At 37.2% G+C, this 72,089-nt stretch overlaps 1 protein-coding gene across 1 annotated transcript; it reads right to left on the reverse strand.

Annotated features, from left to right (window-relative positions):
• Positions 1-26,922: 26,922 nt before the first annotated feature.
• RAD21 (RAD21 cohesin complex component) lies at positions 26,923-49,792 on the reverse strand. The gene is made up of 14 exons (XM_043601628.1): positions 49,679-49,792; positions 48,375-48,549; positions 43,433-43,562; positions 41,922-42,021; positions 39,431-39,537; positions 38,555-38,761; positions 37,953-38,078; positions 37,494-37,616; positions 35,362-35,585; positions 33,841-34,000; positions 33,256-33,404; positions 31,001-31,150; positions 29,624-29,707; positions 26,923-28,648 (listed from the first exon to the last, which is right to left on the reverse strand). The coding sequence occupies exons 2-14, from the start codon at positions 48,516-48,518 to the stop codon at positions 28,457-28,459; spliced, it is 1,896 nt and encodes a 631-aa protein (XP_043457563.1). The 5' UTR covers positions 48,519-48,549; positions 49,679-49,792; the 3' UTR covers positions 26,923-28,456.
• Positions 49,793-72,089: the final 22,297 nt, after the last annotated feature.

Consider the following 72,089-nt stretch of genomic DNA (forward strand, 5'->3'; position numbering starts at 1 on the left):
TTTTTTTTTTCAACGTTTATTTATTTTTGGGACAGAGAGAGACAGAGTATGAACGGGGGAGGGGCAGAGAGAGAAGAGACACAGAATCGGAAACAGGCTCCAGGCTCCGAGCCATCAGCCCAGAGCCTGACGCGGGGCTCGAACTCACGGACCGCAAGATCGTGACCTGGCTGAAGTCGGACGCTTAACCGACTGCGCCACCCAGGCGCCCCAACCATATTCTTTAAAGAAGAAGCAGTCAACCTGTGGTCTTTGAAGCAGTGACTCAGAAAAGGGCCCTGGGAGACTAACTTGAGTGGTCCCAAATTGCTTCCCTTACAATCTTCACATTTAGCTCAGCAGAATCCACAAACCCGAGGCTAGTGGGCTAGATCTGTCTGCAGATGTGTGGCCGGTGGGATATTGAAAACAATTTTGAATCCTATGTTGCATTTAAAAATCACTAGTGTCCACATAAGAATAGGGATTCCTGACCTTTCTTGGTAAACCCTAGAATGTGCCATGTCAGATCTTCTTTTCTGAACTAGAAGTTGGTAGTTCAGACACTGTCCTCCCATCTCCCCTCCAGTCCACCACTGTCTCTTCTCATCCTCTATTGCTGTACACCTGGCCATTTCATTCATTTCCACTACCAGCCTAGCTGGCCGAAAAATGTGCATGCATAACAAGCACAGTTAGAAGAAAACCAGGTGGAATACAGAGCTGGTACAGATGCTCCTGGGAGCATGTTCTTGAAATAAGAACCACGTTTTCTCACCATTTTAAAAGTTGCTATGTTGAACTTGCTGGTTGACTATAATGTCAGAGTGTTTAGAGGAAACAACATGAAACCAAGACTATAGGGCAAGAAAAGTAGTCAAAAGTGGCTCCTTATTTTCAAAATGGCCCATTCATACACTACTGTCCTTGGGCCCCAACTCCACTTTCGGGGCTCATGTATACAGGGCTTGCTTCCCACTCTTATGGAATGTAGCTTCTTGTCTATGTTCGTCCCTTGGCTTCCAAATTTTATGAGAGATTTTTTTTAATGATATTTATAAGAGAGATTTAAGAGTCTTATAGAAATTGCTTGTAGTGGTAATGTAAAATGATAAAAGGAGAAATGTACAGAAGGATATAATTACATACTTATAATTTCTGGGTACCATCTGTTGGCCCGGCTTGATGCCTCTTGCATCCATAGAGTATTTAACCCTCACAAACTCATGAGGTGTAGGTATTGCTATCCAACTTTATAGATAAGGAAACTGAGGTTCAGAGACAGGAAGAGGTTTGCCACACTCGTGACATAACTGGGCTTTAAACCCAGGTGTGCCTGATTGTGAAGTCAGTGATCTTTCTACCAGTAGGTCTAATCTGATATCCTCTCATGAATAACCAGTAGGTTATACGACTGTAGAAGTTTAATAGGTGGAGGGTTTCTAAATGGTATCTTTTTGAGTTAGGACTCATCTACTTTTGAGTTAGGACTCTCACAAACAACTATTGAGGACCCTTTCTGACTTCTAAGAATTTGTGATTATTTCCAATTATTTAGCACTATATAATTTAATTATTTGGAAAAAGATCCTTAAAAGGTATCTTAAAACCAGGATTCCTTTCCAAGATGGTAGAAATGTAATGTAATTAATTACAATAAACGTTCATTCATTTCATTTATCCTTCCACTCCCAGCTTTGAGATATAATTGATGAATAATAATGTGTAAGTTTCAGTTGCACATATGTTGATTTGATACACTTATGAATTGCAAAATGATTGCCACAATAGGATAAGCTCATACCTCCATCTCATCACATAATTACCATTTCTTTTTTATAGTACATTTAAGATCTGTACTCTTAGAAACTTTCAAGTGTATAATTCAGTATTATTAACTACAATAATCATGCTTTAAATCAGATCCTCAGAACTTATTCATCTTATAACTGGAAGTTTTTATTCTTTGACCAGCATCTTCCTATTCCCACCATCCCTCAGCCACTGGTAACCACTATTTTATTCTCTATGAGTTTAATTTTTTATATTCTACATATAAGTGATATCATATATTATTTGTCTTTATCTGATTTATCTTACTTAGCATTATTCATCGAAGGTCCATCCATATTTGTCACAAAAGGCAGGCTTTCCTTCTTCCTCGTGATTAAATAATATTCCAGTGTATGTGTGGGCTGGAGGGGGAGAGGGAAAGGAAGGGGGAAGAGAGAAAGGAAGAAACGATATTTTCCTTATTCATTCATTGGTGGACACATAGGTTGTTTCCATATTTTTCCTATTGTCATACTACTATTCCATATTGTAGTATTTGTGAATACTACAATAAACATGAGTGCACAGCTATCTCTTCACATTTTCATTTTCTTTGGATATATGCTCAGCAGTGGGATTGCTAGATCACATGGTAGTTCTATTTTTAATTTCTTGAGGAACCTCCATACTGTTTTCCATAATGGCTGTACCAACTTAGACTCCCATCAACAGTGCACTCGAGTTCCCTTTCCTCTATATCCTCACCACACATGTTACCTGTTATCTTTTTGATAACAGCCATTATAGCAGGTATGAGGTAAAAATCTCATTGTGATTTTGATCTGCATTTCCCTGGTAAGTAGAGATGTTGAGTACCTATTTATGTACCCATTGGCCTTTGGATGTCTTCTTTGAGAAAATGTCTATTCAGTTTCTCTATTCATTTTGTAACTGGATTATTTGTTTTGCTGTTGAGTTGTATGACTTGTTTATATATTTTGGATATTAACCACTTATCAGATATATAATTTGCAAGTATTTTCTACCATTCTTTATGTTGTCTTTTCATTTTGTTGATGGTTTTCTTTGTTGCACAAAAGCTTTTTAGTTTGATGTAGTTGTTTTCCCATTATTAACCTTTGCTTTTGGTGTCAAATTCAAAAAGTCATAGCCAAGATGGATGTCAAGGAGTTTATTCCCTATGTTTTCTTCTAGAAGTTTTATGGTTTCAGGACTTAAATTCAAGTCTTTTGAATTGATTCAATTTCAGTTTATTTTTGTGTATGGTGTGAGATAGGGCTCTATTTTAATTCTTTTGCATGTGGCTTCCAAGTTATCTAATAACCATTTATTGAAGACCATTCTTTTCCCATTATATGGTCTTGGCTCCTTGGTTGTAAATTAATTGACCATATGCATGTAGATTTATTTCTGAGCTCTATTCTGTTTCATTGGCCAATGTGTTTGTTTATATGCTAGTACTATACTGTTCTAATTACTATAGCTTTGTAATATAGTTTGAAATGAGGAAGCATGATGCCTCCAGCACATTTTGATTGGTGAATTCAATCCATTTACATTTAGAGTTATAGGTATGTAGGGACCTACTAATGCCATCTTGTTAATAGTTTATTAGTTATGTTGTATTTTCATTGTTTAGTATTCCCTTTGTTTATGTCTACCTTTGTGAATAGGTGATTTTCCATGGTGATATGCTCTGTTTCCCCTTTATTTTTTGTCCTTTTACTCTAGACTTTGAGCTCATGGTTACCATGAGCTCACATAAGACCCATCTTACATAGGCAAAACAGTCCATTTTAAGCAGATAGCAATCTAATTTCAATCATCTACAAAAGTTTCACTATTTTACTTCCCCTTTGCATTTTTGATGTTACTATTTACTCTTTTTTTGATGTTACTGTTTACTCTTTTTATACTCTTTTATATGCCTTCCCTTGGACTCTTATACTATAGTTAGGTGGTTAATACACTATCCTATTATGGAATTGGAGTTTTTGGAGTTTGGTTGTATATTTACTTTTACCAGGATGCTATATGCTTTCATATGTTTTCATGTTACTGATTAGTCTTTTTATTTCAGCTTGAAGAACTTATTTCAGCATCTCTTAGAAGGCAGGTCTTGTGGTGATGAACTGCCTCAGATTTTTTTTTTTTTGGTCTAGGTAAATCTTTCTTCTTCATATCTGAAGGATAACATTGGTGGATAAAATATTCTTGGCTGGAAAATGTTATTTTCAACACTTTGAAATTGTCATTTACTCTTTCCTCACCTAGGGTTTTTGCTGATTAATCTGCTGATAGCCTAATGGAAGTTCCTTTGTAGGTTATTATCTTTTTTTCCTTGACTATTCATTTTAGGAGTCTTTATCTTTGATTTTTGACAGATTTATTATACTATGTCTTAAAGTCTTTTTGCATTGAGATAAAAGCATGCTATTAGCTCTGTGAGCTTGGTTGTCCAGTTCTCTCCTCAGGTTCAGAAAGTCCTCAGCTACTACTATTATTATTTTTATTGAGGTATAATTAGCCTCTAACTTTATATTAGTTTTAGGTGCATAATGATTCAACTATATATATTACAAAATGATCACCACAAAAAAGACTAGTTAACATCTGTTACTATACATAGTTAAAATTTTTTTCTTGTGATGAGAACTTTTTAGATCTAATATCTCTTAGCAACTTTCAAATATTTAATATAGTTTTCTTAACTCAAGTCATCATGTTTTACATTACTTTCTATGATATATTTATTATATAACTGGAAGCTTGTACATTTTGATCCCCTTCATCTATTTTGCCTACCCCTCAACCCCCCACCTCCAGCAACCACCAATTTGTTCTCTGATTCCACTTACAAATGAGCTCATGCAATATTTGTCTTTCTGGGGTCTGACCTTTTCATTTAGCATACTACCCTCAAGGTCCATTCATGTTGCCATAAGTGGCAATATTTCATTTTTTTACAGCTGCATAATATTCCATTATATACACACACCACATTTTCTTTATCCATATATCATCCATGGATGGGCACATAGGTTGTTTCCTTATCTTAGCTATTGTAAATAAGGGTGCAATGAACATATATCTTTTCAAGTTAGTATTTTTATTTTCTTTGGATATATACCCAGAAGTGGATTTGCTGGATCACATGGTAGTTCTATTTTTAATTTTTTGAGGAATCTACATGCTGTTTTTGATAGTGGCTGCACCAATTTATATTTTCACCAACAGTGCACAGTGTTCCCTTTTTCCACATCTTCACCAACACCTGTTATTTCTTATGTATTTTTTTTAATTTTTATTTTGTAATAGCCAACCTAACAGGTGTGAAGTAATATTTCATGGTGGTTTTGATTTTACTTCCTTGATTAGAGATGTTGAGCACGTTTTCATATACTTGTTAGCTATTTGTAGTTCTCCTTTGGAAAAGTTTATTCAGTCCCTCTGTCCATTTATGAATCAGACTGGTTTAATGCTATTGACTTTTGTGAGTTATTTTATATTAACCCCTTGTCAAACATATGATTTACAAATATTTTCTCCCTTTTGATAGGTTGCCTTTTCATTTTGTTGATGGTTTCCTTTTCTGTTTAAAAGCTTTTTAGTTTTTATTTTTGCTTTAGTTGCCTTTGCTTTTGGTGTCAGATCCCAAAAATCAGTACCTTGGCACCTGGGTGCCTCAGTCAGTTAAGCGACTGACTTTGGCTCAGGTCGTGATCTCACGGTTTGTGGGTTTGCCCCCCCCCACCCCCGTCGGGCTCATTGCTGACAGCTCGGAGCCTGGAACCTGCTTGGTTTTGTGTCTCCCTCTCTCTCTGTCCCTCCCCTGCTCATGCGCTGTCTCTCTCTGTCTCTCAAAAATAAACATTAAAAAAAATCAGTATAAATACTGATGTCAGGAATTCACCACCTATGTTTTCTTCTAGGAGTTTTATGGTTTCATGCCATATATTCATCTTTAATCTACTTTGTGTTAATTTTTGTGTGGTATAAAATAGTGGTCTAGTTTTATTCTTCTGCATGTAGATTTCTAGTTTTCCCAACACTATCTGTTAAAGTGACTGGCCTTTCTACACAGTATTTTTTGCTCCTTTGTCATAGATTAATTGATCATAAAAACATGGGTTTATTTCTAGGCTCTCTGTTCCATTGATCTACACATCTGTTTTTAGATTGTTTTGTTTACTATAGCTTTGTAGTATAGCTTGAAATCAGGTAGCGTGATACTTCCAGTTTTGTTCTTTGCCCAGGTTGCTTTGGCTTTTTAGGGTCTTTGTGGTTCCATAAAAATTTCAAGATTATTCCTTCTATTTTCATGAAAAATACTATTAGGATTTTGATAATGAATGTGCCAATTGCTTTGGGTAACATGGGCATTTTAACAATATTGACTCTTTTAATCCATGAGCATGGAATATATTTCCATTTATTTTTGTCTTCAATTTCTTTAATCTATGTAGTATAGTTTTCATTGCACAGGTCTTTTAATTCCTTGGTTAAATTCATTCCTCAGGTATTCTTTTTGATGTGGTTATAAATAAAATTGCTTTGTTATTTCTCTGGTAATTTGCTATTAGTGTATAGAAATGTCACATATTTTGTACATTGATTTTTTATCCATAATACTTATTTACTTATTAGTTCAAGTAGTGTTTTGGTGCAGTTTTTAGGGTATTCTATATATAATAGCATATCATCTGCAAATAGTGACAGTCTTATTTCTGCCTTTCCAATTGGCTACCTTTTATTTCTTGCCTAATTGCACTGGATAAGTCTTCTGATACTAGATTGAACAAAAGTGGCAAGAATGGGCTTTATTGTTCCTGATCTTAGAGGAAAAGCTTTTACTTTTTTACCATTGAGTAGGATGTTAGCTGTGGGTTTGTCATATATGATCTATATTATGTTGAGGTACATTTGCTCTGTACTTACTTTGTTGAGTTTTTTGTCATGAACAGATTTTGAATTTTGTCAAATACTTTTTCTACATCTATTTAGATAATCATATGATTTTTATCTTTTATTTTTTTAATAAAGGGTATCACACTAATCGATTTGTGGATATTTAACTGTCCTTGAATCCCTGGAATAAATCCCACTTGATTATGGTGAATGATTCTTTTCATGTATTGTTGAATTTGGCTTGCTAATATTTTGTTGAGGATTTTTTCACCTCTGTTCATCAGGGATATTGGCCTGTAACTTCTTGTGGTATCCTTGTATGGTTTTCATATCATGATAATGCTGGCCTGGTAAATGAATTTCCAAGTGTTCCCTCCTCTTCTCTTTTTCGGAAGAGTTTAAGAATTAATGGTATTAATTCTTCTTAAATGTTTGGTAGAATTCACCAAGGAAGCTGTCTGTTCCTGGACTTTTGTCTGTTGGGATGCTTTTGATTACCTATTCAATGTCTTTACTAGTATTTGGCCTGTTTAGATTTTCTATTCATGGTTCAGTTTTGGTAAGTTGTATCTTTCTAGGAATTTATCCACTTCTTCCAGGTTGTCAAATTGTTGATATATAATCGTTCATAGTATTTTCTTGTGATCCTTTGTATATCTGGTATTAGTTCTAACATCTCCTCTTACATTTCTAATTATATTTATTTGAACCCTCTCTCTTTTTTTCTTGGTGAGTCTAACTGAAGGTTTGTCAATTTTGTTTATCTGTTCAATCAGATATTAATGACATCAATCTTTTCCAATCTGTTATTTCCTCCCTTCTAGTAATGTTGGGCTTTATTTGTTCTTCTCTTTGTTTTTGCTTCTATTTGTTCCTTAATAATGGTTATTTGTTTGATATTTTTTCTGTTTCTTGATACAGGTATTTGTTGCTGTGAACTCTCTTAAAATGGCTTTTGCTGCATCCTATAATTTTGGCTTGTTTTATTTTAATGTTCATTTGTCTCAAGATATTTTTTATTTCCTTTTTGATATCTTCTTTGACCCACTGGTTGTTTGGTAGCATGTCGTTTAATCTCCACCTATCTGTGAATTTTCCAGTTTTATTCTTATAATCAGTTTTAGTTCCATACCATTGTATACTTGATACAATTTCAGTCTTCTTAAAAGTATTGAGACTTGTTTTGTGACCTAGCATATGACGTATCCCAGAGAATGTTTCATGGGCACATTAGAAAAATGTGTATTACTGCTTTTTGATAGAATGTTCAGTACATACCTAAATCCAAGTTGTCTAACATGCCCTTTAAAGCAGATGTTTCCTTGTTGATTTTCTTTCTTTCTTTCTTTCTTTCTTTCTTTCTTTCTTTCTTTCTTTCTTTCTTTCTTTCTTTCAGTTCACTTATTTATTTTGAGAGAGAGAGAAGGCGAGGGGCAGAGGCAGAGAGAGAGAATCCCACACTGTCAGTGCAGAGCCTGATGCAGGGCTCAATCTCACAAACCGTGAGATCATGACCTGAGCCAAAATCAAGAGTTGGACGCTTAATGGACTGAGCCACCCAGGTGCCCCTCCTTGTTGATTTTCTGTCTGAATAATTTATTCATTGATGAAAGTAGGGCATTAAAGTCCCCTGGATTTACTTTTTTGCTATTTAGTCCACCCTTTAGGTCTATTAATATTTGCTGTATATACTTAGGGGTTTCTGTCTTGGGTACATAAATATTTACAAATATTATATCCACTTATTGGATTGACCTGTTTATCAGTATTTAATGCCCTTCTTTGTCTCTAATTATAATGTCTGTTACCTCAGCTTTCTTTTAATTTCCATTTACATGGAATAGCTTTTTCCATTCCTTCACTTTTAGTCTGTGTGTGTCCTCATGTTTGTGTTTTAAAAAACTTATTTCTAGGGGTGTCTAAGTGGCTCAGTTGGTTGGGCATCCAACTTCACCTCAGGTCATGATCTCACGGTTCATGAGTTTGAGCCCCGCCTCGGGCTCTGTGCTGACAGCTCAGAGCCTGGAGCCTACTTTAGATTCTGTGTCTCCCTCTCTCTGTGCCCCTCCCCCACTCTCTCTCTCTCTCTCTCTCTCTCTCTCTCAAAAATAAAGATTAAAAAAATTTTTTTTAACTTATTTCTAAATTCATAGCATTGTTTTCAGTTTTGATGCTTGCTATGATTTCAATCTTATTAATTTATTGAGATTTATTTTGTGGCCTAAGATGTGATCTGTTCTGGAGAATGTTCCATGTGTGCTTGAAAAAAAATGTGTATTCTGCTATTTTTGTATGTAATGTTTTATATTTATCTGTTAAATCCATCTGGTCTAATGTGTTGTTCAAAGTTGCTGTTTCCTTATTTTCTGTCTGGATGACCTATCCATTGATGGAAGTAAGTAAAGTACCATTATTATAATACTGATGTTTCCCTTTATGTCTGTTAATATATACTTTTTATATATTATCTAAATATATTTAGATATTTGGTACACAGATAATTATGATTGTTAGATCCTTTTGTTGGACTGACTCCTTTATCATTATTTAATGCCTTTCTTTGTCTCTTGTTGCAGTCTTTGTTTTGAAGTCTATTTTGTCTGATATAAAGTCTGTTTTGTCTGATTTTTCTTCTATTTGCATGAAATATCTTTCTATCCCTTCATTTTCAGTCAGTATGTGTCTTTAGGTCTGAAGTGAGCCTTTTGTAGATAGCATATAGATGGGTCTTGCTTTTCATTTTTCATTTTTAAAACTTTTAAAAAAGTTTATTTATTTTGAGAAATAGAGAGTGAGTGCAAGTGGGGTAGGGGCAGAGAGAAAGCAGAAAGAGAATCCCATGCAGGCTCCATGCTGACACTGCACAGAGCCTGATGTGGGGCACAAACTCACAAACTGTGAGATCATGACCTGAGCTGAAGTCGAGAGTCGGATGCTCAACTGACTGAGCCACCCAGTCACCCAGTTCTTATTTTTTTTAACCATTCCGTCCCCCTATGTTTTTGATGGAAGGATTTAGGCCATTTACATTGAAAATTAATTATTAGTATGTACTTTTTGCCATTTTGTTAATTGTTTTCTGATTGGTTATGCAGTTCTCTGTTCCTTTCTTCTTCTCTTGGTCTCTTGCCTTGTGATTGGTGACTTCCTTTAGTGTTATTCTTGGATTTCTTTCTCTTTATTTTTTGTGTATCTATTACAGCTTTTTGGTTTGTGGTTACCATGAGGTTCATATATAACATCCTAAGTATATAGCAGTCTATAATAAGTCAACGGCCTATTAAATCACATTCTAGGGGTGCCTGTGTGGGTCAGGTGGTTGAGCTTCTGACTCTTGATTTTGGCTCAGGTCAAGCCAAAATCCCAGGGTCGGGTGATCAAGTCCCATGCCTGGGATCCTCTCTCCCTCTCTCTTCATCCCCTTCTCCCCCTCTCACACCTTCTCTCTCTCTCTCTAAAATAAAACAAAAAAGTGACCACATTCTAAAAGCGCAGTACAGTTTTACTCTCCTTTCCATGTTTTATTATGTATATGATGTCATATTTTACATCTTTTTTGTTTTGTTGATCCCTTAACTAAAATTTTAGATGTAATTGAATTGACTACTTTTGCCTTTTAACCTTATAGAAGTGATTGATCTACTACCTTTACTATATGTTTACTTACTTATTTTTAAAGTTTTATTTATGTTTTTTACACCCAATGTAGGGCTCAAACCCATGGCTTCAAGATTAAGAGTCACATGCTCTTCCAACTGAGCCAACCGGGCATTCCTACTATATGTTTATTTTCATTTGTGAAAATTTTTCCTTTCATAATTTTATTCTGTTACAGCCTTTTCTTTTCCTCTTAAAAAGGTCATCTCTTTAACTTTTCTTGTAAGGCTAGTTGAGTGATAATGAACTCTTTTAACTTTTGTTTGTCTAGGAAATTTTTATCTTTCCTTTAATTCGGAAAGGTAACTTTGCCAGGTAGAATATTCTTGGTTGTAGGTTTGTTTTTGTTTTTTGTTTTTGTTTTCTTTCAGCTCTTTGAATATATAGTGTCATTCCCTTCTGGCCTACACAGTTCCTGCTGAAAAATCAACTGATAGCCTTCTGAAGTTTCTTTTCCATGTATATGTTTTTTCCTTTTGTTGGTCAGCTTGTGTGATTTCCATTATTCTGTCTTCCAAATCAGTGATCCATTCTTCTGTATCTAATCAGTTGTTGATACACTCTCTTATATTCTTTATTTCAGTTATTGTATTCTTCAGCTCTTATTTTTTTAAAATATATTTTCTGTCTCTGTTGAAGTTCCCACTGTATTCATCCATTTTTCTCCCAAGTGTGCTGAGCATATTTACAACATTATTTTGAACTCTTTGTCACATAAATTGCTTATTTCCATTTCATTTAGTTCTTTTTGTGAGGTTTTATCCTGTTCTTTCATTTTGAACATATTTGTCTGTCTCCTCATTTGCCTGACTCTCTGTGTTTGTTTTACTGTATTAGGTAGATCAGCCATGTCTCCCGGTCTTGAAGTTGTGGCCTTATGTAGAAGGTTCTTTTGGGACTCAGAAGCACAATCCCTCCTAATCACCAGAGCCAGATACTCCAGGGGTGTTTCCTGTGGGGGCTACATGTGCCCTATTGTGGCTGGGCCATGATTGCTGCGTGACTGACTGCAAGTCCTGGCTTTATTATGGAGATGCTAGTGATTATGTGGCTTGCCCTGCTGTCCACCTCCCAACAGGTGAGACCCGCTTTGGGAGAATGTGGGGGTGCCTGACCTAACCGAGGCTGCTCACTAGGTGTGGCAGCCATGGTGCTCCTTTGTGGGGGCACCAGAACCAGCCAGTTCTGCTCACTGGCTGTGGCAATACGAGAACCATTTTGGGGAGGTACTGGACCTACTGATGTGTATACAAACCCTTTTCAAGAAGACACTGGCTTACAGGAGTGCCTGGGTGGCTCAGTCAGTTAAGCATCTTACTCTTGGTTTTGGCTCAGGTTATGATCTCATGGTTTGTGAGTTTGAGCCCTGCATAGGGCTCTGCACTGACAGTGAGGGGCCTCCTTGCGATTCTCTTTTTCTGCCTCTCTCTCTCAAAGTAAATAAATAAACATTTTAAAAAATGATACTGACTTACAGTGAGCTAGAGGGAGAAGGTAAAGAGAGGTATTTGCTGATTTCCCTGGCTTCTGGGGAGGATCACAGTAACCCCCATATGTGTGCTAAATTAAAAGCCTGACCCTTAGCAGCAGCTTTTAAAGTATGAAAGTAGACACCTTTCAGAGAAAGACTGGGGAGATGGGTGATTTTTCCTGCTTTCTTTGTGCTGAACCCTGGGGGATAACTGTGGTTGAGTACTCATGCAGCTGTTAAGATTTTCTTCTTTGTTTGACATAGTCTTGTTGGTCTCATGGATGTGAGCCCCATTAACTTTCAGAGTTAGGCACTTTGGGGCCTGTTTCTCAGGTGAGAGTCTTAAAAATTTTGGCGGTAGGTGTGGAGTCCAAGCCCTTTTCTCTTCAGAAAGAAGCTAGGAGTTGAGTTCCTTCATGATTGTATGTAGCCATGCTGGGAGTGGGGCTTGTGGAGAGGCTTGACTCAGACTTTCCTGCCCATTTTGATGTGGGTTTTTTGGTTTTTGTTCACCCAATGTGTAGGAGTTGCTTGGCTGGTTCTGGATTTCTTTTAAAGGAAATTTCTCCATGTGTAGCTGTATGTTTTGTGTATCTTTAGGATGAAGGGAACTCAGGAAACTCCTGTGTCACCATCTTTGCAGGATTTTGAGGATTGCTCTTCATCAAGTGCGCTGCAGGCAGAGAAAATGGTGTGCTGATAAAGAGGGATGGTCAGAGGGCAACCGTCCTTCAGATTCCTCTGGCATCTCAGATCCCCTAGTGTTGACAATGACGTTTAGTCTCTTCATTCTCCTATTTTACATTCCACTCTGTCACATTTGTATTCTGAAAACTCCATTTTCTCATATGAATACTTTGCTTGAAACATTTTTACAGTAGCCACTACTTATTGAGTGCCCACTGTTTTAGGCACTTTTTATTTCACATAATCCTCACAAGACGTTTCAAGTTCTGCACCAATGGCCCAAATTTGTAGTTGAATAAGTAGAGTCTCATGGCAACCCTGGTCTATTTAACTTCAAATACCAGTTTACTTCTCATTTAACCCATTGTTCTCAAATTTGGGTACTAGTGGCAGAATGTCAGGGTTACTCTAATCCACGCAGTAAATAAGATTTACCTTACAGAAGCATCAATGTTACTCAAAGAGTGTGTGGGAGATCCATTACATTACAAATCCATTCCATCCATGCATCCATTTAACTATTTTGTGTTCAGTGGGAAATAAGAACCTGGAGACACATTTCTGTGGGGAGTAAGACCCAGGCATCAGTATTTTTTAAAGTTCCCTGTTTGATTGCCAAGGGCAGCAAGATGGAGAACCTCGGCTGTACATGCTCTGGTCCCTCTTATGTCTCCCACCTTATTTACTATTACTTTCCTCCACTCACTTTGTTCCAATCACTGTCTGGTCTTGCTTCATCTTAAACACCTCAGGCATACTTACACGTCAGAGTCTTTGCTGTAGCTGTTGGCTCTTTCTGAAACATTTTTCGGTACATCCCCTCATCTCTCTTCCCTCCTTCAACTTTCTCTTTGCTCAGAACTTCACATTTTAAATGAGGTCTCCTCTGACCACTCTATCTTTACAACCTGTATCTGTCCTAACATATTCAATTTTAAGTTTGAGTTTCTTCATTATTTGTCTATATGCCAGAATGTAAGCTCTATGAAATCAGAGAAATTTGTTTTGTGCATTCTTGAACTGTAAACATCCTGAATAAATTTAGGGGAATTATCTTAAGACTTTGTAAACTTTTAATGTCATGTTGAACCGTGCTAATATGGTAGCTGTTAGTCACATATGGCTATTGAACATTTGAACTGTGGCTAGTATGAATTCATAAATGTAAAATGCATGCTAGATTTTTAAGATTTAGTAAAAAAAAGTGGAATATAAATCTTAAGAACTAATTACATTCTGAAGTATTGGAGATATATTGGATTCAATGGGTTATTAATTTCATCAATGTGACTACTAGAAAAATTAAAATTACATAAAGGGGCTTACATTCGACAGCACTGATTCATAATTGATTAGGGCTCAGATATATCACAAGTGTTTATTGCTTTAACTTGACAATATTAGCTAGCTTTGTATTCAAATCAGTTATTTCATAAAATCTCATTTTAAAAATTCTTATTTTAGTTACTATCCTATTTACCTTATTAATGGGTTAACTAGAGCTTTCACATGTGCTATTTATATGAGCATTTTAACATTTTGAGAATTGTTGATAGTATTCATTGCATATCTTGTGAATGAATGAGGCTGTCATAGACTTAAGTAGTGGTAACAAGGGAATGTACTGAAATTATAGAATCACCGGGTATTGGAGATGCCCAAGGTGAACTGACATGAATGAAGAGATCAACTGATGGAAGAGATCAAGTGAAGATGTTCATCTCACAAGGTGACCCTGGAAAGAAAAAAATAAGGGTTTTGCTCAAGCATGGACACCTGATTTGCCTGAATCAAAGGGTTATCTCCTTCATAATAAAGATTAGGGGCTTTTCTAATTGCTTTTAGCTAGTTCACAGGATTTTCACAACTCTTAGAGACAGTGAGACTTGATTTTCATTTTATCTTAGAAGTAGAGAATAAAGCTTCTTGAGTTTTAGGCTCCATAATCAAATGAATTTTAGAAGTTGGTTTTCCAGACCCTTGAGCCATTGGTCTTTCTGCTGCACCCTTTTGGTAGCTCTAAGCTTGAGGACAGAAGCCAAGACAGGATTCTACTCTCAAAGTTTCCATTGAGGCATTTTGGTTCCATGTATTTAGTCCCATACTCATGGTTCTGCTATACCTAAAACAAACCATTTCACTTACTTACTGTGCTGAGCCATCTTTTAAGTGTTTATTATTATTTAAAAATTTTTATTTCCCATTGTACTGGAGTTGACACATTAGTTTCAGGTGTACCACATAATGATTTGACAAGTTTATTTTTATGCTATGCTCACCATAAGTGTAGCTACCATGCGTCATCATGTAATGCTACTACAATACCATTGACCATATTTATGCTGTACATTTTCTCCCCATGACTTATTTATTGTATAACTGGAAGCTTGTATCTCCTACTGTCTTTCACCCATTTTGCCCACGCCCCTACATGCTCCCCTCTGGCAACCACCAGTTCTCTGTATTTATGGACCTGTTTCTGCTTTTAGGTTGGTTGTTTATTCATTTGTTTTTTAGATTCTACATATAAGTAAAATCATATGGTATTTGTCTTTCTCCGACTTACTTCACTTCGCATAATGCTAATTCCACCCACGTTGTCACAAATAGCAAGACCTCATTCTTTTTTATGGCTAATACTGTGTGTGTGTCTGTGTGTGTGTGTATACACACCACACCTTCTTTATTCCTCTATCATTGAACACTTGGGTTGCTTCCATATCTTGGCTATTATAAAGCTGCAATAAACACAGGGATGCATATATCTTTTTGAATTGTGTTTCCATTTTCTTTGGGCAAAAACCCAGTAATGGAGTTACTGTTTCATATAGTAGCTCTATTTTTTAATTTTTTGAGGAAATTCCAAATGTTTTTTCACAGTGGCTACACAAATTTACATTCCCACCAATAGTGAAGGAGAGTTCTCCTTTCTGTACATCCTTGCCAACACTTGTTATTTCTTGTCTTTTTGATTCAAGCCATTCTGACAGGTGTGAGGTAATATCTCTTTGTGGTTTTGATGTTGAGCATCTGAGTGATTTGTCTGTTGGCCATCTGTATGTTTTGGAAAATGTATATTCAGGTCCTCTACACATTAAAAAAATGTTTATTTTGAGAGAGAGAGAGAGAACAGGGAAGGGCAGAAAGAGAGGCAGAGAGAGAATCGTAAGTAGGCTCCACCCTGTCAGCACAGAGCCTGATGTGGGGCTCCATACCAGGAACTGTGAGATCATGACCTAGCTGAAATCAAGAGTTGGATGCTTAACTGACAGAACCACCTAGGTACCCCTCATGCCCATTTTTTAATTGGATTGGTTTTTTTTGGTGTTGAGTTGTGTAAGTTCTTTATATATTTTATTTATTTTATTTTAAAATTTTAATTAATTTTTAAATTTCTATCCAAGTTAGTTAGCACATAGCACAAAAGTGATTTCAGGAGTAGATTCCTTAAAGTCCCTTACCCATTTAGCTGATTCCCCTCACACAACCCCTCCAGCAACCCCCTGTTCTCTATATTTAAGAGTTTCTTATATTTTGTCCCCCTCCATGTTTTTATATTATTTTTTTGTTCATCTGTTTTGTATCTTTTTTTTTTTAATTTTTTTTCAACATTTATTTATTTTTGGGACAGAGGGAGACAGAGCATGAACGGGGGAGGGGCAGAGAGAGAGGGAGACCCAGAATCGGAAACAGGCTCCAGGCTCCGAGCCATCAGCCCAGAGCCTGACGCGGGGCTCGAACTCACAGACCGCGAGATCGTGACCTGGCTGAAGTCGGACGCTCAACCGACTGCGCCACCCAGGCGCCCCAACATCTGTTTTGTATCTTAAATTCCTCATATGAGTGAAGTCATGTGATATTTGTCTTTCTCTAACTAATTTCGCTTAGCACAATACCCTCCATTTCCAGCCACATAGTTACAAATGGCAAGATTTCATTCTTTTTGATTGACAAATAATACTCCATTGTGTGTGTGTGTGTGTGTGTGTGTGTGTGTGTGTGTGTACACACACACACAACATCTTTATCCACTCATCCATTGATGGACATTTGGGCTCTTTCCATACTTTGGCTATTGTTGATAGTGCTGCTATAAACATTGGGGTGCATGTGCCCCTTCGAAACAGCATATCTGTATCCCTTGGATAAATACCTAGGAGTGCAATTGCTGGGTCATAGAGTAGATGTATTTTTAATTTTCTGAGGAACCTCCATACTGTTTTCCAGAGTGGCTGTGCCAGTTTGCATTCCCACGAGCAATGCAAAAGAGTTCCTCTTTCTCCGCATCCTTGCCAACATCTGTTGTTGCCTGAGTTGTTAATGTTAGCCATTCTGACAGGTGTGAGGTGATATCTCATTGTGGTTTTGATTTGTATTTCCCTGATGATGAGTGATGTTGAGCATTTTGCATGTGTCAGTTAGCCATCTGGATGTCTTCCTTGGAGAAATGTCTATTCATGTCTTTTGTCCATTCACTGGATTATTTGTTTTCTGGGTGTTGAGTTTGCTAACCTCTTTATAGATTTTGTACACTAACCTTTTATTTGATATGTCATTTGCAAATATCTTCTCCCATTCTGTCAGTTGCCTTTTAGTTTTGCTGATTGTTTCCTTCACTGTGCAGAAGCTTTTTATTTTGATGAGGTCCCAATAGTTCATTTTTGCTTTTGTTTCCCTTGCCTCTGGAGACGTGTTGAGTAAGAAGTTGCTGTGACAAAGATCAAAGAGGTTTCTGCCTGCTTTCTCCTTGAGGATTTTGATGGCTTCCTGTCTTACATTGATGTCTTTCATCCATTTTGAGTTTATTTTTGTGTATGGTGTAAGAAAGTGGTCCAAGTTCATTTTTCTGCATGTTGCTGTCCAGTTTTCCCAGCACCACTTGCTGAAGAGACTGTCTTTATTCCATTGGGTATTCTTTTCTGCTTTGTGAAAGATTAGTTGGCCATACGTTTTTGGGTCTAGTTCTAGGTTCTGTATTCTCTTCCATTGATCTATGTGTCTGTTTTTGTGCCAGTACCATACTGTCTTGATGATTATAGCTTTGTAATACATCTTGAAGTCCAGGATTGTGATGCCTCCATCTTTGGTTTTCTTTTTCAAGATTGCTTTGGCTATTTAGGGTCTTTTGTGGTTTCATACAAATTTTAGGATTGTTTGTTCTAGCTCTGTGAAGAATGCTGGTGTTATTTTGATAGGGATTGCATTGAATATGTAGATTGCTTTGGGTAGTATCAGACATTTTCACAAAGTTTGTTCTTCCAATCCAGGAGCATGGAATCTTTTTCCATTTTTTTGTGTCTTCTTCAATTTCTTTCATAAGCTTTCTATAGTTTTCAGTGTCCAGATTTTTCACCTCTTTGGTTAGGTTTATTCCTAGGTATTTCATGGTTTTTGGTGCAATTGTAAATGGGATCAATTCCTGGATTTCTTTTTCTGTTGCTTCATTATTGGTGTATAGGAATGAAACGGATTTCTGTGCATTGATTTTATATCCTGCAACTTTGCTGAATTCATGGATCAGTTCTAGCAGTTTTTTGGTGGAATCTTTTGGGTTTTCCATGTAGAGTATCATGTCATCTGCAAAGAGTGAAAGTCTGACTTCCTCCTAGCTGTTTTTGATGCCTTTTATTCTTTTGTGTTTTCTGATTGGTGAGGCTAAGACTTCCAATACTATGTTGAAAAACAGTGGTGAGAGTGGACATCCCTGTCGTGTTTCTGACCTTACAGAGAAAGTTCTCAGTTTTTCCCCATTGAGGATATTATTGGTGGGTCTTTCATATATGGATGCTGTATTTCGTCGAATGCTTTCTCTGAATCTATTGAGAGGATCATGTGGTTCTTGTTCTTTTTTTTATACATTGATTGCGTTCTGAATATTGAACCAGCCTTCCATCCCAGGTATAAATCCCAATTGGTTGTGGTGAATAATTCCTTTAATATATTGTTGGATCCAGTTGGCTAGTATCTCCCTGAGGATTTTTGCATCCATGTTCATCAGGGAAATTGGTCTGTAGTTCTCCTTTTTAGTGGGGTCTTTGTCTGGTTTTGGAATCAAGGTAATGCTGGCTTCAGAGAATGCATTTGGAAGTTTTCCTTCCATTTCTGTTTTTTGGAACAGCTTCAAAAGAATAGGTGTTAACTTTTCTTTAAATGTTTGGTAGAATTCTCCTGGAAAGCCATCTGGCCCTGGACTCTTGTTTCTGGGAGATTTTTGATTACTAATTTGATTTCTTTGCTGGTTATGGGTCTGTTCAAATTTTCTATTTCTTCCTGTTTCAGTTTGGTAGTTTATATGTTTCTAGGAATTTGACCATTTCTTCCAGATTGCCCATTTTATTGGCGTATAATTGCTCATAATATTCTCTTATTATTGTTTGTATTTCTGCTATGTTGGTTGTGATCTCTCCTCTTTCCTTCTTGATTTTATTTGTTTGGGTCCTTTCCTTTTTCTTTTTGATCAGACTGGCTAAGAGTTTATCAATTTTGTTAATTCTTTCAAAGAACCAGCTCCTGGTTTCATTGATGTGTTCTACTGTTTTTTGTTTGTTTGTTTGTTTTATTTTGATAGCATTGATTTCTGCTCTAATCTTTATTATTTCCTGTTTTCTGCTGGTTTTCAGTTTTATGTACTATTCTTTTTCCAGGTCTGTAAGGTATAATGTTAGGTTTTATATCTGAGACCTTTCTTCCTTCTTTAGGAAGGTCTGGATTGTTATATACTTCCCTCTTATGACTACCTTTGCTGTGTCCCAGAGGTTGGACTGTGATGTTATCATTTTCATTGGCTTCCATGTACTTTTTAAATTCCTTTTTAACTTCTTGGTTAGCCCATTCATTCTTTAGTTGGCTGTTCTTTAGTCTCCAAGTATTTATCTTTCCAAATTTTTTCTTGTGGTTGATTTCAGCTTTCATAGTGTTGTGGTCTGAAAATATGCACAGTATGATCTCAATCTTTTTGGACTTGTTGAAGGCTGACTTGTGTCCCAGTATGTGATCTATTCTGGAGAATGTTCCATATGCACTTGAGAAAAATGTGTATTCTGCTGATTTATGATGAACTGTTCTGAATGTATCTGTTAAGTCCATCTGGTCCAGTGTATCATTCAAAGTCATTGTTTCCTTGTTGATCTTCTGTTTAGATGATCTGTCCATTGTTGTAAGTGGGATGCTGAAGCTCCCTATTATTATGGTATTATTATCAATGAGTTTCTTTATGTGTGTAATTAATTGATTTATATATTTGGGTGCTACCACATTTGGAGCATAAATGCTTATAATTGTTAGATTTTCTTAAGGGGGTAGATTCCTTAATTATGATATAATGCCCTTCATCATCTCTTGTTACAGTCTTTATTTTAAAATCTAGATTGTCTGATATTACTCTGGCTACTCTGGCTTTCTTTTGGTGACCATTGGCATGATAGATGGTTCTCCATCCCCTTACTTTCAATCTGAAGGTGTCTTTAGGTCTAAAATGGATCTCTTGAACAAAACAACATATAGATGGATCTTGTTTTCTTATCCATTCCATTACTCTATGTATTTTTCTTGGAGCACTTAGTCCATTGATGTTTACAGTGAGTACTGAGAGATTTGAATTTACTGCCATTATGTTGCCTGTAGAGTGGAGTTTCTGGTGGTGTTCTCTGGTCCTTTCTAGTCTTTGTTGCTTTTGATCTTTTTTTTTTTTTTTTCCTCTTTTCTCCCCCCAGAGAATCTCCCTTAAAATTTCTTGCAGGGCTGGTTTAGTAGTCACCAACTCCTTTAATTTTTGTCTCAGAAACTTTATCTCTCCTATTTTGAATGACAGCCTTGCTGGCCTGCCAAGTTTCTGTGGATAGGTCTGCTGTGAACCTGATTTGTCTTCCCTTGTAGGTTAAGTCCCTTGTAGACTTTTGTTTCCCTTGCTGCTTTCATGATTCTTTCCTGGCCTGAGTATTTTGTGAATTTGACTATGATATGCCTTGTTGATGGTCGGTTTTTGTTGAATCTAATGGGAGTTCTCTGTGCTTCCTGGGTTTTAATGTCTGTGTCTTACCCCAGGTTATGGAAGTTTTCTGCCATGATTTGCTCACATAGGCCTTCTACCCCTTTTTCTCTCTTCATTTTCTGGGACTCCTATGATTCTGATGTTATTCCTTTTCAATAAGTCACTGAGTTTTCTAATTCTTATGTCGTGCTCTTTTGCCTTAGTCTCCCTCTTTTTTTCTGTTTCATTATTCTCCATAAGTTTGCTCTCTATTTGGCTGATTCGCTGTTCTGCTTCATCCATCCTTACCGCTGTGGCATCCATTGGAAATTGCAACTCAGTTATAGCATTTTTTATTTCATCCTGACTAGCTTTTACTTCATTTATCTCTGCAGAAAGGGATTCTAATCTATTTTCAACCCCAGCTAGTAGTAGTATTATAGTGATTCTAAATTCTGGTTCAGACATCTGGCTTGTATCTGTGGTAAGTCCCTGGCTGTCATTTCTTCCTGTTCTTTTTTCTGGGGTGAATTCCTTCATTTAGTCATTTTGAAGGAAGAGAAGGAAGTAATAAAGTAACAATAAAAATAAAATTAAAATTAAAAAGTGAAAAAAACATAAAAAATCAAATAAAGGATGCTAGATCCTAGGTGTATTTGGTTCCTTATCTGGGGAAAGATAAGAAAAAAAAGGGAAAAAATTCATTTGAAAAAATGAATACAATAAATAGAATAAAATGAAATGATGAAAGTAAATTAGAATTTAAAAAATTTACAAAAAAGTAAAAAATATAGTAGAAAAAAATTAAAGAAAAATCTTTTTAATAAAAATGGGAAGTAAAAATATTTTTTTCTTTCTGTATTCAAGAATACAAAAAGAAAAAAATTGAATAGATGGATCAGCAAACAGAATGAAATACGATTGAACTTCCATCCAGTTTCCCCTAGAAGTCAAAATACGAAGCACTTTATAGTCTGTAAACTAAGCAGAGGGGAGACTTGTGGGGTTCCTCAAGAGTGAGGTTGGCCTAGCTGGGCATGGCTTAGTGTAACGGCTTCATTCTCCACTAGAGGGTGCTGCTCGGCTTACTGGGGTGGATTGTTGTGGCACGTGTAGGCATGTATGCACATATGCAGGAGGGGTGAAAATGGCACCACCCAGCTACCCAGTCTCTAGTTCAGAACTCTGTTCTCTCCCTAACTAGCAATCAAGCACCCCTCCTTTTTCTCCGGCTTCCGTCCACTCATCACTACTTCTACATTGTCTGTGACCAAGCCATCAGCCTGCCAGGCGGCACCTCCCTCCCTCTGGGGGAGGGTCTTGCTGAGCAATGACCAGGTGCTCGCCTGCCCCCAGCAACATTCCCCAGACCATGCTGCTGGCAATCCATGCCCAGAGACTGCGGCTGGATGCCAGCCACTCCAGAAAAAGTTTGCATGATCATGTAGCAGCAGCACTTCAGGGATTATGGTAAATCTCAACACACATCTGGCACCAGCCTTCCCCCTTAACATCCTTGTTCCAATACCAGCAAATGTGGTTGTTCTCTGGGGTCCACTGGGACCTTTGTTTGAGGGGAGGCCACACACAGCCTCTACCAAATGTCTTCCCAGAAGGGGAACTGCCACTCTCATTGTGGCCCAAGGACTCCTTGGACCTCCCTCTCCATACCTGGAGTTTTGCCCTTCCCACCAGGGCACTGCCAGGTGTCCAGCTGTGGAGTTTCAGACTCTGCACTTCCCCTGTTTATAGAGTCTTAATGGAATTTAAACCCTCTCCTTTCTCCCATTTTAGTTCAATCCCTGCGACTGTTGCCACTCTTCCACTTTTCTCCAGCTGGTTTCGGGGTGGAAGGTGCTTTTCCCATACTCTCCCCCAGTGTCTGTCCTCTCTCCACAAGCAAAAACAGCTCCCTATCCTCCATGGCTTCTCTCTCCCCCATTCATCTCTCTGCACCATATACCTGATGAGTTCTGTGGTTCAGGTTGTACAGATTGTTGTGTTAATCCTCAAATCAGTTTTCTCAGTGTGCAAGATGGTTTAGTGTTGATATGGCTGCATTTCAGGGACTAGAGATGCAAAAAAAACCTTCCATGCTGTTCTACCATCTTGGCCCCTCCTCTCATTCTTTATGTATTTTAGATGTTAACCCTTTTTTGGATATGTCATTTGGAAACATCTTCTCCCATTCAGCAGGTTGCCTTTTTGTTTTGTTGATGGTTTCCTTTGCTATGCAAAGTCTTTTTAGTTTGGTGGAGTCCAATAGTTTATTTTTAATTTTGTTTTCCCTTGCCTAAGGAGACAGATCTAGAAAAATTTGCTAAAGCTGATGTCAAAGAGATTACGACCTATGTTTTCTTCTAGTTTTATAGTTTCAGATTTTACATTTAGGACTTTATCCATTTGAGTTTATTTTTGTGTATGATGTAAAAAATCGGTCCAGTTTGAATTTATTTCATATAGCTGTCCAGTTTTCCCATCACCATTTATTGAAGAGACTATCTTTTTCCCATTGTATATTCTTGCCTCTTTTGCCATAGACTAATTGATCATAAAATGGTGGGTTTATTTCTGGGCTTGCTATTCTGTTCTGTAGATATATGTGTCTATGTATTTATGTCAGTACCATACTATCTTGATTACTACAGCTTTGTTATATATCTCAGAATCTGGAATTATGATATCTCTAGTTTTGTTCTTCTTTCTCAAGATTGCTTTGGCTATTTAGGTGTTCCGTGCTCCCATATAACTTTGAAGATTGTTTTAGTTCTTTAGTTGGTATTTTGATAGGGATTGCATTGAATCTGTAGATTGCTTGGGTAATATAGACATTGTAATGATACTATTTTTCTAATCCATTGTAACAGTATTCTTCCAATCCACTATCACAGGATATCTTCCCATTTGTGTCATTCTCAATTTCTTTCATCAGTGTTCTACAGTTTTCAGAATATAGGTTTTTCTCCTCCATAGTTGAATCTATTCCTGTGTGTTTCATTCTTCTTGATGCAACTGTAAATGGGATTGTTTTAATTTCTCTTTCTGTTACATCAGTATTAGTGTATAGAAATGCAACAGATTTCTCTATATTAATTGTTTCCTGCAGCTTTACTGAAGTCATTTGTCCATCCTAATAATTTCTGGTGGATACTGTGGGATTTAGTAAGTCCTATCTCCAAAATAGATCAAGAACATTATGCCCTGAGTGTGTACTTAAGGGTGTGGTAAAGCAAAAGAAAAGAATTTTTGGTCACAGAAAGGTCCTCATGGTAGATCTGTCCAATATGGCATTAGTCTGGATCACATATAAATTTGCTGAGACTTGTTTTGTGGCTTAACATGATCTATCCAGGAGAATGTTCCATATGCAACAGAAAAAAATGTATATTCTGTTTTGGGATGGAATATTCTATATATATGTTAGGTCCGTCTGGTCTAATGTGTCACTCAAAGACAGTTTCCTTATTTTCTGACTGAAAAATCTGTCCATGGACATGTGGAGTATTAAAGTCCCCTACTCGTGTTATTACTGGTAATTTCTCTGTATATGTGTTAATATTTGCTTTATGTATTTAGGTGTTCCAATGTTGGGTGGATATTTTTTGTTATATCCTCTTATTGGATTGGCTCCTTTATCATTAGGTAATGGCTTTAGTCTCTTGTTACAATCTTTGTCTTAATGTGTATTTTGCCTGATATAAGTATTGCTGACCTGCTGACCTGCTACCCTGGCTTTTTTTTTTTTTTTTTTTTTTGCTTTCATCTGTATGAAATATCTTTTCATACCTTCACATTCAGTCTGTATGTCTTTGGGTCCGAAGTGGGTCTTTCTGTAGGTAGCACATAGATGGGTCCTGTGTTTTTAAGCCATTCCACTCTGTGTCTTTAGAATGGAGCACTTAGACCACTTACATTTAAAGTAATCATTATTAGGTATGTACTTATTGGCATTTTGTTAATTGTTTTCAGGTTGTTTTTGTAGTCTCTTGCCTTTTTTTAAAAATGACTTTCTGTAGCGTTATGTTTGGCTTTATTTTTTTGTGCATCTGTTATTGGTTTTGGGTTTGTGGTTACCATGAGTTTCATAGTACGTAGCAATCTCTATTAAGTTATTGTCATTTTGCTTCAAACATATTCTAAAATAATTTTTTGCTCACTTCTCCACATTTTTATGTCATGTTTTTGTATCTTTTTCATATTTTTATTATGTCTAATTATGGACTTTTCCTCTTAGAGAAGTCCCTTTAACATTTGTTTTAAGGCCAATTTAGTGGTGATGTGCTTTTAACTTTTATTTACCTGGGAAAGTCTTTGTCTTTCAATTCTGAATCTTGCTAGGTCAAACATTCTTGGTTGTAGGTTTTTTCCTCCCAGCACTTTGAATATATCATTCCACTCCCTTCCGGCATGAAAATTTTCTGCTGAAAATTTAGCTGATAACTTTATGGGGTTTCTCTTGCATATAATCTTTTGCTTCTCTCTTACTGTTTAAAGAATTCTCTTTATCTTTAATCATTAACATTTTAATTATTACATGTTGTGGTGTGGATCTCCTTGGGTTCATCTTGTTTGGAACTGCTTCCTGAACCAGATATCTGTTTCCTAGGTTAGTGAAATTTTCAGCTGCATATTTAAGTTAGTTTTCCTCCTTTTTCTCTCTCTTCTCCTTCTGGGATTTCTATAATGTGAATGTTCTGTTGATGTTGTCCAAGAAATCACTTAACATATCTTTATTTTTAAAAACTCTTTATGCTGTTCAGCTTGGGTGCTGACTTCCATTACCCCATTTTCTAGATTGCTAATCTGTTCTTCTGCATCTGCTAATCTGTTCATTCCGTCTAGTGTACTTTTCACTGTTATTGTATTCAAATCTAGTTGTCTCTTTTTTCATATTTTCTACCTCTTTGTTGCAACTCTGAGTTCTTCCACTCTTTTCTCCAGTCCAGAAAGCATTTTTATGATCACTTAACTCTTTATCAGGCATATTGCTTATCTGTTTCATTTAGTTCTTGGGACTACTCTAGGTTAAGGGCCTGGGGCTCATCGAAGTGGTAAGCTGGCTAGGGCACCCAGGCCTTCCCTTCTGACCAAAGTGTAGGGGGGGAACGTAAACCATGGTGCTTTGACAACCTCTCTGACTTGGGAGAGTTCCAGCAGCTTCCTTGCTGTTCAGTGGAGTTGTGGGGCTGCATCTTTTATTTTCTGGTCTTTCAAACTTTTTCTGTGCCCCAGGATATCCAGGAGAGGTGTGCGGACATTTCCTTGTAAGAAATGTCCCAGGGGTCATTGAGGGAACTGGCTGGCTATGGTGCAGGGACTGTGCCCCTAATCAAGGTAGAGTGGGAATGTAAACCCCTCATACCCAGAGAGAGTTCCAGCAGTTCTCCCACCATTTGGCAGGGTTCTAGGGCTGGATCTTTTATATACTGGTTGCTCTTTTACACCACGGGTCCTTTTCTGTGCCCCGGGGCAGATGAATCTGCAGTCAATCCCTCAGTACTATCCCTCCCATCACCATTCATAGCATCTGATTCCCTTGTTGTCCTGTCTGCCTCTTGCTTCTGTATGTGGTCTCTCTTGTGAAGGTGTTGTCCAGCCCTCTTCTTCAGGAACAATGGTCCTATAAATAGGCATAGATTTGGTGTGTTCATGGAGGAGGTGAGTTGATCTTTCTACGTTGCCATCTTGGACCCTAAATCTAAGTTATTTTCCATCCTTTAAATGTTGGCCAAAAGATTTTTATTTTCTGGGACGTTTTCTGGACCATTCCCAGATATTTTGGCATGCTGTATTCTAGACTCCATCACTTTCACATTAGGTTATAATTTTCCCCTAGTCTGTTTTACCATAGGTGGTGAGCCTCAAATTGAAGAATGTTTGGGTTTGAGTACAATAGGTGCTTAGTAAACACTGGTTTTCCTATTACAAACAGCAGTAAACTATTTAATGCTTAAGATTTAGCAAGGCTTAAACCATCTTAGTTTCTTAAAGCTCACAGTTGGGAACAGGGTAAGGCTGAATGTGCACAGGTAGGGACATGTCAAATTACTGAATGCCCTGGCTTTCAGTAGCCTTCTCAGATGGGCTCAGGAAGCCTCCAGTTCATCAGCTTTGTTTAGGGCTGCAAGGGCATATACCAATAGGCACGTCATAATTTGCAGGTACTTAGCAGTTACAGGGATATATCTGTGCCCCAAAGATTCCTCAGCACTAGCCATTGGTTACTTTCATTTTAATTTCATTACAATGTAATATATATCATTACTGTATATCTACTCAAGTTTCAGATCATATGGCCCTTCTGTTGACAAAGACACTGATCTTTCATTTTTTTAACCCAAGACTTCTTGAAAAATTCACTATCAGTATGAACAATTATTCTAGAGAAGGCAAACAAAAGATGAGGCATAATTAACATTTTCCTGGGGAACACCATCAACAAAACAATACTCCAAAATTTACAGCTTATAACACAACTTTTATTAGAAAAGTTATACATAACATAGCATCAACTATTTTCAAGAACAATATTAAACCCGATAAGCAACAAAACCAGACTAACAAAATGTGTTAACAAGAAACTAATGACCTTTCTATAATCAAACATTCAATTATCTACAATGACTTTTTACAAAGGGAGAAAAATCCATGGTTTACAGGCACATATTGAAAATAAAGCTGCAATAGCAATTTTATACAATTACCATTCTCAAGAAACTGAATCATCAAAACAGTAATTACGAGTTCACTAATTTAAAACATTTCACATAATTTAAAATTATTGGGTATACACTGAAGTCTGAGTTTGAAAAGTGATTTTTTTTCCACAAAAGTGCCAACATTTAAGCTAGAACTTTCAGTGTAATTTTGCCCTAAAAAGTTAAGACATATTTTGAGAATCATAATAGTCACATAATTTCTGGTGCTATCTGGTCTGTTAATAATAAAGCCTTTATTTGGATGTTTTTCTTAAATTACAGGAAACCGGATATAGGATTTCTGTTGCAAAGCCATTAAAAATAAAGTTCCAAACATAGGAGTGTGCAGCATTGGGAAAAGATCAGTACTAAAACTTGTAATAAATATCAGAGAAGCCATTAGTTATTAACAGCATTGTCTGCTTAAGGGCTAAGTCAACCAGGTGTATAATTTCCCATCAGTCTGTCCTTTTAGTTGGCATAGCAATTTCTATTTTCATGATCTGAATACTCAAATATATCCAAACATCTTTTTAAAACTTTGATTTATAGCTTCTGGAAAGTTATAAAATGTTTTTATATTTATTCTACTCTAAAAAGTCTACTTTGGCTCATTTTAGAGCCTCACTAAAACAACAGATTTCAGGATAGTCAGGTTCATTAAAAAGTTTCAAATGGAATGACTTACAAAATAGAACACTTTAAACCAAGTTCTATCATTTTGTAGCCGAAGGGTTTTACTTATATATAGCACAATTTCACGTGCCCTCTTGGTCATTACGGAATTACACTTTAAAATGTATCTCAAGAGGACAATTTGTTTTGGGCACCATCCCTAAAAATAGGTGTTAAGATTGCCAGTGTTACTAGTGGGAAAAGACAACTTCTTTCTGTCAAAGACTCACACCATAGTTCTTAAACTGTCCAGCGTTTTTTTCCTGACATGTTTTCCTTTCCACTGCAATAATGGAGAACTAAGATAAAAATCCCGACTTTCAACTGCTACTCATCATCACATGCGCCAATATTGCACACAACTGTTCTGAACTGTTAAAATGATCTTCTGGGTCCTCGGGTGTGCTTGTTTCTCCATCAGAACACAAACACATCCATATAAGCAGTTTCCCTTGAAGATGAAACTGATAAATTTAAAATACTGGAAAATGAAGAAAAAGGCAGAGACTTTGTACAGACAAAAATCTAAATTTTCTCAAAGGGTTTTGTGTGCCCTACACATGGGGGCAATTTGTATACACTAGTGAAATGAACACTAGCTATAATGCTTCTAGCTGCTCAAATAATGTGGAACCTTGGTCCAGGTGTTGCAATGATGTCACTGTATGGTTCTTCCTGTGTCAGCTCGATAGCTTGTTGCTTTTTAAGAACCAAAAAACTGTAGAATTTTGCTGCAGCTTGCTTTCTGTTTGTGTTTCGACATAACTCAAGCAAACTGATAGATTCAGCTCCAGTTTTAGCAAGAGCTCGCTGAAATAAAACAAAGGAAGAATTAAAGTAATCTCACAGGAAAGTGCTATTTTTTTTTTTAATGTTTGAGAGCCAGAGCATGAGCAGGGGAGGGGCAGAGAGAGACAGGGAGACACAGAATTGGAAGTAGGCCCTGAGCTGTCAGCACAGCCTGATGTGGGGCTCAGAACTTATGAGCCGTGAGATCATGACTTGAGCTGAAGTTGGACACTGAACCGACAGCCCCAGTAAAGTGCTAATTTTGGATACTAGGAAGAGTATACTATGTATTCTGATGGGAGTGGACTTTTTTCAATAGTGAAGGTAAAGGGGAAAAGCAAATGTGATACGATAGTAAAACTGAGCACTGACTCTTCCTAAGATTTCAACTTATTTTTTTTAATGTCTTTGAGAGAGACCGAGAATGAGTGGGGGAGGGGCAGAGGGAGACAAAGAATCCGAAGCAGGCTCTGAGCCACCCAGGCACCCCTCAGCTTATTTTTAAAATCTCTCGATCCTTTGACTCTATTTTGGGAAACCTTAAGCAACATGCCTGGTATTTCACAGATGCTCAAATAATGATCCAACAAATACGTTCAATGATCATTAAAAAGTAGCAGACACACAGAGGAATTCTATAAGCCACCACCACAGTTTACCTTTGCAGCATAACCACTGCAAAGTGTTCACCTGGATGCTTTCCAGGCTTACTCTTTCTTTTTTAAGGCCTTATTTGTTTGGAGGGGGAGAGGCAACGTGGAGGCTGACACAGGGCTCGATCCCACAAACTGTGTGATTATGACCTGAGCAGATATCAAGAGCTGGACACTTAATGGACTGAGGCAGCCCAGGCTTACTCTTGGCATATGTATTGGAATACGTAGTGCTGGAAAAAGTGTCACAAACGTAGACTTTCTGCTTATAGCATGTTGCTTTTTGAGGGAGCAATGTCAAGTTTTCACTCAAGTCTTTCTAAGTCTGGACTGGCACACGTACCTGAAGACCATGAAGCATCTGCTGAGTCCTTTTATTCCATCTTCTTTCTTCTTGATCCTGATCACCTCCAGAAGCATCTTCATCCTGAATGAAAATGACCCCACCCGACACATAAAAAAGCTGAGAAAAGTGTTCTGCAAAATGAATTATTTCCTTTATCCTGAAAGGTCTAATTTAAATTGTGTATTGAGTAACAGAAAATATGTGTCTAGTATGAACTTGCCTAACTTACAGAATAAAGTCTTCTGTACCTGTAAGCAAAAACTTAACTGAATATATAGCTCATCTCCTTGCGGACTAGTACCAAAGAGCATACAGATTAGCAGATGAGGAAGTACTACTGGTCTGGATAGTGTTTTAAAAGAAATGGGCTAATACTTGATTTTACTTGAGCTGCCTGGTTCCCAGTCACCTACAGACCTGTCTTCTGTGAAGCTGGCATGGGGCGACTGCTGAGACCTGCTATGCTGGAACTACATACCCCATTTCCAAGAACCGGGTGTTTACAACTTCATACATAATAAAATGCACAAGAATTTTAAATACTGACTCAACACTGAGTCTGAGATAATGTGGCATACATTAGTGCATAAAAGAGTAGCAGCTCTGGGGCTAAATCCTGACTGTAAAAAAAGGTGGTACTCAAGCACTAAATGGTTATAAAATCTATGGTTGGCATAATGATGATAAATTATAAATACAGATACTCATGAAAATATATACCCAATCCATAACCTTTAGTCTTAGAAGAAATTTAAACTTCCTGGAAGATATTTTATTAACATTTTTATTGTAAATTTAAAATATCTGACAGCGTCAAAATAATAAATCCTAAGTTACCTAGTACAGCCTCAAAGGTCCAGAAAGACCCCAAACAGCCAAGAAAAGCCATTCTCAAAGCACCTCTTCTTTTAAAAAAATAAAGCCATTCAAACCTTTCTTTTAGCCAAGTCACATCTCACCCCAATCTAATGAAAACGAAACTCATGGAAAATGGTTATGTGATTTCCAGGCCACAGAGAGCGAGGTCACACCAGAGGCAGACACTAATAGTAAGAATTGGCCACAAGATAATAAAAGCAGGTACAAACCACCTAGACTTTAAGAAATCAGTGAGAGGGCAGTCGTGTGTCCTTCAAAAGCCCGCAAGGGAAACAATGAGGTATAGCAGAGCATAAAACTTGATATTCTTAATGATGATCCAGATCATTAAGAATTTGGTTAAATTTTGTTTACGTGTGAACATTTTTCATCACTGTGATGCTCAACATCAATTACCTTAGCTCTAATATGAGAAGTAAAAGAGAGCCGTTTTAAGATTTTTGCTAAATCTGGGATGGGAATTTATTCATCAGATCTTTTCCAATATTTCCTTACCTCCTCCTCCTCATCATCTTCCTTCTCCTTCTCTTTCTCCTTCTCTTTCTCTGGTAGAAGTTCTAACTCTGGAATTAACTGACAGATATTTGGAGGCTCTTCTGGGGGCAGCTCTACAGGGGGGATTTCCACCTGCTCTACCTGCTGGGGCTGAAACAGTAGAAAGAAAGGGTCATATTGCCATACTTCCTTAAAACCAAAACTTGATGATCTGTTCTTCTTAAAGAGCTTTAACATTAGGGTACAGAAGAAATTAATCCATTATAACAAAAGTGTTGTGTTCTTATACTTACTTTTTAGGCATCAAATACCTATAAAGTCCATGTGAGAAAGTTGTAAATCACAAGAAAAACTAGGAACAGAAAACCCCCAGAACTTTGTCTAGTAGCATTTTAGGAAAAACCATACAAAACAGACCCACCCACTAACTCTAAGGCAACGCAAAAAGGCTTTAACGTTAAATAGCCTGTACTATCAACCATTACTACAAACAACTGTCTTAAGATTATTACAACTAAGCGTGGGCTTGCCTTGGAGCTCTTACTGGCAGCAAATTATAGGAATGAGGAGACTATCTTTCTGAGTCCATCTCTTGAATATCCTTCCTCTCACAGGCTTAATGTAAACAGTGAAGAACATTACAAAACAAGTTCCTCCAGGATAGTAGTACTAGAGTAACTCTCTTGATACCTGTTTCCACCCTCATTCCTGAGCTCATACAGGAAGATGCTCTCCTTGACAACTCTACCATCAGAGGGCACAGGAAACTAGTTCTTAAAATTGGCAGAGGAATCTTCTGCCAAAACCTCCTGATGGAGGCTGAACCAAGAGCCTAAGGTTATAAAAAATCATCCTTTTGCCCAGATTCATTTATTCTATAAACTTAGGATTAGGGAGCCTCACACTACACCTTACTCCCTTTATACTTATTTTAGTTTTCCTATCTTACATGAACTTAAGGGTAGCCAGATGTTACTTCATGACAAGTATATTGATTATTTAATAAGATAGCCTAAAACGGTCTCATACTACAGGAACCTGGAACAGAATAGAGAGCCCAAGAATCAACCCATGTATATATAGCCTACAATGTGGAAATCTTATTTCAATAATGGTTCTGGAAAAATTGGACCCCTATCTTACACCACACACACAAATCAACTCAAAATGTATTAAAGACTTGAATGTAAGATCTGAAACCACAAAACTACTAGGAGAAAACATAGGATGGGTAAGCTCCTCAAAATAGGTCTTGGCAATAAAAGCACAAATAGACCTACATCAAACTAAAAAGCTCTGCAAAGGATGCTATGGATAAAAGGAAAAGGCAGTGTATAGAATGGGAAAAAAATCTTTGCAGATCATTTATCTGATAAGGGGTTAATATCCCTAATAAAGAATATATTGAATGAATAAAGAATAAAGAATGTTATAATATAAAGGCATTATGCTACTTGAAGTAAGTCAGAGAAAGACAGATACTGTATGCTCTCACAGGTAGAATAAAAAAAGGTTAATTCATAAAAGAGTACAACAGTAGTTACTAGAGGTTAAGAAGATGGTCCAACAGTATAAACTTAACAGCTGTAAGTTCTGGAGATCTAATACACAGTATGGTGATCTTACAAGTTCTCAGGACAAGAAAAAAAAAATCATGTAAGACAATATATATATGTATGTGTGTTGGGAAATGATTCCATAATATCAAATCATTATGTTGTATACTGTAAAGTAATATGTATGTCATTTGTATCTGTCAAACTGGAAAAAACTGTTCAATCTTGCTGACAAGGAGAAGAAAACCTATTAAAAAACTGGTCAGACACCTGGAACTAGGTGTTAATTACAAAAGTGACAACCTGTGTTCACTTTACTCATGACATATTTGATACTTAAAGAATTTAACAGGTTCTATATAATGATTTTCATCTTTAATCTAGAACTGTCAGATTCACCTGGACTATTGTCTGAGAAAGAAAAATAAATAATAAACTGGACCCAAGTTCAGAATCAAGGATTTCACATTAACCAAGGACGGTCATGTTAGGCCCCTCTGAAACAAAACTATCCAAGAAGAGTCAGAAAGGCTCAAACTCCTAGATATCTTCTCCCACTTAGGGCACACTGTGTTCACATCTTCGGTTGTCATTCCTTCTCTCTAGACCCATTCCCTGCCATTAATACTTCATAAGAGCTCCTTAGATAACCTTATTACTAGGGATCTAAAATTCTTAATGACTGATATGCTTACTTACAGGGATCACAGGCTCTGGGTCAATTTGTCCTGCTTTTCGCTTCACTCCCTGGGGAGGTGGTGGGGGCATGGCTGAGTCATCCAAGTTTGTCCTGCTGGTCTCCATCACGGACTCCTGGAGGCGGCTTGGTTCTTCCAAAATGGGCTCATCTGCAATTGGTCATATGAAGAGGAGATGTGGATCATAGAGTCTTTAATAATATTTTAGAGAATTTACTTTTAACATTAATATATTAAGAGTACTTTTTCTCTAATGAAGAAGGCCAAATAAATTTTTACCACCTCTCCCCCCGACAAATATTACTCAAGTTGTCAATACATTTAAAGGTGGAAAAGGGCCTTAAAAGGACAAGTTTCACCACCTCCAACCCAATGCAGGATAATCCTTTTAGCAGAAGATTACTCAGCCAGTCCTACTTTAAACCTTTCCAAAAACAGAAAGCTTATATTTAACAAAGAAATCGAATGCTATAGTAAGGAATGTATTTCCAGGTCCAAAAATTTGAGTATACCCCTTTGTTCCTGATTTCTTCTACTCTGCCAATATACAGGTAAGTCATCAAGGAACTATTCTAACAGAACATACCGATAACATCACGCTGCTGGTGCTGCTGCTGCTGGTCCTCTCTGGGAACCTCCGGATTTTCAAATTCTTTGAGGAATTCATCCAAATTATCAGCCTCTCCTCCTTTCCTCCTTTTTCTAAGATCTTCTGGTACTAGTGGTGTAAGACAGCGTGTAAAGAGCTAGGGAAAGAAAAAAATCTCAATTATAAAATAAAAATCAAATTAAAATCCACCACTGACATTTCTATTTTCCATTAAGTACATTTTAATATAGTTGTATGATTTCTACTTCATGTTAAATCCACACTTCATTCCGTCTTAATTTTTAAATACAGGTTAACAAATTATTAAGTACAGCAATTTCAGAAAAATCAATAAAGAAAAATTATCCACTATCCTGTAACCTGGAGAGAACACTAAAATTTTACATTTGTTTGCCTGCAGTTTATTTTCATATTCATATACTTACTCTAACTGGAAACATACCAAGTGGTTTTACATACTGTTTTTTTTTCACTTAGTTAATAAGATTTCCATATAATACTATCACTTTTAATAACTATTTAATATTCCACAGAGTGGAGATATATATGCACATGTGTACATACCACATTTGAACCATTTTTTTGCTATTTTGTTGTTGCTCTATTGCAAACACTGTAATGGACCATACTCACAGAAATGGCTTTTTTCCATCTTTTGAATTACTTCCTTAGGAATTTTCCTAATAATGAGATCACTAAGTCAAAGAGTAGAAATACCTTAAAGACTTTCTTCCAACTAATTCCATCACTCAGATTCCAATAAATAAATTTTACAATAGCATTGCTGCTCTGAAATACTTTCTAGTAACATCTATCGTAAAATCAATTCTATGCATATTTCAACTTTAGAACAACAGTCTAATAGTACTGCTTCACTCAGCATTCTCCACTTTTGGACCTTGTTTTGGAATAGTATGGAACCTAAAATGAGTAGAAAAGAGCCTAGAGATGAAAGTAATTCTTATTAAATAAATTCAAAGCCAGATAGTTTTGTTTTGTTTTGAGAGTGAGCAAGTGCACAAGCAGGGGAAGGGCAAAGAGAGAGAATCCCAAGCAGGCCTCAAACCCACAAACCATGAAATTGTGACCAGAGTGGAAACCAAGTGTTGGACGCTCAGTGGACTGAGCCACCCAGGAGCCCCATCAGAGAATTCTTTATTCCAGGAAAAGGAGAACCACGCCATGGTTTGGCTTGAAAGCGGTATCTAAGGATTGTAGACTTGAAGTACAGTGTATGCTAAGGTAATAGAATTAGTAATTTATCAGAGAGAGGTTGAGGAGAGAGAATTATTAAAAACCACAGCAGCTTTTTCATACAGAAAAAATTCCTTCTGCATCTTTTAGAAATGCAGGTGTCAACACAATCTTTCAGAAAGGTTATGTTCAGTATATTGTGATTTAAGTAAAAAAAAAGTGCCATATAGTTGAAAATACTTGATCAAAAATGATTCAAAAGTTTTAAAAATTAACTTAAAAAAATTCTGCAAACTCTATTACCTTCAGTAGTCTGTTATTCCATAAAGGCTGAGCAGGTAAGGAGAAGAGTTTTTCCACTCCCCCTGTTTCTTTCCACATCATCAATTTCTTGGTGGGTGGTGCCAGATCCAAAGTAGTAACAATATCAGAATAATCACTGAGCTGGGCTCTAATGGTCTTACTATCCAACTCTTTGACACTATCAACAATCAGCTTCCTCTTCCTCTTGGCTTTTGTTTCTTTGACTGGAATGATAGAAGAAAATAAGGTCATTTTCCTGTGAGGCCATCATGAAATAAAGAGCCACCAGAGTTGGTCTCATTGTATCCCTGCTTTTCTATACACCTGGTAGAAAAACATCAAGAGGGCAGAATCCGTTTTAACTGATGTTTCTGCAGTACCACGTAGAATAGAGACTGGCATACACAATAGGTGCTTGATAAAAATTTGCTGAATGAATATTTATAGACTTTAGGCACAAAATGAGTAAAATAATTCAAGTGTCAATATATTTTTCCCATGTAGGTTTACAGTGTAAAAAGGAACCTATCATACTTGATTCAGATCTGGGCTCAAGAACTGGGTTTTGTAATTTATTATTACCCAAGTGACCACTTAGAAAAGTTAACTTCATCTTGCTTATCCCTTTATTTTCTCACTTGAAATAATGCCAACCACTTATAGGAGTTGTAAAATACTTAGTCTTCTGTAAATGGTTGCAATTATTATGATTTTTAGTGGAGAAGTTACAATTCACATATGGCACTTGTACAAGCAGACTGAGGAAGTAAAACAAAAGCCCACACCCAGATGGACCTGGAGCTCTACTCTCCATCCTGCCTGTACACTCACTCGTAATCCTTACCAAAAACTCAGCAAAGTAGGCAGCATTCTCTCAATTTCTTAGGCTACAAATTCCTCAACATCACATCCTGTCAGAAATGTTATACCTCCACTGATTTTTATGTATAAAACATTCAGGGAGTTCAGAATTCAAGATTCAAAAAGATGTTATACAGTGACAGCCCCTGTACAACACTTATTCTCCAGCTACTGAGTTCCCGTCTCTGAAAGTTGAAGTTCTTAAAACAGACTGCAAATCCTGATTATTATTATTATTTTTTTACTATTTTTTTAGAGAGTGCAAGTCAGGGGGGAGAGGCAGAGTGAGGGGGACAGAGGATCCCAAGTGGGTTCTGTGCTGACGGTAACGAGCCTGATGTGGGGCTCAAACTCACAAACTGCAAGATTACAACCTGAGCCGAAGTTGGACGCTCAACCGAACCACTCAGGCGCCCTCTGATTATCCTATTTTAACCCGTGCGGTGTACCTATTTTGCCTTATTTATAGCTCTCTACAAAATCGGTCACTAATACAGTACATATTGTACTTACTCATGCTCCCCTAATTAGTACTTAAGTTCCATGGGATAAAGACTTGTTCTTTGTTCTATTTTCAGTTTCTAAATAGATGTCTACCAAGCACTCTTTATATACCAGAAGCCCAAGGCAATTTTTGGTGATCAAATTCTAGTTTTAGGTAGAAAAAAAGTTTATCTTGTTCTATTTAAAAGTGATAGCTGTATCTTGAATTATAGTGTAACTAATTTCAAGTATTCACCCCAAAGTACCCATAAACCATCTAGAAATTTTAGTTTCACATCTAATTTACCTATCTTAAATTGCCCCTTTTATTGAGAAACAGCACCCCAGTATGTTTGGCTTTGTTTCTTAATAAGCACTAAAAGTGCTTATTTTAGAATCACATTTCCAGTTAAAAAAATAAAAATAAAAAAAGAATATGCTTAGCTTTTCCCAGATTGTAGCCCAACTCTACAGAATATAGAACTTTGGAAGGTAATCAATCTTGTAAAATGCCTTGTAATGTTTTCTAATTGTTACCTGTGATCTTTTTTGGGAACCCCCAAAGACTAAGATACACGTTAGCAAAAAACGTGTTCTCTATATTTCAGAGCGACCTGTACAGATATTCTGTAAGATATCTGGATTATAACTGAAGATTCTATAATAGATACCTGACAAAAAGAAAGAAGCTTAGTTATCTAAAACAAGAGTAGCAGATTAGAAAAGAGCAGCCAGAACTAGGACCTTATATTCTAAATTTTATATGTCGAAAAAGTCTGTTTGCTTACCAGTGATATCAATAGGTTCCAAAGCAAAGGCTTCTTCCTCATTTGGAACAAGTGTTGTCTGATCAGTCATAGTTGGCATTGGTTCAACAGGATCCACCGAATCAGGACTATCAGGCCCACCCACTATAAAAACAGAAATTTGGTCACAAAAGCCTTGGGTATGTAATACATCTCCTACAAATGGCAGGACAAAATCCCCTTGAGAAACTGAAATAAACCCACTGGTACCAATAACCAACACTTTTCTAGTTATGAAGGAGTTGCTCCAGACGTGAACCCTACTGGCCACAAAAGGGGAGGGACAGAGTTAAACATGAAAGAGAATAAGAACTAAGCACTGTTTTTAAGAAGATTTACAATTCATTAAAAGCTGGAACTTTTAGTTTATGGTCGTCTACATTAAATACCTTTCTAGCTACCATATAATCATGTCCAGGTCACTGAACAGGAAATGCTTACTTGATACGTTATCATCCTCATCCATATCATCATGTGCAGGCTGTTCTGGCAACATCACACCTGCCTCAGACAGGGCAGGGGGATCGTCAAAGATACCACCATCATTATTACTTATAAGTTTGTCATCTGAAATAGGGAATGAAATTTAGTTATAACTTGAAAAAGAAATGCTAAAAGAATAGCTAATCACTAGGAAATACAATTATATGAAAATCAACCAAATTAAAAAACTTCAACTTCCATTTGTTTCTCTTCAAGGTAGCATATGAAAGTATAAAACCATATACAAAAAAATTTCTCATTCTTAATTTAGATTTTCTGGTTCATATCTCTATTTAAAACATATTTACTTAATATAGATATCAAACACAAATAGAGAAGTTTTAAGAACTAGTAAACCTTAACACTCTGAGACAAGCACCTTTAAGAAAATCAGGTACATCATATTTTTAGGCTAGTTTCAGAGAACTTCAATGAAATCAAATGGTCACAATTCACACATCTGTACCCAAAGAGCTGCTTAACGCATAAAATTAGTGACTGCTCTAAAACACCACAACTGAACAAGGAAATGTTAAAATAACCACCTTGTTGTGACCTACCTAATATACCACCATCATTTCCTTCTCCAAAATTGTCATCCTTATATTGGTCTTCATATTCTAAATGGTTAATTTTCTCATTCAGATTGCTGGTGCTCTGTTCAGGCTCTAACAGGAGGTTAGAGGCGCTAGTGCTCACTAACATGTCGTCATCCTCAAAAGCGCTGCCTTCTCTCATTATCTCACGATCATCCATTCCAAAGTCGCCTGAACAAATTTTAGTGATAAGGTAAACAAAGTTACAAACATCACTGTTATAAAAGCACCTAACAATTTATGATAATTGTGATGCCACATCTACTTATGGAAGTCTTGAGTATTAAAACATCTAGTTTAAACTTTAAACCTTTAGCATTTATATTTCATAAACTGATTCTGGGGCATGACTAGCAAATCAAAAGTAGGATCCATATTTACATCATCTTAAATATATCAGGTAAATTTAACTATGTATGTAGGTTAGGTCGCATAAATACTCAGATTTTGTTACAATGTGTTTTCATCAAGAAAATACTTCCGCTAACTTGTTTTAAACACTATTCAAAAAGAATAGTAGGTACATAATGAAATTGTTCCAAAGTGATTAGTTTAAATGTATTACTTCAATATTCAAACTTTTCACACAGATCCATACATAGGTTCTATCACTGTGTATGGGGGCAGGAGTAGACGAAATCAAGTTTGGTGCATAAATGGAAATGACGGTTCATATACTGGTAGGAAGGCAAATTCTTTTTTTGATGAAAATACAGGAGATAAAATTTTTTCTGTCATCATAAATGTAACATATGTCTGGGTTTTCTTTTTCAAATTGCTAGTAGTGCAACAACATAATTCTAACATTAGCTAGTGTCTAGTGATCTGTTTCTCTATTACCAAAATCATTTTCTTGTAGAATACTGATGTTCCCAACTTCTTCTCTCATGGTTATTTCTTCCACTCTACTCTGGTTCAGGCTGAACTGCTGGGCCACATCTATGTCACTTTAAAAGAATTTCAAATACATTTTAGTCTCAAGTCTTACTGTAACGCGTATACAAACATACATATGTGTGTATATCTATATCTATATCTATAAAATCCCAATTCTCTCTATAAGGAAAAAACATGCACACAAGTTATCATGGTTTATAAGTCTTAATATAGAATACTAAATACAATTAAAGAATCTTTTTTAGTTTTTTTTTAACGTTTATTCATTTTTGAGAGATGGAGAGAGACAGAGCATGAGTGGGGGAGGGGCAGAGAGAGAGGGAGACACAGAATCCGAAGCAGGCTCCAGGCTCTGAGCTGTCAGCACAGAGCCCGATGCGGGGCTCGAATCCATCAACTGTGAGATCGTGAACTGTGAGATCCCAACCTGAGCTAAAGTTGGGATGCTTAACTGACTGAGCCACCCAGGCACCCCTACAATTTAAGAATTTTAACAGTGATTTGGAATTTATTTCGTATGCTTATTTAAAAATCAGAAGTGACCGGCAGGCAAAATAGAATATGCTGAAATCACTACATAAGGTAATAGAGTATACAGAGGAAAAACAGAAGTGCATGGTCTAGACAGGCATGAGTTTTCATCAGGGTTGTGAAACTTACAGGTGTTACGAACACTGAAGCTACCCAGCTTTTCTGAGACTTTCTTCTTCTAACAAATAATCTCTATTATTTAAAAAATATTAAATAAAAAACATGTAACATTAAACAATGTAGAATATCAGGAAAATTCAGAATGTAAATGCTTCAAAACAAAACATCTGTGGTTTTTTTTTTTTTTTTTTTTTTTTTTTAGCAAATGCCAATAAAAACACAAGAGACTTCTAAAACATACCAACCAAATGCAGCTTACAGAATGTGTACAGACCCTAACTTAAACTGGGGGGAAAAAGGCCTATGTGTCAACGGGGGACATTTGAATGCTGACTGGATATCACATTAAAGAAATATTGTATTTTTAAGATGGGATGTTGTTATGGATATATTTAGAAAATTCCTGGGGCGCCGGGGTAGCTCAGTCGGTTAAGTGTCCGACTTCGGCTCAGGTCATGATCTCACGGTTCGTGGGTTCGAGCCCCATGTCAGGCTCTGTGCTGACAGCTCAGAGCCTGGAGCCTGCTTCAGATTCTGTGTTTCCCTCCCTCTCTGCCTCTTCCCAATTTGTGCTCGCTCTCTCTCTCTCTCAAAATTAAATGTTAAAAAAAAAAATAAAAAAAAAGAGAAAATTCCTTACCTCAAAAGAGATACATACTGAAGTATTTACAGAGAAAGGAAGATCTATATTCTTTAAAATAATCCAGTGTGCGTTGGAGGTTGAATTGGGGAAATACATATGAAATAAAACTGGCAACATATTCAAATTAAACAACAGTGCATGGGGTTCATTATACTAATCTAATTTTTGGCTGTTAAATTTCCATGATAAAAATTTTTTAAAAATGGAAGTTTAAGAGGAAAAAGAAAACAGGAAAGGAGCTAGATAGCACCTAGCATTATTTCACACACACACAAAAATAAATCAGAATTTGGAGTCATAGATCATTTTACAAAGCAGAAAAATTTGTCAAAAAAAAAAAAATGGGGCGTAGTGTAAGAGTTTTCTGGTTGTCACTTGTGCTACTAAATCACATGGAAAGTTATAGGCACATTCCCTGTCATGGTAACAGCTGGATTTTGAGGACTTGAGAAAAGAGAAATATACTACAATATTATGCTAGAATGGTCATCTCTGTACAACTTTCTCAATTGGATGTTGTAACAATGACCCTTTCTTGCTCTTTAAGTTAGCTTGGCAAAGAGGATAACTATAGATGACTTTAATATATACCTCCAGAGAAAAATCATGAACCAATAGTTCATGTTTACTAATATCCTTATGTAAAGCACAAACCTGGGAAACTGTTTACACAAGCTTTGGCCTAAGCACATGTGAATTCTCCTATCTTAGCTTTATTAAAGTTGACATCTGTACAGTTTTCTTACAGAAGAAACAATTCTAGGTTATATGTTTCATATTTATACATTATTCTAATTGAAAGCTTATACATTTGAACCTCATGTTAATTTGGTGTCAAAACATTCCAAGGAAGGGGCGCCTGGGTGGCTCAGTCGGTTGACCGTCCAACTTCAGCTCAGGTCATGATCTCAGTGTTGGTGGGTTCGAGCCCCGCGTTGGGCTCTGCACTGACAGCTCAGAGCCTGGAGCCTGCTTCCGATTCTGTAACCCCCTTTCTCTGCACCTCCCCCCTTGCACTGTGTGTGTCTGTCTCTTGAAAATAAATGTTAAAAAAATAACATTCCATGGAAAACTATACATTTGGAAACCAATAATGTTATTTGTAGACCAAGTCAACAATTAAAAGAGGGAGAGACATACTCTAAGTCAGGCAGTGGCTGATCAAAGTCATGAAATTCTTCAGGTAAGGTAATAGCATTGTAAGCAGCTTCTCGATTTTCTTCAGGTAGGTCAACAACACCTGGAAAGGAAATGGTAAGCTTGAAGGCCTGGTTATATCACAGGTTATCTAGGGATGAGAGGAAGGTAAAGTCAGTATAATCTCCTAAGGTTATAGTCCTGAAAGATTGATAATGTATGCAAAGTACAACCAAAGCTCAAGTACTTTTGTTTTTCTATACTCATAAGCCAAATTACTTGCATTCCAAAAAAAGTCAAAGCACTATTAATGCATTAAGGTGGTAAGTCTTGAAAAGGACATGACAAATAAATATTAATAACAGTTTTCTTCATAAACATGACATTTATGAAGAAGGGGAATGACTGGAAAGGAACACCCTAAATATCAAGAGGAGTTGGTTATTTTAGGGTAAGTGGGATTACATTATTTTGGTTTTCCTTATATTCTTCAGTGTATGCTAAAAATGCATTGCTTTAAATAAGAAAAAATAAAAAAGCATGGTTACTTAAGCAAAATGCAATTATCTACATGTTAGAAATCATTCAAGTACCATAGCCTCTACCTAAACATTTTGCTTTTATATAAAATCTTAGATCTCAAAAATTTCACTGTTCATATGTTAAAATAAATTGAAGTAGTAAAACATAACTTCGGTAAAAACTACCATATAAGGCATCTCTTCATTATTTTAATTAGAATAAAATTCCATCATTGTTTTAAAAATTATAAAATGACATATGAATTCAGATAAATATCATAATTATTATCTATGCAGATGGAAATTTGGTTGCTAGAATCCAGTTTTAGAGCCAATCACTACCTAAAACAACAAAACACCATAAAGAATGTTTAATAAAAGTCTCAAGTTAAAAGTGAAATTTAAGAATATGCTAGGGGCGCCTGGGTGGCGCAGTCGGTTAAGCGTCCGACTTCAGCCAGGTCACGATCTCGTGGTCCGTGGGTTCGAGCCCCGCGTCAGGCTCTGGGCTGATGGCTCAGAGCCTGGAGCCTGTTTCCGATTCTGTGTCTCCCTCTCTCTCTGCCCCTCCCCCGTTCATGCTCTGTCTCTCTCTGTCCCAAAAATAAACGCTGAAAAAAAAAAAATTAAAAAAAAAAAAAAAAGAATATGCTAAAATTATTTGGGAAAAAAATTTTAAATCCTAAGATTTTCTTAAGTTACATTTAAAAAATTCATGTAACAATCAGCTTTCAACGTTTCAACTCTCAGTTCTATGTAAGATAATGAAAAGGCATTTAAAAAGGGGTGACTGCCATAATTCCATATGTATGACTGAAGTGGGTTTCTTCCCTTGAACCACTGCCTCTCCAAGCCTAGCCCTATTTTTGAAAGGTTCCCCTGTATTAATATTAGAACAAAACAAGTGGAACTAGAATATAGGTTTTGCAATTTTTCATACTGCATGAGAAAATCCAAGGTTAAAAAAAAAAAAAAAAAAAAAGTCAACAATACCTGGCCGAAAAGCCATCTTTATCTTAATGAATGCTTCATTACAGTCTGCAAGGAGATATTTGGCTTTTCTGTGATAGATTCGAACTACTCCCAGTAAGAGATGTCCTGATGTTCGGAGCGCCATCTTCACCTAGGAGTAAGACATTAATATTGATCTAATTTACAAAGTTAATTTTTTTGGTTTTAGAGGTAATCATACTTCAAAGCTTGTATTCTGTGCAATTGATGGGCAGTTTTCACTTTCTCTCTTCATACTTTTAATCATTTATTTGAAGTTACCTTATAAATCACCTATAATTATTTTACTTGTGCCTTTATCTGTAAATTTCGAGTATCTGTATTGACCAGGACTAGACTAGCAGCAATTCATGAGTGAACACAGACACAAAGGTAGCTATGCAGCAGGTACCAAGGCATCCCACAGACTGCCATCATAAGCACATTAAGGAATGTGTGGCGCTTTTGTTTGCCAATCCAGAGCCATTGCTCCTTGGTAGCTAGCTGAACTCTATTTTGTCCGGGGAGTGAATGTTCTCAGCCTTGAAGAACTGTCTCTTTCCTCTTTGCTAATGCTTTTTGAGTGGGCACATAACCCAGTTTAACCAACAAGAAAAAGTATAAAGTATGTCAGCTTCTGAGAGATTTTCCCAATAAGAAAAAGAATGCCTCCCTCTTTTTTCCCTCCTGTGTTGTGAGCAGTGGGGTTTGGAGCTACTTGTAGTCATGAGGCTGTAAGTACAAGAACAAGAAGCCAACAGGAGACTGGTGAGTCCTTAGATGAATGACATCATTGAATGAACTCAACTAAACCTGAATCTTCCTATCTCTAAACTTCTAATTAAGTGACTGTTAATTTCCTCACTGTTTAAGACCTTTTTCACTGAGTTTATCAGTTGACTGGAAGGCATAATAACAGTTGAAAGGTAATGGTAACCCATCTTTTTTTTTTGTTTACAAGAAAATACACTCTTCAGCCTGTTTTGTTTTTTTTTTTTTCCTTTCAAGGTAGATCTCAATCAATGCTTGTGTGGGATGAGATGCAGTAGTTGGGAAAAGAAAGCGCAGTAAACACCCAACTAAACAGCATGATTCACAATTCCTCTAGCTAGAATATGGAAAAGTTTTTGAGAACAAGACAACATGAACTCAAACTTTCCCAGATTATTTTCCAAATCATACCATAGATCTCAAATTCTAAGGTAGCAAAGAAAGCTGTTAATCATTTGCTTCAAATATAATTAGTATGTTACTTATGTTACTTATAAAATGTTGTTACTTATAAAATGAAACACTGTATTTCTCAGTTATATATGTACTGTCTATAGCAGTCTAGGATTCCATTTACAAGGACTCTCAGGCTCTGTCTTTATGGCAATTTCACATGACTTACAACATAAATTACGAAAGTTACTGCTATTCTTAGTATATCTAAAATTAAAAATTTGTAATCAAATCCAGGACTTATCATCCTTGATATGAAAAGACCCAATTAAAACACTGTTCCTAATGGAAAGAAAGAATCAACTTTTATGATGTGGTCTTAGAAAATTTAATATTGACCACACCTTTACCTTTAATTTTAAAATTAAAACCCACTGCATGCCATTATCTTGTAAAGAATTGGAAACTTTTTAAAAAGGTGGTGTTTGGGCAAAAGATTTCTTTCTGGATGAGTTTGGTTCAGAGTTTAGCAAAGAAGTAGGTAATATGAAGTATGGCCCTTTTTGCTGTTGAGCTAGCCCATGTTAAGAGTATAGGTGTCATATGGAACACAGGTTATGTACCCAGGGAAAGCTCTACAGAGGCTACCAGTGGCTGTTCAAACAGAGGAGTGTCGTGAGGGGGCAGAAGCCACACGGTTACAACTGAGCTGTATGTCTGACGCCTGTTCTAAAATCCCTCACAAGAACTGCACAAGAGCAAACAACAGACATTTTTGAGTTAGTACACCTGTGGAAATATATATTCTATCAAAATAAAACAAGATCAATCATAAAAACCCACTTAGACGGGTGCCTAAGTGGCTCAATCGGTTGAGCATCCAACTCCTGATTTTGACTCGGGTCATGATCTCAGTTTGGTTCCTGAGGTTCATGAGTCAGAGGCCCACATCAGGCTCTGGGCCGACAGGGCTGAGCCTGCCTGGAATTCTCTCTCCTTTGCTCTGCCCCTCCCCTACTCACACATGCTCTCTCAAAATAAACATTGAAAAAAACCCACTTAGAAATGGTTTTTAAAGTAAGTTGTTCTTTCTCACACCCTCCACAGTTTTTTACATTATTCTTCAACTGTATGCTTTACTTTGTGGCAACTGCTACATACCTTCACATATCAGATTATCTTGTATTCTTTTGTAGTGTCTCTAAAGGTGTACAAAGTACTCTGCACATACTATGAAAAAATGTTATCCTTTTAAGCCAAATCACCCTCAATATTTGCTTATGGGTGTTAAAGATTAGTCACACATATCAATTTCAAGAAAAGAGCTCAACTTCTCCTTTTTCCATTCACTTCCCTCAGTAAGCATACCTATAAAAAGTAGAAAACCTCATATTCTCAATTAGACCAGCAGTGCAAACTGGTACTATCTCCCCACAGAGCAAACTATTAATGCATATCAGAAATATACCGCCTGGCCCATCATTTATCTTCCTAAACATCAACACTAAGGAAAAATTTACAGATGGGAACAAAAGATCAATGAAAATGCAAGACTGGTTTTGATGTATCCTAACCTCACATAGTAAACAATCTTGAGTCAAAAAAAGAGAGGCGGGCATCTGGGTGGCTCAGTCGGTTAAGCATCCAACTTTGGCTCAGGTTATGATCTCATGGTTTGTGAGTTCAAGTACCTTGTCTGGCTCTGTGCTAACAGCTCAGAGCCTGGAGCCGGCTTCAGATTCTGTGTCTCCCTCTCTCTCTCTGCCCCTTCCAGGTTCGTGTTTTCTCAAAAATGAACAACAACAACAACAACAAAAAGCCCACAGATGTGACCAAAAGATTTTGCAAGCAATGTTTATTCAATGGTTATTTTTTAAAAAGAGGAAAATAAACCTGTAGTCCTACCAAGTAGAAAAATCTTTGTAATTTTAATGGTTGCGCAGTACAGGACCAGTGGAATTAAAATTCAAAAAATTAGGAAAAATTATAGATTATCTAAAAAAGACACTGGTAAGATAAATCATGTATAATCGAAACAATGAATTACAGGTCTATAATCTTTTATGTTAAATCCTTGGGGCCAAAAGTGTTTTAGAATTAAGAGATTTTTTATTATTAAGGTAATACAGTGCATATGGCATATATTAAGACATTCCCAGGATCATCTAATTCGAGCTGTTTCCAATAATCATTTACATTAGTAGTTCTACAGTGAACATATGAATACACAAATGACCTGTTTCTATGTTTTGTATTTAAATTCTGTGGATAAGAGACCATGACACTATACAATGCAACCATGAAAAATGATGGTAAAGTTATGAACAGAGCTTTTCCTGAATGTAGTCTTGTTATAAAACATATAATGCAGTTTGTGTATACATGCTTATGTGTAAAATATATGCACACATTTTAAATGCATACCAAAATACTAAAACTTTCTCTAGGTGGTAGGACTAGAGGTCACCTATTCCCCTGTTAGTAAACTTTTCATTTTACAATTTTTCACTTTACATCTTAGAAATAATATGATAGAAATTTCCTTAAAACCAATAAATGCCACCAAATTTAACTCTAAAACCAGCCAAAATTCTGTAGACAAGTGGAAACTCTGTAATTTAGCTCTCATTACACATATAAACTTTCACTTTTCTCTCCTAAAACATATCCTCTCCCACACGACTTTTCTGAACAAGTCTTTTCTAGATCCCAGCTTTATTCATCTCAGATCCCCTTGCTTCTTCAGCAATAAAGAACTACCCTTATTTATTTAACACATCATGGCAGCCAGCATCATCCAAATTGCCAATTCTAAGAGTAGCTCTCAATGCGGTCCAGACAGTTGTATCTGGACTATTTTCTTGACAGGACAACTAGAGCGCATATGGGTTAATACAAGGTCCACAAAAGGACCTTTAAAACACGGACGTAACGTGTGTGTGTGTGTGTGTGTGTGTGTGTGTGTGTGTGTTGTATCATATTTAAGGACTTTTCCTTTGAGATTAGCCCTTGTACATTTTGAAGTCAACGTTATCTGTTTCTCAACAAAGTGTTAATGATGTTAATACATGTAATTGTGTATGTTGTAAAGGTCCTTTCTTGGCAACACAAAAAAACATGGATTATTTCTAGTTACACTGTTTGTGAAATCCAAGGGTAAAAACCACTGTCTCAGAACAGTTTCACAGGATGTTAATAAAAGCTCCTCTAGGAACAGAGCTGTAAACAAGGCAGATAAGGTAAGGACATTCATGAGGCTTCCATGCTAGTGGGAGACACACAATAATTAAATATTTAGGAGAAGAGCACAGCAAGCATAAAAGTTCTGAGACAGGGAAAAAGCTCGATATCTTTAAGAAACAGCAAGTAGGCCTGTGGAGCTGAGGAGGTACAAGAGTTATGGATACTATTTACGAGATGGCTACGATAATTAGATCTGATCCCTACAATAGTTTCTAATTAAAGGGTCCTTATTTTGAATATTTTATAAATTCCCAAATTAGAAACACCTATACATATGTTTAAGTACAAAAACATCTAGAAATATATTTGGGTAGTGCCTGATCTCACACTGATCTACCATGAACACAGGCAAATGAAAAGATCTGTGCACTTACAGAATTTTTAAAGGGAATAGCATACCAAACTGGAACTCTGGGTAATCTAGAAATTTTTCTTTGCCTCCAAAGAAGATGTAAACCTAAAAAGCTGTTTTACAGAATTGTTTCACATATCAATAAACAATCGACAAAGTGAATAAAAATATCAACAACAAACATACCTTTGGTGAGATGATACTCTCCACACTGCTCTCTAAATTACACTCAAACACATGGGCTTTGGTTAGCTTCTTATCCCAATGGGCCGCTAGCCAAATTTTGGCCAGAGGCCCTCTCTTACTGAGGACAAAATGTGCGTAGAACATTGTTCCGGCTGATTATGAAACAGGAGGAAATCTGAAAGGGAAAAAAAGTTAATATAACTACCATATGAAAACAAACATTTATCAAGACATAGAAGAAATATGAATATAAAAGTTTCCTGTTCTTTTTAATATGGAATCATGAAAGGTAGAAGAAAGTACAGTATGCATTTATGAAAACAATCTACTGTGTTAGTTTTGAGAGGGCAAGAAAAAGACCCCAAAATAGCAGCTGAAGAGAAAAAGGACAAAAGAGTCAAATCATTTTCATACCCAAAATAAAAGGGCCATTTTTTTTTAAAGTAAAAATTGTCACCAGAAAACTCTTTTCCATTTTGAAGTTCCATCAAGTGTTCATTCCATTCCTACCCTGATCACTGACTGTGGAAAAGAGTCTGCCTCTAGCCAAAAAAAAAAAAAAAAAAATCTTTATTGCAAGAAAAGTATGTCTAAGAATACTCAGGAACAGATATTAAACAGTGTGTAAATTTCCATTTTTAGAACCCCATTAACAATGGATTCTCAGCTAGATGCTTTATAGGATAATTGCTACCTCATGACAAGTACTGTGCTAACAAGTATTTCATATTGTACCAGATAAAAGTAGGTGCGTTGGTCCACCTTTACAGGTGAGTAGTTTAGAAAAGTTGAGGCTTAAAAAAGCATTATATATATAGTTTTTCCAACTCAAGAACTTGAAAAGCACTTGTCCAATTATAAATTAAACACTAACAGGACATTGTATCAGGACAATGATACAGCGTAACATTTATCTTATGACTGAAATAGTCTTAGTGGAAATACAAGTGCACATTTTTCTTTTAGCAAGCTATGTGTTGATATAGAAGGAAAAAAAAGGCACCCTAAAAAATCCAGTTTATAGAGTACATTAACTGTGTATGTTTCCTTCATTTCCTGTGTTGATATTTCCTTTATTTATTTACCCTTACATAGAAGATTAAAAAAATCTATTTCGCCAGATGAATTTCTTTTTTTAAAATGTCTACGACTACAATAAGATATACAAGTCATGTTTTTACAGAAATAAACTCAAGCACACCCATAGCACATGAAAAGTACATAAACATTTTTACGACAGTTTTTCTCTTGAAATAATTATAGGTTCACAGGAGTCCCAGAAATAGTAGAGAGGTCCCACTTACCCTTTAACCAGTTTCCCCCAATGGTGACATCTCACATACAGTATCAAAACCAGGACACTGACATTGGTGCAAGTGTATGTATAGTTCTATGCCATTTTATCACATGTGCAGATTTGTGTAACCACCACTGCAAGTGAATAAGATACAAAACTAGTTCATCAACACAAAGCTCTTCCTCTCTATACTTTTTAATTGTCACCCCCATTCCTTCCTCTCTACCATTCCTAAGTCCGAGCAACCACCACTCTTCTTCATCTCTAACTTGGTCATTTTGAGAAGGTCATATAAGTAGAATCATATAGTATGTGACTTTTTGGATTCAGCAGTCTAACACTCTTTTTGAGATCCACCCAAGTTGTTGCAAGTTATCAATAGTATGTTCCTTTTGATCACTGAGTAGCATTCCATGGGATAGAGAGGTACACCACTATTTGCTTTGTCAATCACCTATCGAAGGACATTTGGTTGTTTCCAGTTTGAGGCTGTTTCAAATAAAGCTGCTATAAACACCTGTGTATATAGACTTTTAGTGAACAGAGTTTTCATTTCTCTGGGGCAAAAGTCCTGAAGTATGATTGCTGGGTAGCATGACAAGTGTATGTTTATTTATTTTTTTCATGTTTATTTTGAGAGAGCACATGCATGTGCATGCAAGCGGGACACGGGCAGAGAGAGGAGAGAGAGAATCCCAAGCAGGCTCCAGGATGTCAGCACAGAGCCCAATGTGGGGCTTGATCCCCGGAACTATGAGATCAATGACCTGAGCTGAAATCAAGAGTGGGATGCTGAACTGAGCCACCCAGGTGCCCCTGTATGTTTAGTTTCAAAAGAAACTTTAACATCATGCCTATTGAAATCCTTTTGAGGTTTTTTTTTTTTTTTATAGCCATTGACAAGATTTTTGTAACATTTCTTTGGAAAGGCAAAGGAACGAGAATAGCTAAAACTACTTTTTTAAAAAAGAATACAGTGGGATGAATTTGTCTAACCAATTTCGAGATTTACCTAACAGCTACAATAGTCAACATTGTGTGGCAGAAAACACACACACACACACACACACACACACACACACACACACACACACACACCAATGAAACAGGACAGAAACCCAGAAATAAATCCACATAAATAACTCCAACTGATTTTTCACAAAGATGAAGAAGCTTGACAAAGGGGAAAGGACAGTCTTTTCAGCAAATGGTGATTGGATATCATCCACAAAATATGACTCTTGATCCAAACCTCATGCATTATATAAACAGTAATTCAGGGGTGCCTGGGTGGCTCAGTTGGCTGAGGTCCAATGCTCGATTTTGGCTCAGGTCATGATCTCATGGTTTCATGGGTCTGACCCCCGCATTGGGCTCTGCACGTGACTGCAAGCTGGCTATGCAGAGCCTGCTTGGGATTCTCTAGACTCTCTGTCCCTGCTGTCCCTCTCAAAATAAGTAAGCTTAAAAAAAAAAATAATTTAAAATAAATCACAGACTTAAATGTAAAACTATAAAATTTTTAGAAAAAAACCAGAGAGGAAAACCTCTGGTACCTAAACCTTGGGAAGAATTTTTGGACAGGACACCAAAAACATGTCCCATAAAGGACAAAAAGGCAATAAATTGGCCTTTATCAAATTAAGAAATTTTGTTATATAAAAGAGTTCACAGAGAATGCAAAGATACAAAATGGGGAAAAAACTGAAAATGACATATCTGACAGGAACCTAGATCCAGAATAAAGAATTCTAAAAACACAAGTAAAAAAATCTAATTAGAGAGGTGCCTGGGTGGCTCAGTCAGTTAAGCGTCTGACTCTTGGTTTTGGCTCAGGTCATGATCTCAGAGTTTCCTGAGTTGGAGCCCCGCTTAGGCTGTGCACTGACACCCTGGAGCCTGCTTGAGATTCTCTCCCCCTCTCTTTGCCCCTCCCCCACTTGCACATGTGCACTCAAGCACTCTCTCTCAAAATAAACTTTAAAAAATCTAATTGGAAAATGGGCAAAAGAAATGAAGAGAAATTTCACAGAAAAGGATATACCAAAGGTAAATAAGAACAAGAAAAGATGTTCAACATCACCAGTCATTAAGAAAATGCAAATTTAGACCCACGAGATATTACTGCACATTATGAAAACGTAAAATAAAAAATAATGGCAACATCAAAGGCGGGTGAGGATACAGAGAAGCTTCACCTCTTATACACTGCCAGTGGGAATGTAAAATTTAGAATTAGCTTAAAAAAAATATCCAGAGTAAGTTAACTCTAAATTTTCAAGTTTTTGCAGAAACTGTAAATTTTAAAATGAGAATCTGTAAATTTTATAATGAGAATTTTGCTTATTGTATTTTGAATTAACAACTGTATCCATTCTTTCCAGTGTTGTACAGGAAACATATATTAGTTAAACATATTATAGGCAAGAGATTTCATGCCTGTCAAAAAAGTTTGAAAGGGTGGAGGGTGGTTGTGCAAGAGTAATTCAGTCAGGTTTGCCTCCTTTCCGTTTTTCTATTACTTAATGGCAAAGGGTCCTGAAATTTTCAATCGCTGAACCAGATGTGTCCAGAGGATCATTATTAATTCACACTAGGAAAACTGTTTCAAAAGAAAACAATAAACAAAAAACAAAAACAGGCTTCATCAACTTCCCAATGTTGTGAACTCTCTTAAATGTGACTAAGGAATGTGAAAAGTAGGAAGAATTCAGATTAAACACTCTACGACAGAATTAAACACTAACTCCTCAAGTGTATCTTATATCCTGCTCAGCAGTATTTTATATTTCCAAATATGCTTCCCATAATCAAAGAGAGCCTATGTTGCAAAGCAATGCTTTTACTTTAAGCCTTAATGTTTGTTAGCCTGAAAATTAAGCTGCCTCTACAGCGCTATAAATAAAGTCTACAGGATTTTGTAGAAATCCAATATGGCAATGTGTTCTTAGAAATACAGTTGCTGTCATACACAAGAAGTCCCAATTTTCACTATAGAAGATAGCTGTATTCCAAACAAATATCTCCTTAATATTTAGATTTTAGAATACCGCCTGCTTCATAACAACTACTAAATACGTGCTTAATGAATAAGGAAATGAGATACACCAAGTGATCTCACAATTGACATATGTAAAAAATTCTGGAAATTTTAGAAATTAAAACTACTGGCACTTTTCAACAGGTGTCAGTAACTCATGGCCAGGACTTAAGCTGCTAGTCAGAGTACCATGCCTAAAATATCCCAGTTATGTGGAGGCAAAGATTCCTAAATAGATGCTTTCTTGGCATGGGATGGGGTAACTAAAGCAAAGTGGTGCGAAAGTTATTCTGGGAAACAATTAGCAAGAGGAAATCACCCTAATAACTATAGGACGTCTGAAGCACAGTGGTAGATCAACAACTGGCTTATATCTAAATAAAGTACAATCTTTTGAACAATCTTTTTTCTTAGTATTACCATACTTTAATTTAAAAAAAAAGTTGATTAATCTCTGTAAATGTTGCAAATTCTAAGTCTGTTAATCCTTTGTAAAAGATCTTAGCATAAAGCCTGTATTTGGTCTGAGAGGACAGCTTATGCAATGTCAGGATTTCTCATTTTTTTCTAAAGCAGCAAACTTTTTTCAATATAGCCTAAAAAGTAATTTAAGTCTAAAGTGAAATGACAAATCAGTATTTTTGAACATAATTAGAAGTGGAAAAAAATGACAATTTATGATCTTACAAAAAAAGGCAAATTACAGCCTTGTTTCTACAATGTAGAAGCAATGTTTCTACCATGATATTAGTCATTATGATATTTCACTCATCTGTTAGAAAGCAGGGCAGGACAATGGTTGTATAAATTGGGATAACCTCTTTTAAGGGCAATTTGCCAACATGTTATGAAAATCTCAAACACTCGAAATAGAAACTGCACTTCCAGTAATAATGCCAATGGCATACCTTGAGATATATAATAACAACAAAAAATGTTAAAAACTGATGTGTCCATCCTTTTAACGACAGTCATATGAGGTAAGCACCAGCCCATTTTACAGATGAGGAAACAGAGAAAATGGACAATGTGCCAAAGGTCATTAGCATTTAATTCAAGTGAAACTTGAATTTCAGAGCTCACACCTCTAAGGCAACACTGTGTTGCCTTGCCAGCATGTCTTTTAACAGCAAAACATTAGAAATAATTTACCTGGCTGCTAATTAGTGACTTTTAACAAATTAATACAGCCATATAACAGAATTCCATGCAGACTTAAACAATGATATACATATATGTACTCTTTAAAGGAAGGCTCTCTCTGTAAGATATATTTAATGCACTTACATAAATTATCTGTGGTGTACAAATGAAACTGATGACACTGGTTACCTTTGGAAAGCGGGTCTGCTGGGAAAGTGACACCTATCTTTTTGTACTGTTCGACTTTAACTTGGAACACACACAAATATCACCCAAAGTAAAAACTATTATATTGTAAGTCAAGACACAATCCTGCTTTGCCATTAATTAACAAGCTGCTTAGTCTGTGTGGTCCATTTTCACAAACTATAAAAACCTGGAAGGTTGAAATTCAGTGATTTACTAACCTTGGAAAACATCTATACCTAAAACTCAGATAAGAATGTGATGATCTCTGGAGGTTTGGGGGCTGTCTCAGGAACAGAAGTTATTTCCAACCCTGCACACTAGAGCTCCCCACCCTTCAGCTACTAACATTCTTTGAACAACAATTTTACAATCAAAAGGTCCTAGATTCAAATTCAGCTCCCTCCTGAGTTCTGTAACGGTTAAAAGTTATTTAACTGAGTCTTAGCTTTCACATCTATAAAATAAGGATGTTAACCAAAAAAGATTATGAGAATGAAACAGAACAGCAAACTAGCACAATCCTACCGGGATGTAAATAAACAGTAAATTTGAAAAAAATCTCACAGCAGAAAATAAAAAGCATGATCATGCCTAACAATCTGACATCACAACATTTAAACAAAATACACAAAACCTTTATTTCTTAAACATTAGAAATTTCCCTTCTGCACCAAACTATGAAAGATAAAATTTTTTCAGAATATTTGCCTTCCAATAAATATAAATTCATCAGGAAAGAAATAATTTTAAGAATACTTTAAACCTACCACTCTAAGCGAAAAACAACTGTAGAGTGTACTAATGTGTCGTCTTTATAAACAAAAAAGTTATTAAGGTTACTCTTTACCAATGTAATTCTGACTTGTTTATGAAAAGCACTATGTCCATTAGTTATGCACTGCTGTCACCTCAACAATTTACGAACTGTTAAATAATTTAATCACTGGTTACGGTATATGTCCTCATCAGTGTCTTTCTAAAAATAATTGTAAATTGCCTCCAACATTAAAAACAAAAATAAATTTAAAGATTCTACAACTTAGGAAAGCTTCTCCAGCCCGTCTCTAAAATTCTGCCGATTCACACAGCTCATTGGCATTTGCATTCATTTTTAAAAAGATTTTTTTTCTGGATTTCAGTGATGATTCTAAACAGCATTATGAGAACAAATATTAAACTTCGCTTGCAAAGAAAGCTGACAGACATAAGCCTTTACCAGAAATCATTAAAACACTAGCGCGGTTTTTGCACCCTTAAGACAGCGTTACAATCATAGGGTGGGCAGACAAACCCTCCAGCGTTTCCTTCTTTCAAATTTGAAAGAATGCCGCTAGGTCTGGCACCACACGTAGATAGTGTCACCCCACTCTATTACAGCAGATCAATCGCAAAGACTTTCTCAGAAAGGAGAAAGACACCAAGCATTTGTCAGAAACCACCTTCCCAAAGCGTCTCTATATCAATTAACAAAACACTATCCCTAATCATTAGAAAAGTAGGGTGGGGGGGACCAATTATGCTAATTTCCTAAGAATCAGAAGCAACTTTCCTTGGTCTCGTTTTCTATTGGTCTGTCCAGTGTGTAATATTCCCAACGTAAAATATTTCCTTAAAAAAAGGGGAGGGGGAGCAGCAGCAATCCCTGGCGAGGGGCCCGTCGCCGTGCTATGGGTCCACAGCGCCCGCGAGGGCAGTGCCCGCACGTCTCCGACCCCCCGCACCCAAGCTCGGCAGACGGTTGCTGCCCCACCGAGCTGCCACCGCGGGCGCCGACCCGCCACCGCCGCCCGCCCCGCGTCCCGCGTCTTCCTAGACAGCCATTTTTGCCCGAGTAGGCGGCCCAGTCCCAGAGCGGGCTCGTTCAAACCTCCTCCTTTCCCTCCAGGACCCAAGGTTTCCTCTGCCTCCTCGGGGAGATGTGGCTCCCGAGGGACTGGAGGAGTAACGGCTTTTTCGGTCTTGGAACGGACCAGAACCATTTGTTACCAGACAAGCGATAATGCGGGCCCAGGTTGCGCGGGTCCTGGCCGAGGGCGGGCCCGGGGAAAGCGGCCTGGGCAGGCGGCGCTGCCGTTCCAGGGCTCGGAGGGTGGCAGCACGGCCACCGTCCCGGGATACGGCGAGTGCTTTCCTCCCTCGCTCCCCCCCCCCCCACCCCCCCTCCCCGAGCCCGGCTCCTAGACGGCAGGACGGCAGGACGGCAGGGAAGGGGTAGGGGGAGGGAGCCGGAGGATAAGAGGGGCCGGCCGAGTATCTTACCTTGTACTCCGCCGGGAGCTGGGCGGGCTGGGTGGCCTGGGGAGGGGAAAAGGGTCGGGGGAGGGGGCGGGGAAAGGGGGGGGGAGCCCCTGTGAGGTGTAGCTTCGGAGCAGCTCCCGCCGCCGCCACAGCCACCGCCTCCTTTCCGATTCACTCAAACAAACAAGATGGCTGCCGTTACGCCGCGGCTCTTCCTGCCGCCCAAATCCTCGGTTCAAATCGGCAGGATGTTTACGGTCAAAATGGTACATATGCGCCTGCGCAGCCAGCCTAGGACCCAGAAGGAGCGGACGCAGGCGCAGTGACCATTTCCTCCTCTTTGGACCCCGCCCTCTGGTTGTGCAGCTCCGAAATAAGCAGGCGCTAAGGTGATTTTCTGGCCAGAGCGTCTTCAAGGGTTGAGAACCTGGCAGATAGCGCACGCGCAGTGCTTGCCAGTGAAGTGAATCCCTGGTTTTTACCTTTATTCTTGCACTTGTTTTAGAGGGAAGAGCTATCGTTGTTTGCCACGACACAAAAACTCATTTTAATGGCTCTGTAGCGACGAAAGTAACATAAAACCCTTAAACAAGCTCCATAAAATCTAAGGGTTCAGTCAACCTAGATTTATAGATAGTTGGGGTACAGCAGAGATAGAACCTGCCTCCATGAAGCTTTCAGTATAGCTAGGGAGGGATTTTTAAATTTTTAGACATGCCTGTGGCACAAAAAAAGTCAAATATACAAGGAGACCCAAAAGTAGGGCAGTTGGGAGTGGAAGAGAGGTCTTTCTTGAGGAATTTTGCAGCTGGGATATTGAGGTTGAGTCCCAGGAAGAGAGAACGGCATGTACAAAAGTCCTGTGGCGGTAGAGAACAAACTAAGGACAGAAGAAAAAAAAAAAGAAAGTCATGTATATGGACACTGATGGAGGATTCTGCATTTTAGAAAGACCATCCAGGCATATTGGAGAGGACTAGAGTAAATGACCAAGTGTAATTTGTGTTCGTTTGTGTGTGTGTGTTTTGTTTTGTTTTTAAGGAAATAAAACCAATAGGAAATGGTAGCTGATTCCTTATGGAGTTGTGGTAGAGGGAGTTGCAAAGATGATTCCTCTGGTTTGGAACTTACTTATAAGGATTATATGGTCTAGACTGGGTAGCCATACACTGACATAGAGCAGATGGAGGAAGGTTATATAAAGGTTAGTTTTGTTCTGTTTTTGTTTGTTGTCCATGTCACCAAGTTTCTATTCTCTCATTGGCTTCTTTAACTGGTCTCTCCACTTCCACTCTCGTTCTTCTTCAATTAATCAATTCCTTGCAATGCAGCCAAAAGAACCTTTGCAAAACACATGTGTGAACAGTCCCCTCCCCTTTAAAAACTCTTCCATAGCTTTTAGGCTGTTAGCCAGAATACTTGATGTAGCCCGTCTCCTGCTCCAGCTTCCTCGCTGCACCACCCCTGCGCCCCTGCACTGTGCTCCAGTCACTCCACTTTTAAAATCATCAAATGCACTATGAGTACTCCTGCCTCAAGAATTTTGCACTGGCTGTTCCTTGTGCTTAGAATAGTCTTGTATTTCCACCCCCCCACCCCCAGTCTTTTTTTTTTTTTTAATGTTTATTTAATTAAACAGTGCTGTCAGCACAGAGCCAGACATGGGACTCAAACTCACAAACCATGAGACCATGCCCTTAGTCTAATTCTTAATCTTCCACAATCTTAGTTCCACAGTTATTTCCTCAAGAGAATCTACCCTGATCTTCTTTATTACTTAGGGTAATGTTATTACTGTAAAATAAATCCCCTCCCTGCCCAAAATTTGAGGGCTTTACAAAATGGCCCTACCAATTACCGCCTGTATGGGGATAATAATTTTCATGATTGTTGAAAGAATTAAATGAGATCATATATTCAAAGTATGTAGCATAATGCTTGGAACTGAGTTATTACTCAGTAAATTGTGGCTATTGTTCTTGTTCCTTCTTTCTGAGCAATGAAATAGCAAGGTATGGCAAATATTTATCAGATACTCAAGTTTTAAGAACATTGAAAATACTTGGATACTCTTAAATGTCCCTCTTAACTATACTCTATGTCCATCTTGTAATCCATATTTGAAAATGTCTCTCTCTCTCCCCCTTTCCCCTTCTCTTCTCTCACTTTTCTTCCGCTCCCACTTTCCCTCCAGTACTGAATTGCCAAGGTACTATCACTTCTTTCCTCTTGAACCATTTTTATACTCATTAGATCTCCACCGAAGCCCACCTTCCCTTTCACGGATTTTTATATAGTTTCTTCACATACAGCCCTGGTCACCTAAATCTGCTGAATTTGATTCTTTTGACCAAGGTTTATGTTCTGTTCTGGCTTAAAGTCCCATCCTATCGACATATTCATTGATCTCCTTGTACCAGAATGTCAAGTTAACTTTTCTTGTTATAGAATTTAGCTGCAGTCACTATCTCCTTTACCTGGCAATACTTATTTGATGATTCTGCATGTTAATTTTAATAACTGTAGATTTGTTTGACTGAAACCATGACAGGACCAATTTAAATCGGCTTTCATCCTCTTTGGTTGAAAATATCCTGTTTTCCTTTTCTGATTATTCAGTTGATGACTTGTGTGATTTGGGACAACCAGTGTCTGAAGAACTGGAGGCTGCCACTGTTCTGCATATGTTTATGAAAGCAGCTGTGTTCTTTCTTATTTCACAATGACATGCACACACACATGCATACACACACAACTGAGACTTACTGTGAAACAAAAATGGTTACAGAGAAAAATTACCAACTGATTGGTAATTAAAGATTTACACACAATTTTGTAGACTTATTCCTTTGAATTGCCAAATTTTAAAAGGAGGGTTATTTTATAATATAAAAAATATATATGGTAAGTAGGAGGCATTCGATTAGGAGAGGTATAAGGCAAATGGATAGATGTTCAGGAGTATTTCAATGTTAGTAATGGGTGAGTATTGAGCATGTGGCACCAGAATTTTTAAAAATTTTATTTAAATTAAAAAAATCAAAGTATAAAATATTTGTTGCATGAAACTTCTAAACTTTATTTAAGAAAATCTAGAGTGAATAGTCTCGTTAAGATTCTGGACTAAGCAGAGAAATGGACAGAAAGTAACTGGGAAAACAATCGTATATTCTGGCTTTTCCTCTAATGTCAACAATATCCATTTTATCTTTAAAAGGGACTGGAGGGGCACCTGGGTGGCACAGTTGGTTAAGTGTCTGCCTCTTGATCTTGGCTCAGGTCAGGATCACTTGGTTTGTGAATTTGAGCCCTGCCTCCGGTTCTGTGCTAATGGTGCAGAGCCTGCTTGGGATTCTGTCTTTCCTCTCTACGCTTTTCCCACTGTGTGTGCACGCTCTCTTTCTCCCTCTCTCTCAAAATAAATAAGCTTAAAAACATTTAAAAATAGAAGGGACTTTAATATTTTGATCAAAGCAGGAATGCATTTTAAGGACAACCATAGTCAAAAATATTATAAAGAGACATAGAAATTATATAAGAAGACATAAGAAATTATATAAGATTGAGGACAAAACATGGAAATATTAATTCTTAATGTGCTGAGGTATTAAGTAAACGGGTAATGGGGTGTGTGTGAGAGAGAGCTTTGTGAGCCACAGAAATGGTAGATTTCATTCACAGCCCCATGCTTTGAGCATATGGGTTTGAGTCAGTATCGTACACTGGAGAGGGGCTGCGAATCTCTCTGTCCAAGTGTACAAAAGGTCTGATCAGACAGGTAGGGGTCAGCAAAGAAAAATCACCAGAGGCCAGAGCAGGCCCAGGGATGCTGTAGGTCTGTGGGCCAGGTGAGACTGTGAGTTTGTCAAGAACTGAGGTTGAGACCAGGTGAAGCTGCAAAAGCAGAAGCTGGGTAGGGGCCTATGTTAATCACTTGGACTTGTCTCAGAAACTTTCATCATACTAACTGCATTTCAATGCTGAGAGCAGTTTTAACCCTTTAGCTGGGGATTTTTGTCAGTGACTATTTTAATGCATTTCTTCTGTCTTCAAGTCCATCATCTCTTCTGTGCATTGTGCTGCACCTTTGAGAATAACGGGTATTTATCCAAAAGTAGATGGATAGTGTTTCTTCTGAACCCCTCTAATCATTGCAGAATGTGGGCATTTGTGTTGTTGTAACACGATATACTTTGTTCCTTTCATTTAGCAAAACTGCTTACTAAAAATAATAGGGCAAACTGGAAGAAAATTAAGCTGGGTAGGTCTCTTAAATCCTATACAACTATCAAAAATGTTAACATCTTAATGAAAAATCCTTGCAAACTTAAAAAAGACATACTAAGTTACCATTCATCAAAGACGTAACATGGTAAATAGAGTACTTTTCCTAAAAAGATGGGGAAGGTGGCTTGATGGAAGAGGTGAAAGGGAAGGTGGGAGCTGCTACATTAAGAGGCAAGGACAAAATGCACAGAGATAAAGGAAACTCCAGCAGTAAGCACTTTAGAGACACAGCATGTGGCTAAAGTGAGCCAAGGACTGACTTGAAGTGATTGGGAGTGATGTACAGTCTTGTGCTTTCTGTGGCTAGGTGCTCAACTGTGTTAATTGCTTTGCATTAACTTGATGGGGGCAAAAAGTTAATGTGCTGGGGAAAGGAATCATATTTGAACTAATGTAATTTCCATGTTATTTGGAAATTATTCCCCTATCTGCTAATCCTATGTGAGGAATTAACATTATTATATAAACTCACACTAAAATATAACTGACTGAAATTCTTTCCCTAAAGAATAAAGGCGAACTTTATTATCAGTGAGGTCTGATATATTTATGGCAGAATGGCAGGGAATGATGCTTGTCCAACTTTAATAGATTTACAGCTCAGGAACTTGTTAAATTGCAGATCTGCATTTGGCAGTTTAGGGTGGGGTCCAAAAATTCTATTTTTTGTTTGTTTGCTTTTTTTTTTTTTTTGGTGGGGGCGGGGGGGGCAAGATTCCAGGTAATTCCGAGGCTGCTGGTACACGAACCATATCAAGGAGCAAAGATTTTTACAGAACAGACTTTGGAACCAGGTAGACCTTGATTTATATCATGGCTTTTCCATAGCTGTGTGACCTTCAGCAAGTTGCTCAACTTCTCTGAAACTCAGTTTTCTTATCTGTAAAATTAGGCTAAATAGTATCTATAGCCTCATGCTGTGGTGTTCATTGCCCAAAATGAACTAAAGCATCTAGCTCAGTAAATCATAGTTACTATTTTAATATTGTAGTTGGATCTGATAATTTTCTCTTTCCTATTGATATAGAATAAAGATCTATATTGAGTTCCATGCTAAACTGAGAACTACTTCCCAATATCTTTCCCTTTTCCTTTAGTTTGGCACATAGCCCCAGGTAAAACATTACATTTCCCAAACTCCCTTGCATGTAGGTGTGGCCAAGTGAATATGTTCTACTCAGTGATATGTGAGTGTTCCTAAAAGATTTTTTTTTTTTAAATTTTTTTTTTCAACGTTTATTTATTTTTGGGACAGAGAGAGACAGAGCATGAACGGGGGAGGGGCAGAGAGAGAGGGAGACACAGAATCGGAAACAGGCTCCAGGCTCCGAGCCATCAGCCCAGAGCCCGACGCGGGGCTCGAACTCACGGACTGCGAGATCGTGACCTGGCTGAAGTCGGCCGCTTAACCGACTGCGCCACCCAGGCGCCCCAAAGATTTCTTTAAAAGCAGCAGCCCGGGGCACTTGAGTGGCTCAGTTGGTTAAGTGTCTGACTTCTGCTCAGGTCATGATCTCATGGTCTGTGAGTTCGAGCCCCACATAGGGCTCTATGCTGATATCTCAGAGCCTGCAGCCTGCTTCGGATTCTGTGTTTCCCTCTCTCTATGCCTCTCCCCCACTCATGCTCTGTTTCTCTCTCTGTCAGAAATAAATAAACATTAAAAAAAAAAAAAGCAGTCCAGACTTCTTTTTCCTCCATTTTGCTGCTTGGAATGTAGATATGATAGCTGGTGCTCCAGCAGTAATCTTGGACCATGAGCACAAGGGTTATGCTAAGGATAGTAGAGCAGTGAGATGGACAAGTTTGGACCCATGATAACTTTACAGAGCTCTCATGTGACCTCTCAAGTGTCCATCTTCAGGATTCTTTCTTATAACTTAGAAATAAAGTCATGTCTTGATATTTTTGTTTTTTCTGTTATTTGCAGTGGTATCTAATCCTCAATGATACAAAACAATGATACAATGATACAATGAACTTACCTGGTTCAAGTGCTTTATAAGATACAAGGAATATAAAAATGAATGTCTGGTCTTTAACTTCAAGTAGCTCAGTCTTATATGTTACATCATTTAGTTGTCTTTCATAGAGTACTGTTTTATAATTTCATTGAAAGAATTTTGTCACCTATAAACTTCACTTTCAAGCACCCTGTCCCCTCATTATTTTTTTGGCCATGCAAATAATAAATCTTCCACCAAATATGTTCTTCCAAGTCTTTGTCATATATTCCACTTTTCTTTAAAAAACCTATTTTAGGGGTGCCTGAGTGGCTCAGTTGGATTAGTGTCTGACTTCAGCTCAGGTCATGATCTCACAGTTCATAAGTCTGAGCTCCATGTCAGGCTCTGTGCTGACAGCTCAGAGCCTGGAGCCTGCTTTGGATTCTGTGTCTCCCTCTCTCTCTTCCCTTCCCCTGCTCATGCTCTGTCTCTGAAAAATAAACATTAAAAATTTTAAAAACAAAAACAAAACAAAACAACCCATTTTAAATCATGAGGGAGAAAATCAGGACCCATCAATCAAAAGTCATGGTCAGTTTCTCCAGCATCTTCCTTTAGCTTTCCCAGTAACCACCTTCATGGTGAAGAAATAAATTTACATGTTTCATCCCAAGACTTGGCAATTCCCTATTTTAGACTTTAAGTTCACTGGCAATACTTCGTGGTTTTCCTTGGAAGGCAGCATTTCATGTTATCTGAAATTGTTAGTACATGATGAATTTGTTGAGCCCCAGAAAGCTCTCTATTACATTTCTCTCCAAGATACTATCTCCAAAACCAAGCAGCATTTTTCTTTGGCATGTCAAGTCCATATGGGAAATCTCTGCACATACTGTAGAATTATGAAGGTGTAGCAGTCATGGATTATTCCTGGGAGATGTTTTCTCACTAGCACCTTTTCCTCCTTAGCATTATATGAGTATAGGTAACAATAACTGCTTCTTTTGATGGTCCAGAATTGATCACCGTTTATTGGCAAAGGTGCATCTGATAGAAAACTCTTTTCTTATGCACTGTACTTCTTGTCTGGAATCAGTTGGATTTAATTTATGTTAAGTTTTACTTCAACCACTGATAGGATTTTAAGTTGCAGAATAAAACTGGGCAATCTCAGGGCATCTGGGTGGCTCAGTCGACTGAGAGTCTGACTTCAGCTCAGGTCATGATTTCACAGTTCAAGAGTTTGGGCCCCACATCGAGCTCTCTGCTGACGGTAGAGTCAGCTTCAGATACTCTGTCTCCCTCCGTCTCTGTACCTCCCCAGCTCATGCTCTGTCTTAAAAATAAAAAAAACATTAAAAAAATACATTTAAAACTGGACAAACTCTTTGTCCACTAGCTCATGGAAGGTCAGGTTCAAAAGGATGATAGTAAAGAATTATTTATTTTAGATATGGAACGGTATTGTGGTTATATTTTTATTTTATCATTTTTAAAATGTTCTGGTGCTTTATGTCTTTACTGATTTTTTTTTTGTCTAGTTGTTCTATCAATAAGGCATGTTAAAATCTCAAGCTATAATTATGGAATTGAATATCTCTCCCTTTATTTCTATCAATTTTTAATTAATATATTTTAAAACTATGTTATAAGACTTAACTTCCTAACAACAAATTCCTTTATCATTATAAAATATCTTTATCATTGATAATGATCTTTGTCTTGAATTCTGTTTTATCTGCAATTAATTTCACTCCACTCTTCTTATGGTTACTATTTGTATGGTATATATATTTTCTGTCCATTTACTTTTTTAAAAATTAAAAACACTTTTTCATTAAGGTTTTTATTTTAATTTCAGTATAGTTAACATACAGTGTTATATAAGTTTCAGGCATACAATATAGTGATTCAATAATTCTATACATCATTATTCAGTGCTCATCATGATGAGTGTACTCTTAATCTCCTTCACCTATTTCACTTATCCCCCTACCCACCTCCCCTCGGATATGTTTTATTTTGAGTGAGTACCCTCAGTTAAAGTAATTTTTTTCAACAAGAACATTTTTTACTTGAGGCATACTTCAGAATAGATGGTTCTAAAAGATATGTATAAAACATTCTATCCAAGAAAAATAGAAAGAATATTCATTTTCTTCATGTACACAAAGAAGAATCCTCTGGTTAAATCACATACAAAGAGAAATAACATATTACAAATTTAAGAAGACTGAAATCATACCAATTGTATTTTCCAACCACAATTGTACAAAACTAAAGATCAACAAAAACATACTGAACAATCAACAATGTAAATAAATATTAAATATTTAATTTGTAAATATTAAACAGTACACTACTGCACCAGCAATGAGCCAGATAAGAAATGAAATGGCAAATCAAAAAATGCCTCAAAATAAGAGAAAAAGAAAACACATTATTCTCAAATCTATGGGATGCAGCAGAAGCAAATGTTAGAAATTTATGCTATAAATGCTTATATTAAGATAAAAATTTAATATAAACAACATTACATCATAAGGACCTAGAAAAAGAAGGAACTTAGCTAAAATTTATCAGGGAAAAAGAATAACAAAGAAAAATCAGAAATAAATAGGGACCAGAATAAACAATAACATAATATTGAAAGTAATCACCAGTTTAAAAAAAAATAAAATTGGTAATGCTTTACCTACATTAACTAAGAAAAAAAGGGAAAAGATTCAAAAACCAAAATGAGAAATGGAAGAGAAAACAATACAACAGATAACCACAGAAATAACATAGTATGATAACATTACTGTAAATAATTATATAATAACAAATCAGATAACTTAGGAAAAAACCCAGATAATTCCTAAAAATACACAATTTATCAAGATTGAATCATGAATCTTGAATCCAAGAGGTGGGAAATTATCTTAGGTCAATAACAAGAACGAATGTTGTATTAGGAATCAAAAATCTCCCAGCAAAGAACAGCCCAAGACTACATGGGTTCATTGGTGAATTCTAATAAATATTTAATTAATGGTAATCTTTATCAAAATCTTACATATAATGGAACAGAGAGAACACATTCAAAATAATTCCATGAGGCCAGTACTACCCTGATACCAAAGAAGGATAAAAACAAGAACAAAAAATCTGGTTTGTCCAATATTAGTACTGCTACTCCAACTTTCTTTTTACATCCATTTGCATGATAAATGTTTCTCTACCCCCTCACTTTCAATCTGCAGGTGTCTTTAGGTCTAAAGTGAGTCTCTTATAGGCAGCATATGGATGGGTTTATTTTATTTTATTTTATTTTATTTTATTTATTTAATTTTAATTTTATTTTTTTTAACCCATTCTGACACCCTATGTCTTTTGATTGGAGTGTTTAGTCCATTTACATTCAACGTAATTATTGATAGATACTTTTTTGTGTGCCATTTTATTACTTGATTTGTTGTTGTTTCTGGAGATTTTCACTGATTCTTTCTTGCCTTTATTACTTTTGGTCTCTCCTTTGCACTCAAAGAGTCCCCTTTCATATTTCTTACATGGCTGGCTCACGAAATCCTTTAATTTTTGTTGGTCTGGTAAACTCTTTATCTCTTCTTCTATTCTGAATGATGGCCTTGCTGGATAGAGTATTGTTGCCTGCAGAATTTCCCCATTCAACACATTGAATATATCATGCCACTACCTACTGGCTTGCCAAGTTTCTGTCGAGAAATCTCCAGCTAGTCTTATGGGTTTTCCCTTATAAGTTAAGCCCTTCTTTTGTCTTCCTGCTTTTAAGGTTTTCCTTTATCACTGTATTTCGTAAATTTAATTCGTGTTGGCCTGCTTTTGTTGATCTTAATGGGAGTTCTCTGTGCCTCAAGGATCTGGATAGCTATTTCTTCCCCCAGATTTGAGATGTTTTCTGCTGTTATTTCTTGAGATAAAGTTTCTGCCCCATTTTCTCTCTTCTTCTTCTGGGTCTCCTATAATACAAATGTTATTATATTTTAATGGAGTCACTGAGTTCGTCAAGTCTATTCTTATGTTGCATAATTTTTCTTTCTCTCTTTTGTTCAGCTTCATTATTTTCCATTACTTTGTCTTCTAGGTCATTAATTCATTCCTCTATTTTTTCCAGCCTGCTGTTCATTGCATCAAGCTGTTTCCAATCTTGTTTATTGCATTCTTTATCTTTGATTCTTTTTTAAAATTTCTTTGAGAGAGACAGAGAAAGCATGAGTGGGGGAGGGGCAGAGAGAGAAGGAGACAGATAATCCCAAGCAGGCTCAGCTAGTTTAGCACACAGAGCCTGATGTGGGGCTCGAACTCATAAACCTGTGAGATCATGACCTGAGCCAAAATCAAGAGTTGGATGCTTGTCTTTCATTCTTTTCTCAAGCCCAATGAATATCCATATGATTCTTGCTTTAAAGTCTTCATCACGCATGTTACTTATATCTGTTTCACTTATATATCTGACTGTGACCTTATCTTGTTCTCTCATGTGGGATACATTCCCCCATCTTGGCATTTTGCTAAGTCTCTGCCTTCTTCTGTGTGTTTTCTAGAAAAGCCTTTTTTGCCTCCTGCTCCTAAAAGTAATGGCTTTATGAAGAAGAGGTCATGTAGCACCCGCGGTCTGTGCTTCATGGAGTGTCTCCAGTGTGTACTGTATGTGCTCTGCTGTTGCGTTTTGGCTGCTCTATATCCTTTAGGCCATTCATTTGCAGAGGCTCTTCTTGCCTGCAGTGGGCATTGTTTGGTCCTTGGCCTAAATGTGGCAACTTTAACTAGGTGTGCTCTGGTCTGCTTGTAAAATGAGATCCAACACCAACTCCACCAGAACTGAGGCCCTGTAGAACTCTCTGGTCAGGAGACATGGTGTGGATAGGGGTTTGTGCTGGCGATGAGGTTTGGGGTGATGGTGGGGACAGCCAAGAAAGAATTCTTGAAGACATCTTTGGTGCAAAAAGGTGATTTTGTTAAAGCATGGGAGAGGACCCATAGGCAGAAAGAGCTGCACTGGGGTTGTGAAGAGTGACAGGTTATATACTATGGAGTTGGAGAAGGTAAAGTCAAGGGAAAGTTTTCAAAGAGATTTTCATATGCTAAAGATTCACAGGATATTAGAGGTCTAGCTATTGTCAAAGTAAGGTTGTTTTTCCCTCTAGCAGAGCATTAACATTAAGAGAGTAGGGAATTCCTGGAGAAATGTTCTACTCTGCCAGTCCCAAGTATTTGTCAATGGGCTGCAGGTTATCAGGAAATTTAATTTTACCTGCTATTTTCCTTCTTGCCTTTGTTCCCTATATCACTATGGAGGGGTGATGTTGGGGCTCCAGGAAACTGAGTCTACAGGTTTCTGGAGATTAGGCTATTGATAAGATTGCCTTTTTGTTGTAATTTACTAAGATATTTGTAAACTGATGGAGACCCATGTATTGTGTACCTGTGATCTCTATCAGTTAACCATTTGTTTTCTTTCCTTTCCTTTGTTCTTGGGCAGCCAGGAGTGCCTGAGGAATATCATACATATCCCACCTGGGGTGGGGGTGGTGGTGGTGGTCATGTGCTAGCTTGTGCTTTGCCCTTAGCCTGTGTTAGGTTTCCATATCACTAGTGTTCTTGGGAAAGGGTCTGCCATGCTGGTACTGAGGCAAGGTTGACTGAGAAGAGCCATCCCTCCAGACCGCAGTGGGGTGGGACTTGGTGTAAGCAAGTTAGGTAGCCTGTGTTGGAGCTTCGCTGCTTCCTGCGGGTGGCTCTGTGTTTATGCTGAGGGGTAGGAGAGTGAAATGGCACCAGACGGTCTTTTGTTCCTGGAGAGGAATCACTGTGAAAACTGCCTCACAGGGAATCTCCTAGACTAGTGAATAATATCCGTACTGTGTGCCCCAGGCATTCTTCAGATTGCTGTTTTCACACTGTCTGTCCCAGCCCCTCCCCCTGTTGTTTGCCTGCCTTCTCTCTTGGAGCAGGACAGTGCCCTCAGGGGTCTATCCCAGCCAAGCTCACTAACTTTTAACACTCCAGGCTTTAAGCCCTGATGGTTTCATGAACTCACAAGATTCGGCCCCTCTTGTTTTCCAAGCCAATGGCTTTGGGGAAGCATCCTTCTTGTGTGTTCTATGTGCTCCTCTCTCTCTCTCACCCTTTTCTGTGACCATGGCTCCCTTCCCTTTGCAGCACCTATGATCCATTTCTCCCTAAACCACATCCTGCCTTCCTGCCATCTTCGATGTGGCCTCTTCTATCCCTTTAGTTGTGGAATTTGTTCTGTCTTAAGGTCAATTTCCGGGGTATTTAGGATAATTTGATAGTCATCTAGTTGTGTTCATGACACGAGATGAGCCTAGTGTCCTCCTACTCTGTTGCCATCTTGTTCCACTTGTAGTTATATTTTTAAAGAGCATTCTTATCCTTTAGAGATTCATACTAAAATGTTTATATGTTAAATGATAGGATGTTTGGCATGTATTACAAAATAATCCCCAAGAAGGAGGAAGAGGAGTGGGTAAGGCTATAAATAAAACAGGATTGGCTCTGAGCTGACAGTTGTCAAATTTGGGTGAAGTGCATATAAAGGATCACTTTAAATTCTTTATCTTTGCATATGTTTAGAATATTGAACATTTTTTAAAAAATAAAAAAAATGAGATTGAGAAGTGAATAATTTTAACCTTAAATAAGCAAATTTCCAAAGATTCACAGAATGGTTTTCAACTGGCATTTGCTGTTGACCACTTGGAATTTATTAAAGTACACTTATGTATAAACACTCAGTTCGACAAATTTTTTCACCATCAATTGGAAACTGAAAAGTTTTCTCATTTACATACCTTGTTGTTAAGCAGAGAGCCTTTATCCACTGTCTCATTATAGGAAGATCAACTGAGGTGAAATCTACTTGATAGTTTAAGCAATGCATTAGTTAGGCTCTATGGTTTTCCATGCCTTATGTTGCTTCTCTCCTGCCATGATTCATTTCTTTAGCAAGTGAGGCTATGAGTATCAGAGGCAAAGGTGGATCATGATGTCATCTGTCAAGGATCTGGAAGATCAATGGCAGTCTTCATCTTTTCATTCCCAGGTAAGCTCTGCCTACATCTAATCATCCATTCAATAAGCATCTATTTGATAACTGTTACATAGCAGCAAGATTTCCAATGTTTAAAAAACTTACTCGTCCCTCCACATCCCCTTTCAACTACTGTACCATCTCTCATTTTCCCTTTAGAACAAAACTTCTTGAAAGAATTGTTTATGTTTTCCACCTCCAATTCCTCTCCTTTCATAATTTATCTTTTTACTGTGGTAAAATACATATAAAATTCACCATTTAACCATTTTGTAGTGTACAATTCAGTGGCATTTAGTGTAGTGCATTCACAATGTGTATAGCCATCACTACTATCTAGAATATTCTCATCACCCCAAAAGGGAACCCCATACCCATTCAGCAGTTATTTCCTATTTCCTCTTCTCTCCAGCCCCTGGAAACCACTAATCTGTGGGTTTTCCTATTCTGGATATTTCATATACATGGAATTACACAATATGTGACTTTTTTTTGCCTGATTCTTTAACTTAGCATAATGTTTTCTAGGCTCATTCACATTGTTGTCTGTACTTCACTCATTTTTATGGCTGAACAATGTTTCAGATATACCAGATTTTGTGTATCCATTCATAAGCTGATGAACATTTGTATTGGTTCTATCTTTTGTCTATTGTGAATAGTGTTGCTATGAACATTTGTGTACATTTGTTTGAATGCTTGTTTTCAATTCTTTTGGGTATATGCCTAGGAGTGGAATTGCTAAGTCACATGGTAATTACTGAACAGCATAACCCTTTTCCAGTGTCTGTACTATTTTAGATTCCTACCAGCAATGTATCAGAGTTCCAGTTTCTCAATATCCTTACCAACACTAGTTATTTTATGTTGCATTTAAAAAATTCTGAGTCGATATGAAATGGTATCTCATTATGATTTTAATTGACATTTTTCTGACTAATGACATTAGGCATTTTCTCATGTCCTTGTTGGCCATTTATATATCTTCTCTGAAGGATGTCTATTCTAACACTTTGTCCATTTTTAATTGGTTATTTTGTCTCTTTGTTGAGTTGTATGAATTCTTACCATATTCTGAATAGATTCTTATTAGATATGTGATTTGTAAATATTTTCTCTATAATTGGTCATTTTTGACAAAGGATAGTGAAGAGCCTAAGGATCTCAAATGTTCTGATATTCAGTAGGATGGATTGCAAGTGTAGATTAAAAAATGTAGTTTGCCTATAGTCTCATTATTAGCAGGAATAAAAAATATTTCAAATTCTTGAGTTGTAGGCAATAGTAGTCCATTTCTGATACCCAAACACGTCCCCAAACTTGAAATATGTAGATGTGCAATTTTTTAAAAATTTATTTTGGGAGTGGGAGGGGAGAGATAAAGGGAGAGGGAGAGAACTCCAAGCAGGCTCCACACTGGCAGTGTGGAACCGGGCACAGGGCTTATCCTATGAATCTTGCAATCATGACTTGAGCTGGAAACAAACAGCCAGACGCTTAACCAATTGAGCCACCCAGGTGCCCCTAGATGTGCAGTTTAATTCTCAGACTGATATTCGAAATGTTGTCTTGGACCACAATTAGAATGAATCTTAATGAGTTTAAGGAAGATCACCACAACTGAAATTCAATGTTTTTGAGTCTTTCCTTTTCCTGGACCTTTGCAAAATAATATATATTGATTAAATGTAATGTGCTGGATTTCCAGGTTTGGAAATTTGGCCTGACATTACAACTGATATTTGGAAGTTAGTAGACTCCTGACCTTTGTGTGAAATAAAGATACGCCATGCAGAATTCCTATGAGTGAACTAGAGATGATGTGTCAGTCAGGATCTATCCAGGAGATAGAAATCGCTCAGTAGTTTGAGTGGAACATTTTAATATAAAGTGTTACTATTTAATAATGAACTAATAAACTTATCTCATGGAATTAACTACTAAGGGATTAAATAGTTAACTAATAACAGAGGATTAACAACTAAGCAATAAAGAGAACTCAGATTACAAGAATAGTAGGTAGAGGGAATAACTTCTACAGCTCAGGATCAGTACCTATGAAAGGAAAAAACTTGAAAGGAAGCAAACAATGACATCCAGACCCTGATGGAGAGGGTGTGGCTGTGCCCTACTTAATGGCAGAGAAATCTGCTGCGGTGCCACCAGTCAGGGCCAGCAGAAAACCACCTGCCACCACCTGCTGGGGCCCCAATGAAACTAGGTGGTAATCAGTGTTCTGGAATGTTGGGGAAACTCACTGGGAAGCCACCCTCTGCGGTGCTAGACACTTTGCAGTGGTTCTGGCAAAACTTGCTGGAGTGTGAACTCCCCTGGGCGTCCCCTAGGTTTCTTGCTTTTAGGGGGTGGGGGAGCAAAAACTGCAGAGGAACCGGGAAGTGCAGCCCCTTCCTCCAGTAATGTCTCTTCCACGCCCCCTGCTGACAAAGCCTAACATTGCACCAGCTGCCAACCGGGAAAAGTTCACTTAGTCCAGCCCCTG

This window comes from Prionailurus bengalensis, chromosome F2, assembly GCF_016509475.1.
Source record: "Prionailurus bengalensis isolate Pbe53 chromosome F2, Fcat_Pben_1.1_paternal_pri, whole genome shotgun sequence".
NCBI classification, from domain to species: domain Eukaryota; kingdom Metazoa; phylum Chordata; class Mammalia; order Carnivora; family Felidae; genus Prionailurus; species Prionailurus bengalensis.

Bases quoted from the DNA above. Each gene is read 5' to 3' on its own strand.
- RAD21 (XM_043601628.1), bottom strand. From the start codon at position 48,518: ATGTTCTACGCACATTTTGTCCTCAGTAAGAGAGGGCCTCTGGCCAAA. The intron at 43,563-48,374 runs GTATGTTTGTTG...TCTTACTCCTAG, and splicing joins AGAGTATCATCTCACCAAAG to GTGAAGATGGCGCTCCGAAC. The intron at 39,538-41,921 runs GTATGTCTCTCC...ATTCTTTTAAAG, and splicing joins CAGCCACTGCCTGACTTAGA to TGACATAGATGTGGCCCAGC.